The sequence below is a fragment of the Plectropomus leopardus genome, chromosome 13 (assembly GCF_026936395.1).
Source record: "Plectropomus leopardus strain MGB_pleo_1.0 chromosome 13, ASM2693639v1, whole genome shotgun sequence".
Taxonomy (NCBI): domain Eukaryota; kingdom Metazoa; phylum Chordata; class Actinopteri; order Perciformes; family Serranidae; genus Plectropomus; species Plectropomus leopardus.
The window spans coordinates 5,490,586-5,561,921 of record NC_142188.1 but is presented as its reverse complement, the minus strand read 5'-3'; the positions used below and the strand labels follow the sequence as shown (position 1 = coordinate 5,561,921).

The 71,336-nt window shown below is 38.8% G+C and overlaps 5 protein-coding genes across 5 annotated transcripts in view; all 5 read left to right on the top strand.

Moving 5' to 3' along the window:
- Positions 1-10,134, top strand: part of kif11 (kinesin family member 11) — a 14,405-nt gene extending 4,271 nt beyond the window's left edge. Inside the window, exons 8-27 of the mRNA XM_042502006.2 lie at positions 1-81; positions 248-393; positions 1,645-1,741; positions 1,865-1,960; positions 2,084-2,172; positions 2,329-2,416; positions 3,183-3,256; positions 3,808-3,922; positions 4,124-4,195; positions 5,408-5,543; positions 5,863-6,035; positions 6,211-6,336; positions 6,525-6,680; positions 6,843-6,982; positions 7,073-7,233; positions 7,316-7,434; positions 7,979-8,201; positions 8,646-8,815; positions 9,590-9,700; positions 9,844-10,134. The exon at positions 1-81 is cut by the window's left edge and continues 10 nt beyond it. Coding sequence (XP_042357940.1) covers positions 1-81; positions 248-393; positions 1,645-1,741; positions 1,865-1,960; positions 2,084-2,172; positions 2,329-2,416; positions 3,183-3,256; positions 3,808-3,922; positions 4,124-4,195; positions 5,408-5,543; positions 5,863-6,035; positions 6,211-6,336; positions 6,525-6,680; positions 6,843-6,982; positions 7,073-7,233; positions 7,316-7,434; positions 7,979-8,201; positions 8,646-8,815; positions 9,590-9,700; positions 9,844-9,954 — 2,484 coding nt within the window. The 3' untranslated portion in view covers positions 9,955-10,134. The remainder of the gene's footprint in view (positions 82-247; positions 394-1,644; positions 1,742-1,864; positions 1,961-2,083; positions 2,173-2,328; positions 2,417-3,182; positions 3,257-3,807; positions 3,923-4,123; positions 4,196-5,407; positions 5,544-5,862; positions 6,036-6,210; positions 6,337-6,524; positions 6,681-6,842; positions 6,983-7,072; positions 7,234-7,315; positions 7,435-7,978; positions 8,202-8,645; positions 8,816-9,589; positions 9,701-9,843) is intronic.
- A 2,123-nt stretch (positions 10,135-12,257) lies between these two features.
- LOC121954759 (uncharacterized) lies at positions 12,258-15,279 on the top strand. The gene has a single exon (XM_088086705.1). The coding sequence runs from the start codon at positions 12,380-12,382 to the stop codon at positions 13,304-13,306; it is 927 nt and encodes a 308-aa protein (XP_087942831.1). The 5' UTR covers positions 12,258-12,379; the 3' UTR covers positions 13,307-15,279.
- Positions 15,280-18,197: 2,918 nt separating this feature from the next.
- slc22a15 (solute carrier family 22 member 15) lies at positions 18,198-31,700 on the top strand. The gene is made up of 13 exons (XM_042502194.2): positions 18,198-18,599; positions 20,043-20,192; positions 20,291-20,423; positions 21,824-21,988; positions 22,648-22,777; positions 23,590-23,650; positions 24,510-24,676; positions 25,402-25,542; positions 26,244-26,329; positions 26,644-26,752; positions 26,851-26,923; positions 28,131-28,289; positions 29,491-31,700. Exons 1-13 carry the CDS (start codon positions 18,516-18,518, stop codon positions 29,527-29,529), a joined length of 1,497 nt encoding a protein of 498 aa, XP_042358128.2. The 5' UTR covers positions 18,198-18,515; the 3' UTR covers positions 29,530-31,700.
- Positions 31,701-32,155: 455 nt separating this feature from the next.
- Positions 32,156-34,545, top strand: LOC121955047 (uncharacterized). The gene has a single exon (XM_042502843.2). It carries the CDS (start codon positions 32,876-32,878, stop codon positions 33,662-33,664), a length of 789 nt encoding a protein of 262 aa, XP_042358777.2. The 5' UTR covers positions 32,156-32,875; the 3' UTR covers positions 33,665-34,545.
- A 1,203-nt stretch (positions 34,546-35,748) lies between these two features.
- On the top strand, positions 35,749-70,007 carry tbc1d12a (TBC1 domain family, member 12a). The gene is made up of 14 exons (XM_088086483.1): positions 35,749-36,433; positions 37,917-38,907; positions 50,426-50,561; positions 55,826-55,950; positions 57,594-57,676; positions 57,935-58,052; positions 58,141-58,247; positions 59,497-59,580; positions 59,755-59,849; positions 60,597-60,668; positions 61,716-61,844; positions 61,934-62,043; positions 63,176-63,434; positions 64,185-70,007. Exons 1-14 carry the CDS (start codon positions 36,085-36,087, stop codon positions 64,254-64,256), a joined length of 2,730 nt encoding a protein of 909 aa, XP_087942609.1. The 5' UTR covers positions 35,749-36,084; the 3' UTR covers positions 64,257-70,007.
- The last annotated feature ends 1,329 nt before the right edge of the window (positions 70,008-71,336 follow it).

Genomic DNA, 71,336 nt, shown 5'->3' with positions numbered 1-71,336 from the left:
TCTGTGTTCTCCGTCACCATCCACATGAAGGAGATGACTCTGGATGGAGAGGAGCTGGTGAAGATCGGAAAACTCAATCTGGTAATAATGATTTCCACTTTTAAATAAGAGTCTGTACCTAGAAAACACCAATTACCTGTTTACACAGTTTAAAAAACAGTTTTTAAAATATCTGAATTTGTGCGACGTCACCTACAAATATTCTGAGCAGTGAAAACGTATAAACGTTCCTCCTCTCGCTCTCCAGGTGGATCTTGCCGGCAGTGAGAACATCGGGCGTTCGGGCGCGGTGGACAAGCGAGCTCGAGAGGCGGGAAACATCAATCAGTCTCTGCTGACGCTGGGCCGAGTGATCACGGCTCTGGTGGACAAAAGGCCTCACATCCCGTACAGGTAGAGTCTCCGTTCATTTGTGGAATCACATTCTGAAATTACATCACAGGATTTGTTTTTATTCAGGTCTGCAGCATGTATATAAATAAAATACACAATGCTATCTATTTACAAGCTTTGTGTGTGTTTCAGGAATTGTCTTTGCACCTCTAAAGCTTGCAAATTAATAGTGTTATCTATTTTTTCAAATCTATACAAAATGCAAAGTTTGAAAATAACAATTTGCGGTTTCTTCTCTTTGCAAAGAAGTATTCCCACACATAATCCTTCTTTTTTCTCATATGCACAACAGTTACAGTTGCAATGAAAATCATGAATGAATCTCTGACTCGCACATACAATATGTATACAAGAGTTGGGAATCCCCAGAGGCCCCTGATACAATGTTGTCACGATGCAATATTATTGCGATTTCAAATGTATTGCATTAACATATATTGCGATTTATTACGTTTTGTCAATTGCCAATAAAAGAAAAACATCTGTTTTCTTCTAGTAACATAAAGCTTTCAGTTCAGGCAGTTTTATTGCAGCATCATGTATCTAGTGGACTGAAAAAGCAGTTGATTTTATTATTTTAGTATTCTCCCAAAATTTTAATCTGTACTTGCAATGTTAATTATTTACATAATAAAAAGATATTGAGAGGTCTGTCTGTTTATCGATACAACATGGCCACGCAAAAAATCGTAATACTGTTCTTAATTCATTTTTTCATTTTATTTTAAAAATTGTAATGAGCATCTAAGACATAAAATAGTGCAAAGGTTAAAATTTTAGGGATAAAATATAACTGATGTAAAATATCTTTTCTGCATTGGATGTTGTTTCTCTAGCTTCCTTGTACTCTCAGTAGCTTTTCTCTGTCAAATATGTAACAAGAGAACTGTTGTAGATCTGTACTAAAAATCTAATTTTGAGGTCTCTCTGTAAAATTACTGGCCCTCATTGACATAAATTGGGTGGATACATTAATAGAAACATCAGTCAGCATAACATCATCACATCCTCCAAAAAGACCCAAAAGTTAAACCTGTGCCTTTCTGGAATGGTTTCACGTAAACTTCACACAAAGACAATTTTTTGCAGACCTGCCGCATTAGTTTAGCTGTTTTTACCTAATAATGTGTATCAAGCAGGAAAGTAAAAGCTCTGTGGTGTACAAACTATGCAATGACACTGATTCTGAATTAATGATTGATAAATAAAAGACTCTAATGACCTGTTAAATAATGTGATCTCTTCCTACAGAGAGTCTAAGCTGACCAGAATCCTGCAGGACTCTCTGGGAGGACGAACCAAAACCTCCATCATCGCCACCGTGTCGCCGTCCTCCAGCAACCTGGAAGTATGTTTTAGTGTCTCTGTGAATTTGTGCTTTTAAACTTTTAGAGCTTCGTCAGCTCCTGTGCACTTTGCTCCTCTGACTCAGAGCGTGTTCGTAATGACGTGATTTTCTGTCTGTGTGCAGGAGACTCTGAGCACGCTGGAGTACGCCAGCAGAGCCAAGAACATCATGAACAAACCCGAGGTCAACCAGAAACTCACCAAGAGGACGCTCATCAAGGTAGAGGAGCCTGAAGGCCACATTACATGCATCCTGTTCTGAAATGCTTTTGGTTCAAGCAGTGAAGACAAAAAACACAGTTCAACATCTTTTGAGGAAAATATTGTGTTTCTGTCTGCTCAGGAATACACGGAAGAGATCGAGCGCCTGAAACGCGACCTGGCCGCCACTCGAGACAAAAATGGAGTTTATATTTCTGCAGAGAACTACGAGTAGGTCACATGAAACCGACAGGAGCATAACACAGTTTTTATTTGTTTGACTGGGAATCATTTTTAAATATGTAACACCTGGTACTTCACCAAAATAATGAATCAGATATGAACTAAACTGTCCTGTGTGTGTGCGTGCGTGCGTGTGTTTTTCAGGAGTATGATGAGTCAGATCAGTGCTCATGAGGAGCACACAGTGGAGTACACGGACAGGATCGCTGCCATGGAGGAGGAAATCAAGAAGGTATGTGAGCTTCGGATTAACGTCAACATGGAGTCAGTTTTATCGGCCAGAGGGTGTGGCACACTTCTAGGTATTAGGAGCAAGTTTGAGTTAGTTTGAACATAGCGTGGGAGTAAAGTTATGACTTTGACAGCTTGCACCATTCAGGTTGGTTACAGTGTCGAATTAAAATTAAATTTTACACGAGAGCTGCAACATTCATTTTCCCTCAGTGGATTAAACAACCAAACTGCAGCTGTTTTGATCATCTGTGCTGTTTCAGTTATTTTTCATGCAAAAATGTCAAACACTGTCTTATTACAGCTTTTGAAATTTGACTATTTGTTGTTGTTTTTGTCATATGACAGTAAAATGATTTTCTAGAAGTCTGTCAGACAAAAAAAGCAAGCGAAAGACATTACCACTGCCTCTGAAGAAATTGCGAATATATATAAATATTTTTTTACATTACACTGCTTCATAAAGTATGAAACTATTTTTTTTCTTCTGGTTATTGTAAAATTGGTCTTGAATTTCAACTTGGGTGGCATTTAATATTAAAAATATTAAAATGAATTTGCCTTGAGCTGCAGTGCCCTGTGAAATGTCTGAACTAGGTCAACTGTCAGTTACAAAATAGTGTCTTATGATTACTTAACGGATTATATGCTTGTGTTTCAAATTTAACTGAAAACTGCAAAAGCCAAAATCATCAGAGAAACTGATTTATAATATCCATCATATGTTTACTGTGGCTGCCGTCATTCAGACTCTTTCCTCTCTGCAGGTGACGGAGCTGTTTATGGACAGTAAAACCAAACTGGAGCAGTGCGCTGTGGACCTGGATGAAAAGCAGCAGAGGTGAGGAATTGTTTTTATTATAAATCCTTTGAAATTTGAAACGAGACTGCAGGAGAATAAACCAGAGTAAAGATAGAACGTAGACTTATTATTTATTAAAGTCCAGGTAAAGTGATCATTAAAATGTGTTCCAAGTTTGTCACATCACAAAAGATGTGTTTTTAAACATCTGACCATATTTGAATGACCCAAAAAATGAAGAAAGAAAGAAGGTCTCAAAATCATGAAAAAAAACCACAATAATGATGCTTCTCGTTTTTATACTGCTACATTGTCAGGGGCGAGGTTATGTCGAGAATAGCTCCAGTGCGTCATCGAGCTATGGTTTTAGGCCCGCCCAAAAAATCTTTAAACAGGAAAATGTTGAAAAAACAGTCAGCCGTCTAACTCCACAATTCAGTACTATATTGCAGAGGGTCTTTGTAACATGTTTTCAACAATCAGTTTTCAACATTTACAAAGTGTTTTGAAACAAATCTCTGAATTTACTTTACACAGACTTTAAAGTAAAGGTTTGTACTTAAACAATGTGCTTTCTGTGTTGATTTCAGGCTGGAGGAGACGAGCAAAGACCTGCAGGAAACCAAAGAGAAGCTGAGTCAGGAGGAGTTCATCTGCTTGGAGCTCACCTCGGTGCAGGAAACCCTCTACAGCACAGCGGGACAGGTACAGACAAGCTGCACTGATGCTGACACATGACGCTGTAACGTCCATGACGCTGCGTTTGAATGTGTTAATGTTGTGATGTTTGATTAACTTCTTCTAATGTCCCTTTCTCTCTTCCTTTTTTCTCTTTGTGTACTTTCCATACTATTAACAATGTCTCTTATTCTTCTGATGTAATGTCCTGTGTGTGTCCTTCCTCAGCTGCTGAGCGCGGCGGATGCCAGCACCAGTGACGTGTCGGGTCTGCATGACAAGCTGGACAGAAAGAAAAAGGTCACACATCTTTCAATAAGTATATCTCACAATATTTTTTTTGTGCATTTTTTGGACCAACTGAACACACAACAGGTTGAGAAATTAACCCCATACTTCCTAAGATTAATAAACCCTTTTCAAAAGACCCATAGGAAAATGTGAAAATGCTGTTGAGCCAAAAACAACATTCTTAGCTCATGAAGAGTTTTGCAGATGCAGGATTTTGACAAGACTTTTTATCATCAGAAAGATTTCGAGTCCCACAAGTTGCGTTAAGCAGATTCAAATGAGGCCCAGGGTAATGTTAAACCGAACATCTGATGTGCTTTGTTGATAGTTGATTATTAAAAGCCTTCAGAGGAGTCTGACACACCGACCCAGAATAAAAGTCTTTTTACTTTGTGATGCACATAGTTTCAGCAAAAATAAACAGTAAAAATGATCTTTTGATCATCTTTCACTACAGATTTAATGTCTTTTCTTTCACAGGCTTAAAAAATAAGTTATTTTCAACTCAGCACTTCCTGTTTCCCTTTTAGAATAAGAGGCTGTGTTAATGTTTTCTAGACAGGATCCCTTCTCAACCACAGCTTTTTATGGTGAAATATTTGCAGGCCTGTTTTGTTGACAATGCAGTGGCTTCCACAGTTCCATAAATTAGTGGTGTACCGTCTTTTAATCATGGAAATACAGTAGTTATAGATTTTTATGTGCTGCTAACTCATGCAATTAGATTCAGATGTGATGGAAAAAGTAAACACGGGTGAAACAAAGGATGATTTTACATAATGATTTTGTCAATTCGTCGACAATTTATTCTAGGATTTACTGATTAATCTTATTGGATCAAAAAATATCAGAAATTTAAGAATGAAATCAGAAATTTCTGAGAAAACAGTCACTTCAAAAGTTTTGTCCGTCCAACTGTCCAAAACTAAAAAAAATAAATAAAATAAATAAAATTTAAATTTCAGAAGCGGGAAATAATGACTGTTGATAAGCTTTGCAAAGGGAGATTTTGCAACATTTGAAAGAAGAAATGATGCAAATGTCCTCTAACGATTAGCTGAATTTATAAGCAATTAAAGCGCTTTTGCTTAAATAAATGCAGTAAAAAGTGTATAAAGAGCATGAATATGATCTTTAGGTGGCCATACAGATCAGTACCACCATCCCTGCACCCTTTAACTTTGCAGGACTAATGAAAACACGCTTGATGTGGAATTGCAGGTGGAGCAGCACAACAGTCAGATCCAGCAGAGCTTTTCTGAGCGAATGGAGGGAGCGTTCAGCAACATGCAGCGCTGCGTTCAGCAGCAAGGAGCCAAACACCACAGCATGCTGAGCAGCTACTCGCAGGCCATCGGTGAGAGCACAGAGAACCAACCTGTCGTAAAGAGATACAACATGTGAACTGAGTTAAGATAGACGTGAGCTAATTTAATTTATCCATCTGGATCACTGAAATCACAACGATTTAATTCTCGGGGTCCCTTGAACATCCAGAGAAAATTTTAATTAGATCTGATTTGAAAAGAGGGAGCCAGTTGAGGCCAAATTTTTGTTGCCATCCTGACAAAAAGTAAGATTTTGGACCAGAATTTTTCTCAGAAAATACAACTCAAATTTGCTTGTAATTTTATTTATGGCTTGATAAGGATGTCTCACCTGTCTCCGCTCTATAGACGGTGTGCTTGTGATGAACGAGGCGGCGTTGAAGGGAGCTCTGAGCACCGTGGAGTCCTTCGTGGGCGGAGTCGGGCAGCTGGTGTCGGAGGGTGTGGCTCGCTGTCAGGACAGAGTGAAGCAGCAGGAGGCGCTGTGTCAAAAGGACAGGGAGAGCCTGCTGCAGCTGCTGGTGAGGACGAGGACGATGATGTTTTTGCTTTGAAGCTGCTGTTTAATTTTTAATTTGGCCATTATACTTATGAAATTAAAGGTCCATTTTCCTCAGACCATTGAAGGAATAAAAAAGTGCTTAAGTGTTTAGTTTTGCTTTCTTTAGTTTTGTTTTTGTTTGTTTGTGTGTGTAGGAGGAGCACCGACAGGACATGGAGGAGGTGCTGGTGATTCGGACTCTGATGGGTCTGTCAGCTGTTAAGGAGCTCAACGACACTCTGAGAGCTACCGTGGAGACGCAGCGAGCGCTGGCCGACAAGGTGAGTCCATATCTGAGAGAAAATAATCACCTAAAATAATATTGATACACTATTTTATTATGTCTTCATTTGGGAAAACAGTGTATTGTGCGATTAAAGTCGTTCGTAAATATACTTACATCTTGTTGCCTGCTGTCCTACAATCTGTGCCAAGCCTCCCCATCATTGTCTTGTTTCCTCCCTCTCAGGTGGAGGCGATGAAGGAGGCGGGCGCGTTCTTCGGTGGTTTGGTTCGGGAGCTGGCCGGGCTGCGGGAGGAGGCCGTGCAGAGTCTAAGCTCCCTGCAGGCCGAACATGACAAGCTGGAGGACGAGATCAGACAAGCACAGGACAGACACCAGACGGTACAAACTTGAATCTCACGCCACATGCACATTGTCACATTTCCACGTCTATAACTATTGTCACCTCCTAACTTTATAAAAGGCTAGTTAGTTACAACAGTCGCAGATATTTTTGTAAATGTAAAACATATCTAACATCATTGTGGTGCCTCCTGCTGTCAGGGTATGAAGCAGACCATCCAGTGTCTGCAGGACCAGCTCAACCTGCTCTCCATGGAGGCTCAGAGGGACTTCACCGACCTGCGCTCAGCCTCCAAAGCTCTGCAGAAACCTCTACAGACTCTGCAGGAGAACATCACCAGGTGAGCGACACACGCCAGCAAAAGCCACTAAAATTGTGTCAATATTTGTTCCTTTCACATTGTTAACATTTTGTGTCTCCCTGCGTGCAGCGGCTGCACTTCAGTTGAGCATCAGGCCTCGGCCCAGGCAGACCTCCTCTCCTCCACCTCCTCCTCTCTCGCCTCCTCTCTGCGTCTGACTGCTGACGAGAGCCAGCAGGCCCTGGAGGAGATGACGGGCTGCTGCTCGCACCTTCACAGCTCTGTGTCCGGTACGTAACGCAACATTTAAATCTGGTATTTGAAGTACGATCAGCGTGCGTTATTGCTGATTCTGTCGATTGGTGAATGCAGGTTTGATCGAACGTGACGTCCAGTGGAGCTCCAGAGTCAGGGAGCACGCAGAGAGTCAAGCCCAGGAACACCTCTCCCTGACGGGGAAGATTTCCAGTGAAGCTCAGACGCTCCATCAGGTAAAAATGACCTCTGACCTCTGCATGTTTTTATTTTTGTTTATTAAAATTGTGGACGTTTTCTCAGGGAGTTTGTCTTCACATGCATATCAGGGTTCATACGGTCATGAAAAACCTGGAAAAGTCATTCCACTTCCTAATAGCAATTTTTGGGCGCAGAAAAGTTTTGGAAAATTAAATGTTTTGGAAAAGTCATTGAAATTTGTTTCACAAACCTGTATAAATAACACGATGTGTCAGAAATGTGAAAATCCAACGATCATTTCTGTTTTTACATATCTGACTGAGATAAGTGAAAAAAAGGCAACATTTTAAAATCAATCAATCAAAAAATTAAACACCAAAAAATCGCTATAAAGAAGAAAAAAAAGCCAAATTTTATTTTCTTTGAAAGTTTTCAATGTAAAAGTTTTCTCAGAGAATGTATGGTCTTGATCTGCCTCAAAGTCATGCAGATGTGTTTGAACCCTGTCGTTTCACTTCATTACTACAAACACCTGAGAGGCGAAACTTGCCTGTACTCTAATCCTGCATCCTTTTCCAGAGTGTGGAGTTGCGCTGCAGTGAACAGCTCCGAACAGCCAAAGAGGAGCTCTCCGGTCTGCAGGAGGACGTGAAGCGGGCTCTGGTGGCCGTGCAGAACCAGACCTCCCAGGACCGGACTGTCCTGGACCAACAGCAAGCCGAGCTACGGGACCACGTGGAGACAAGCCAACAGCTGGTTCACGGCTTCCTGCAGGAAGAGCTGCAGCAGGATGTTCCCACAGGTACATTATTTTTAATTCATGATTAAAATTAAAAATCTAAATTGTGCTGTTTTAGAGAGAATGTATTGAGATTTGTGATTTTGAGCCCTTGAACTGGTCCATAGGCTTCTCAGTTATGGAAAGCATCGAAAAGTCATGGAATTTCTAAATCAGATTTTCCAGGCCTGGAAAAGTCATGAAATTAGCAACAACAAAAAAAAAAAGTCATGGCTAACCTACGTAATGTAACATAACGGCATTTATCTTCTGAAGCTGATGAAGTTACTGACTTTTTGTCACAAAATTTTGTGTACCATCTCGTATGTATTTTCTCTCTCTGTTTACCAGCAGCCTGAAACTTTGTTTGGATAGAATTTGAATCTATTTAATTATTAATCAATTAAATGTTACATAAAAAAAGTAGCCCTGGGTGAAGGTCACAAACTGCTCTGCTGTTGCCTTCAGGTGCCACCCCTCAGCGTCGGGAGTTTGTGTATCCCCGGCGGCTGCAGAAGTCGCGTCGGCGAAGTGAGCTGCTGGAGATCCTGAGGCAGCAGGAGGAGCTGCAGGCCGCCATGGAGGAGAAGGAGGAGCAGGAGCAGGAGGAGGAAGACAAACTCAGCCAGGTTGATCACGTACGTTCACTTTGAGAATAAATAAATAAATATTCTGGTGGAGGCAGCGGCAGCATCACTCAGTTTCTGTGTCCACATTGTTGGACGTGAGACGCTTCAGGTTCAAATAATGTTTTTAACATTTTACAGTTTTATATTCTTTATTGAGTCCAGCTTAAATGCTTTCATAATGATTAATTTAATAATCTGTCGTGATTCTCTGGTCTTTTTTTGCACCTACACTTCCATGTTGTTGGTTAGTTCTTTGTTTTTCAGATCATTTACATTCATTTACCCTTCACATCATCATTTTTTATTATTTTATTTGTGGTACTTGATTTGTGTTATCCTTTTAAATTTGTCAGCATTTCTTCGGGCTGATCTCACAAAATCCTGTGGGTCCTTAAAAATTCATAAGTCTAGTTGGTATTAAAATGCATTAAATTACTTTTTTAAAAGTCTTAAAAATGATGAGACACCAGATGTAGTTATTTTTTATGACAAAATCTCAAAATAATTGGTAAGTTTTACTTAAAAAAAGTATTTATATAATTGACTGCCTCTCACATTAATGACACCAAAACATAATGTTATATGTTGTAATAAATATTTGTCCCTATCCCAAAGGAACTGATGTCAGTTCATGTTTATTTCTTCAGCTTTGGTAACTGTTAAATTGGTCTTAAATCTCACTGAGTGGCATTAAAAAGTCCTACTTTAAGCTGTAAATTAAGGCTTGAAATTTTTAGATTTTTTGCTGAATTTTCACCGTCCTCGTTTCTCTGTATTGGCTAGGACTCCATAGAGGACGAGCTGAGCACTTGTAATGAGAGCTTGGCCACAGAGCCGTCCTTCAACGACGAGAACCTCGTCTTCAACGAGAGCAAACGCGTCCCCTTCTTCAAGGTGAGCAAAAAAACTTGAAAAGAATGTCATCGGGAGGTGTCATCATTTTAACATTGAATACTGGGCTTCCACAGTAATACTCACACAACTTTCACACTGTACTGTATTGGTAATGATGATTATGTATTTTTATAATTTTGCAGCAAAAGAAAGGCGGCAAGAAGGAGACAAAGATCCCCGCCAGGCCGAAAGCAACAGAAAACGAAGCCTCAACACCTCAGAAATCCAGACTCCCACTCCGCTGTCAGAACTAAAACTGTTTTAATATATTATTCTGAAACAAAATTATTACTGTCCTACTCTTTGTTTTTTAAATCTTTTTTGTTGTCTTAATGTGGATATTGTGTAATGAAGTATCAGTTGTTTAAGCAGCATAATGGTCTCGAAGTTTTCAAGTTGCTTGTAAAATTAAAGAGATTTATACTTGTTTTATACTTTTTGTGAAGTTTTAATTCCAGTAGACAAAGCATTTTGTTTTTTTTTTTTAAATGAAGCATGATTCATTACGTTCGTCCCAAATGAGGAACTGAAGAGTTGCTGAAATATTTCTTTAAAGAGTGTGTGAAGAGTGTGTGTCCCAATAACACTTCTATAAAAGGTCCAGTGAAATATTTCTGTTTTTTTCCGACTACAAAGTGAAACTGTGGAGGATTTTTCAGAAACGGCACTTTTGATTTGGACAGCATTAAAAATGGCAGGAAGTTAGTTTATGTAATCATAATTATTATATATTTAAATTATTTCACTGAATTATCATTTTTAAGCACATTTTTCAGGCTGTTTTCTTGTTTGTGTTTGGTTTTTTACTTACATTAAATATGCAACTTACCTGGAAAAAAAGTAGAAAAACAAAAAAAAAAGTCTAATAAAAATAAAAACAAGGAAATGGCCTGGTGAAAGTGCTTAAAAATTACAATAATTTTGGACCACAGTTTTTAATATGTAATCATTGCTTTCCCCTAGATAATTTTCAATGTGTGAAAACATTTATCAAATTCTCATTGAGTTTTTTCCCATATTTTTGAAAGAAATCGCACTAATGTTCTCAAGGTTCAAAGGGTTAATTGCTTGTGAAAGGCGTCTGAAAGCTGCACAAGGAAAGTGATGCTGATTTAAGTGTCAAAGGGTTAAGAAAAGTTAAACAACAGCAGTTCAGCATTTATTTTATTCGTTTGATCACTTCTATTTTTTTTAAATAGAATGTTAATGTAAGCACAAATCACATCTTGATTTTTTAAAATAAATTTGACAATTTTTATCACGTGCTGCAATGACTAAAATATAAGACAGTTACTGGGGAGCAGTAATAACCTGGTTTAAAATAATAATAATAAATAAATAAGTTATTTCTAAATGGCACACACTAGTGTTGTTATTTTACTAAAAAGCCGTGGTAGATTTTAGTACACACACTAAACACTTGGCAACATGCAAACTGCACTACGTTCATGTACAAATATAATTGTAGTCCTACAAGGACTACAGGAAAGTACCATGTTTTACTTTCGCTTTCGGCTGACGCGGTGTAACGGTGAAAAATGTTTCCCTCGAAATCACGTCCCCTCCAGACATTACCCGCGCTTACCGGAAGCTGTCTGTCAAACCACAGCTTACAGATCACAAATGACACCACATTTTACAATGTCGTCCAGAATATTAGGTCTTCTTTCTGCTCTTTCAGTTTATATTAATGATCATTCTTAATATATTTTTCATTTTTTTCAATTTTTCTGTAAACTTCCTGAAGAAAGGGATTCAGGCTGTGACCGTATGTGACCTAATGTAGCTGTCTAACGCTAATGCCTGTGCGCTTCGAATAAAATAGATTTTTAGATATGTTAATTTAAGTTAAATAGCAATACTACAGTGTTAAAATACAGTGTTACTCGTTTCCGCAAGTCCCGCAATTAAACTCAAAGTAAAGGTACAAAAATACATATATCATAATATACTTACAGTATCAAAGTTATTATTATTATTACTACTAATAACAAAATAATTCCATAATTAATGTCCCCATTTATATGTCCACTATTGTGTTTTGTATGAGCACTTTTGAATTGCCTTGTTGCGTCTATGTGTGTTTGTGTGTGTATGTATATACGTATGTATGTATATATATATATATATAAACACACACGTATATATATATATATTATTCTTGTTTGACATAAAAAAGCAATTATTAACTCAAAGGTCTTAATAGCATTTTAACATTAGATAAGACGGTTGTATTTTTTTCAGATTCATTAATAAAGTGTAAGTTTGGTGAAAATTCAAAGATCTTTATATTTCTTCCACCACTGGCTACACATTGTACGTTACATTTAATTGAATTTTAATAATACTACTACTATCAATAATATTACTACTACCACTATTACTACTTATAATAATAATAATAATAATAACAACAATAATAATATTAATACTACTACGACTACTACTACTAATAATAATAATAATAGAATTTTGATCGTGCAGTGCCACAGACACCTAACGATAAGACTTCCGGGTCCTCTTTTTCTCAGTAAACATTTTATTCCGTTGCATTAACTGAAACACAAAACCAGGAAGGAAGGGTGTGGACGTTCACTCGGAGTGTGGCGGGCTGAAAAGTGTTCGTTGTTTCCTGACATGAAGGTGGATTTTCCTCCGGTTCTGTACTGATCCGAGGACATGGAGACGCTGAAGCTGACGGGGTTCGTGCCGCTGCTGCTGCTGTTGGCGGCGGCGCTGAGTTTCACTCTGGCCGCAGATGAAAAGGCGTACTTCATGGCGGGCGGTAAACTGACGTTAGACCCGAGGCCTGCTCTGACTGAACCGATCGCCAACATCCTGTGGAAGTTCAAAGGTAACCTGGTGGCTGAGCTGGTGGACGTTTCGGCTCCTTTGGATGTGTACGACACATTTAAAGGCCGCACAACCGTGGACAAAAAAACTGGACGTTTGGAGATCAGCAGCATGGCTGCAGCTGACGCTGGGGTGTACATGGTGGAGATCAACAACAGGGTCCAGCCTGGAGGCTACGATGCTGAGATGATCAAAGCGGTCACTGAGCCTGAGGTGGCGTTTAAACCACTGTCATGTGCGCGCCCCATGGACACATGCACCGTGGCGTGTGATGGGGGCACCACAGATGCTGGACCCGTCACATACAGCTGGAGGATGGGAGAGGGTGAGTGGAAGGAGATGCTGAAGGAGATAGTCATCACCGCGGCTGATCACTCAGAGGTGGAGACCTTCACCTGCCGGGTTGCGAACCAGTTCACAGAGAAGGACAGTAAACCTGAACACAATCGTCTCTACCAGGAGAAAAAACCACACAACTGGACTGGAATTATCATGGGAATCTTTGGTTTCTTGGCAGCTGGAGCTGGAGCTGGAGCTGTGTTTGGGCTGTGGAAGAAAGGCTTTTTTAACAAGACTCAAAACATCACCAACCCTGATTCTGCAGCTGAAAATGGAAAGTCAACTCAACCAGGTGGCAACTCTCCTGCAGCTGAGGAAAGTCTACCGCTGAAGGCTAATACCGCTTCAACCGAACCACCTGCAGCTGAGGAAGACCCCGTTAAAGAAACTGCAAACGCCAGGGAAGCTGCATGAAGAGCATGAAGAAATCACGGAAACATGATCACATCGGTCCTCAGACTGCTCTTGCGTTTTTTATTTGCCTTCATGTTGTGTGCATCATCGCCTGTTACTTGCAGCAGAGTAATTTTCATACTGTCTTCCACAAACAAGTGGAGTTTGAAAACTGCGTGAAAGCACAAATGTGTTTGTGTGGATGAGGGTTGCAGCGGTATATCGGTTTCACAGTGTGCCTTAAATTAACACTTTGTAACACATTATGATTTCTTTTGAAAACGTGGCTAAAGAGACCAGGAGCGCCTTAGAGAGAGATGTGCCACAAATCGCAAGAAATTAGAAAAGAAATTGACCTGAAAAATTACCGCAAATTAAAAACAACAATTGTTAAATCTTTTATTAAAATCACAAAAAGATAAGGGGGAAATAATGGCCAAAATGAAAAAAAAAACAAAGAAAAATATTTTTAAAGATAACACAGAAAGTTTGCTTTAAAAATTGGTTAAATTAGTTGCCCTAAAGCCAAAATGAAAAACAATTATTTCTCCCATTGCTTATAAAATTATTTGACATGCCTCCCCCTTTTGGCACCACCCACTTCCCTCTTGTAAATAAAGAACAGTCCCTTAGTTGTATTTAAATATTCAGCTCTAATCATGTTTTGAATTTATTTATTTTTTGAATAATATATTTTTTTCACCTATTATTTAGTTATGAAAAAAATAAATCAGCGGTAATTTCTGAAAATGTTTGTTCTTTAAAATGTTGGAAAAGTCCTGGGAATGTATTCATAAAAATGTTTCCGGAGATGGTCACCTCACCGTGGAAATCTCAAACTGTTGCAACCCTGGTATGAATGTGTCAGGGTTCCCACAATCCTGGAATACCAGGAATAGTCATGGGATTTCACAATGTCATTTTCCAGGCCTTGAGAAATCATGGAATTAGTAGAAATAATTAGAAAATTTGGAAAAGTCACAGGATTTGTTGTTGCACTGCTCTTCGCATCATGAAACAAACATAACCAGCTATTTTCAGGAAATTTCGTCCATGGAAATGTGTGGGAACCCTGAGTGTGTGTGTGTGTGTGTGCGTGTGTGTGTGTGTGTGTTTGTGTTTGTGTTTATGTGTAGGTTTTTGCAAATTGGAGCTGAGCAATATGGAACAAAAGTAATTATGAGATAGAAGGGAAATTAAATGAATTCAATCTACAGCTGCCATTCAGTGTCAAATCAGCGACATTTCAGCATTCAGTGCCCCGCTCTGAAAAAGTAATGCTTACGTTTTTATTTCTGCTTAGGATTTTTTTTTTCAAGGAGGAAATTATGACTCAGCAGTGACTCCTTATAGTTTGTTCATAAAATGGTCGCTATGCCAGAATTATATATGAGGAAGTGTGTGATTTTTTTTTGTCGGGGGCTAATGAACTCAGTGAAGCAGAAGCACTTACAAAAACACGCTGAGGCTGTAAAAACCGATCTGTGGGATGCTGTCAGTGTTTTTTTTGTAGCTTTTTTTGTCTTTCCTCCATGAACAGACGAGGGAGATGAAGTGAATGTAATCATTGTAAATGTTGTGTAAACGTTGTGTAAACGTCTCATTGCACGTGCTTTTTCAACAAAAAAGTGCAGTGATGACTGATGACTTTAAGTGCATGTTCAGGGTTGACGTGGGTGCTTCATCCAAGCATTTCGACAATCTTCTGTATGTTTGCCGTAAATAATCTGGATCCATCTGCGTAAAGTTATCGGCTAATCATCTTTTGTATACACAGCTTTTTTTTCTTCATGTTTTGTATTAACTTGGCCATTACTGATATTTTTGTCCTTTTTGATGTAGTTAACTATCTTCTTGTTTGCACTTAATCACAATGTAAAAATAAGGAAAACAAGCTTTGTTGCCACTGACTTTATTTATTTTAGTTAGCATTTTCAAGGTTTGATTGACCTGTGAGTTGTGGGAGTGCCTTATAAATAAATGTGTGTAATAGAGGTAGTACGTCCCTTTTTTTTCTTCTTTATTCAACGATCATATGAGGAATACATTTAAAAACAAAAGAAGAATAAGCAGAAGAAAAGGGATACATACGTACTTAAATAAAAAGGTTTTTTTTTACAGGTTTGGTAGGTAACTTTTAGTGAATAATTTTAAATGTATTATTGCATTTTATCTTATATAATAAAAATACAACATAATATTTGTTTTGTTTAATGTATTTTTATTATATAAAACATATATTATACAAATAATTTAAAATTTAACAAATAAGTTGCAAAACAATCACATAGTGTCCGTGTGTGTGTGTGTGTGTGTGTGTGTGTGTGTGTGTGTGTTTTAACCCTATGTAGGAGAGGTGGGGGCCGTTTGCATATCTGTGCCCAGGGGCCCAGTGTCTCATAATCCGCCCCGTTTTTAAATGTCAGGAAGCAGCACAGCTACAGAACAGTCCCTAAGTAACGGCTTTGTTGTGATCTCTGCATAGCAGCAAGCTTGCTAATAAATGACGGTATCAGGGCCGGATCTAGACATTTTGGTGCCCTAAGGAGATTTTTTGGGATTGGATTGATATTACCTGTCGGACAATGAAAGCGGAGTGGACATTTGAAGACACCGGTGGAGACAACGGTGGAGAATGAGAGCTGAGCAGACACCGATGGAGACACTGGCGGGGAATGAGAGCAGAGCGGACACCAGCGGAGACACCGGTGGAAACAGAGAGCGGAGTGGACATTTGAAGACAGCGGCGGGGAATGAGAGCGGAGCGGACACCGGCGGAGAATGAGAGCGGAGCGGACACCGGCGGAGAATGAGAGCGGACACCGGCGGAGAATGAGAGCGGACACCGGCGGAGAATGCGTTCTATTGACATTCTGTCAACTACATCTCATCTGTCAGTCAAGGAAAAGTTAAAGGTTATAGCAACTGATATCATTAGTGTTTTACCACCGAGCCTACCTTGCGCACAAGATGCGCTTTTCAACATATTATGTATTTATATTATTTTCTACTAGCATTCAGTTATTTTTTTTACCCAACATCAGTCCTGATCACAAATACCAAACATTCATTAATTTTCAGAATGTAAACCTTTATATGTCAGGTTTTTGTCATGATGGCACAATCTTTAAAAAATGAAGAAATGAATGATTTTCACTATACTAGATGCTAAGTTGATGTTATTTTTTCTACCACAGCCTTGGATATGTAGATGATTATCAGCAACATTGATTTTTATACATTTTTTTATGCAGTGTCAAATGCTCCCGCACACCACCCTGCACACAAAATGTCATCTTTAAAATCAGGATACAAAAATATTATACATAAATATGATTTTCAACTTTCATTTATTTTATTTTAACCTCTTAAATGCCAGGTTTTTGTTATGATGCTACTTTATATTTTTTGATGAAAATAAAAAGAATTATTTTTTAGATACTACATGCAAAGTAGATTTGTCAATAATTTGCGGCTACGTTGACTGTGACAGTACATCTAGTGGAAATAGCACGAATTTCCTCCAAATGACACAGAGGCTGTTTAAAAAAATGCCATATGCATGAACACAGCCAAAATTATAAGAAATAAAATAAATAAATGAAGACGAAAAGCGCGTAAAATACACCAAACAGTCTCCAGGGGTTAATAACTGTCCTGGGGTCCGTTTCACAAAGCAGGTTCAACAAACTCTGAGTGTAACCCTGAAGTCTGAGTTGATCTACTCTGAGATAGGAAACTCTGAGTTTCCGGTTCCAGAAGAGCTGATTTGAGTTGGTTTAATCAACTAGTAGTTTCACCTGGAGTTAAGCGCGTGCGCCACAACTATAAAAAGCCAGCATCAATGGAGCCCCGATTCGACGAGTCACCATGGCAACGGGGAAGCGGAGCGCTGCGCTCTTCACCCACTCGAATTGGAAATTTTAATGCGCTCATATGCGGAGTTTGAACACGGTTTTAGAAATAAGTGCAACACCGCTGCAGCTGCAAAAGAGAGGGAGACGGCGTGGGAGAACATTGCTGCCCGGCTCAATGCGTAAGTTTAAATGTAGTCCTTTGCAATTACAATACTATTACAGGGGAAAACTGTTTGAATGGTAGCGTATTAATTTATTTCATTTTATCTCATTTAGGTGCAATCCCGCGGGGGAGAAGCGCACGTGGGGATGGGGATGGGGATGGGGATGTGTGTGCCATCTATGCAGCCAATCACACTGGGAAATCCTAAAAGAAATTAAAATTACTAATCCCAGTCTGAGGTTGCAGCACAATGTCATTAACGAAATATGATTCAAAATTAATTTAACAGATCTCTACATCATTCACCTGCAATCCTGTGGAACTCCTCCTTGATGGCTCTGACAGGTTTATGTTCAGGGAAAACAACAAAGTTGTGTAAAAGTCGTTTCAGGGCCAGGCACACTTTTCTGACCGCCCTGCATACAGTTGCCTTGCTTAAATGCTCTGCATCTCCGACATTATACAAGAAACTGCCATTTGCAAAGAACCGCAGCGCAACACACAATATCTGATGGGATGTGAGAGCGTGACTGCGGTTGGTAATGTTGCAAAACGGTGCCGCTCAAAAAGATAACTGTCCGGAAATGCGAGAGCATCTATCCGCGGTCTGAAAACAATCTCCCGACGAATATTTAGGCCTAATCCTCTGCGCAGTAATGCTGCTCCTTCATCCACTGGATCATTAATGATAGGGCATGCCATTTTAACAGACGGCAGAACTCCGACACTCGCCTGCTGACTGAATGAATGAATGAGGAAATCAAATAGCGTATGTGGCTGAAAGAGGGCGGAGACAGAGAGAAACTCGAGGTTCATTGAAAAAAACCTGGTCCCGACCAGGTTAGGTTCACAGAGTCTGTTACTACGGTAACTGACCGGGAGCTTCAGTTACCCCTCTCTGTGAAACAGGCTAGAGTTACACTTCTTTCTCTGGTTTGAGTTACCTCCCTTTTTGAAACGGAAAACTCTGAGTTTCCCTCATTTCAGGGTTAACAGACTCAGAGTTTTCACTAAACCTGCTTTGTGAAACGGACCTCTGGAGAATTGGTGTTATACTTTATATTTGAGGTTGCACTTGTTATTATGTCACTTGGGTAAACACAGGAGAGAAGCGAAGCCGGAAGTTAAGACGCATCACTCTCCCTCGTATTTCTTCCTCTTTGGTTGTGATGCTAACCCAGAGAGCCGCTGCCTGGCCGCCCTACCTGGGATGGATTTAGAAGAAGCTTTTCATGTTGTCGGCGAGTTTGGACCCTACCAGAAGCGGGCGGTGGCTGTCCTTGTCCTGACACAGGTTAGTAAAATTAAAAATAAGCGTTTCATACATGAGAAACAAGAGGAGTCCCTGCAACAACAGTCACAGCCGCGGAGCCGCGGGAGCGCTACGTGGCTTTCAGGCTCTGCTGGCAGGCTTTTAAGCGTTTATCTGAGGACCAACACGGTAACATTTAGCGATTTAACATTTTAAACTCTGAGCTGCCAGCACTTGATTACAATTTAGCAGTGCTCGCGCGCAGCAAGTGCTCTTTCCGGGATAGAGAACTTTTCACCAGACTTCCTTAAGAAAACGGGGAAATTAGTGTTCCGTTGTTTATCGGCCATTTTATGAATAAAATGGCCCATAAATTGGTATGTTTTACAAATTAATATGAACTACTCTTTAATTCGGCAGGCCAATCGAAGAGTTTTTTTGTATCTAACCTTCCTTATTCCAGCATTACTTATTGGCTAAAATACCAATACAGCGCCACATACCTGACTGAGCCCGCACTGTGAAACATGTCACTGTTGTTTACATGCTGGAGAAGGAAATAACAGATGAGGACATCAAACATAAGCCGAATTAATGACAAAAGCGCGCTGTTTCACTAATTATTTGAAGTAATATCCCACTTGGTCTACATGGTCTCAAATATCAAATGTATTCGCAGATGTACGTCTATGCAAATGAAGTTTGTCAAAGGACAACTTTTTGAATTTAGTTTTCAGTTTTTGGCAGATTTAGGATCCAGGGTAGAATAGCTTCGCCAAGTGTTGATTAAAAGAAATAATGCTGTTAAAAATGCAGCCAAGCCTGTGTTAAGGAGCTACCAACTCGCCTAGAAATACAAGTTAAACAAGAACGTTAACAACAACATACAAATTAAAATTAAAATCAAACAAATGCCGCCTAGAAAGACAACAAAATAATTTAAATAAACAAAGCATTAAGAGACACAGGGCAACTGCTACATCAAGAGTCATAGGTCAGGCACATCCTCAATTCAGTAACTCTATATATAGACACAATCAATTTGTGTCTATATTTGGTCCAAATCTGGTCCAAATCTCATAGTAAAAATACTTACAGGACACAGTAAAATTCTCCACTACAAGTTAAAGTCCTGCATTCAAAACTGTACTTTAATATCCAGTGTGCAGAAATGCAACATAATATAATGTTTTCTTTATTGCTTAATCAGCTTAACATAAGAGCTGTTTTGTTTTCGTTATCTTAGAGAAAGATGTTTATCACACTCGTCATGGATGCACCCTGTTCATTTCTATTAAAGCTGCTCAGTGGCCGATATGGCTAAAAATGCCAATACAGATAAGTGGCAAAATACCAAATATCACCACCAATAATCGGCCAGGACAATAATCTGTCCACCCTTAGTGTGCACAGATTTTCCGACCATGCTGATAGTTGCAGTGGCAGTGATGGTGGTGTGATTAGTGTTACGTGTGTGTGTTTCAGGTGTACATGGCCTGTCAGTCCATGCTGATTGTTCTGATTGGATTCACACCAAAGTACCGCATCGAGCAGCAGGACGCCATCCCATCCAGCCCGCAGGAGCTCCTCAAGCATGTCACCTTTACTGAGGACGTCGACTCCATCGTGACCGAGGTGAGTGAGCCAGAGTTCATATTTACCCAACACAGACCTCCGATGCAGCACGTGCACTTCTTTGCGTTATTTAAGTCCTCTGTCTCTGTGTCCTCCAGTGGTTCCTCATCAAGCAGCAGGCCTATAAGGTCAGTCTAGCCGGGTCGCTGTTCTTTGCAGGGCTTCTGGTCGGGAACGTCATCTTTGGGCCGCTCTCTGACCGGATCGGCAGGAGACCCGTCTACCTGACAGGTGAGGAAACCAGTGATTAGTCAGATTTGTCTCAGTGAAATTTAGGGCTTCCACGGTCGTGAAAAACCTGGAGAAGTCATGAAATTTCATGATAACATTTTCCAGGCCTGGGAAATTCCTGGAATAAGTGAAAATTATTAAATGTTTAGGGGAAAAGGAAAAAAGCAACTTGGTAAGACATATTCTACAAATTGCAGGATAATTTAGAAAATTGTTTGTAAAAAAAAAAAAACAAAAAAAAAAAACAAGGGGAAAATGTCCCCGGGGATCCTTAAAAAGTCTTAACAGTTAAAACAAAAAATTAAAAAGTCTTGCGTGCAAAGACATAAAATGTACTAGGTACAAGGTTCTATATTTTTTCTGACATTGCATTGTTAAATCTCAAAATAGTAGGTAACTAAAAATAAAATCACACAATATGACTAGCACTGCTGTCACACAAAAGTCATGTTTCACAGTGAAGTGAATATTTGGGCAAAAATTCTCCCTAACCCTGAGTCAATGGTGTCAGGTCTTGTTTTTATTTTTTCCTCACAGTTTTAGTTATAGTGAAATCAGTCTTAAATTTAACATTGAAAAATCCCTAACAAGTCTTAAATTCCACCTGCTGTAAGCTGTAGGAATCCTGCGTATAACCTTTTTTCTTCACCAGCATGTTGTTAACTTGTCTGTTGGGCAGGAAGTGGGCAGTGGGTTTATGAGAACTTGCTGCTGGAAACAGTGAGATGAAATCAGACGGGGAATGTTGCGTCAAACCAAAACAAAGATAAAAAGAGGCGGATAAGGTTTGCCGCCAAATCAAAAATACACATTTTTTCGACCTGTAGTACTATATTTATCAACCTAGATTGTGTTGGTATGAGCTGTGGGTGTTGGAGTTATCGGCTGTAGAAATGTTTGCCTTTTTTCCAAACTAATGGAACTAGATTTGTGCCAAAAAATACCTCTGAAAAATGTTTCTTTCATAAATTATAATCCGGTTACTCAAGATAATACACAGACCTTGTTGTGAGCAGTTTCATGTGGGAACTGTTTTTGCTACGTCTGCAAGTACGAGGAAAAATCTGTATTTTGGATTTTGGTTTGAAGTTTTCATTTTAGAAGCTCAGAAGAGCTGCGGAGTCAGAGAGAACTCTCTGTGGGTTTGTCTGCATCAGATTACACAGAGACACACTGATAAGATGAAAAAAAAGTCATGAGCATGGCTTTAAATCTCAACATTTGTCAGAGGGATATTTTTCCCTAAATTGTATTTATTTGTGTTTTCTTTCTGGTTTTGTATTAACTTGTATAAAGTTAAATAAACTCGTGTTTGAAGGCATAAAAACACCAAACTGTCTTTGAAAGTCTTTGAAACCAGGACGCTGCTCCTCCTCACTCTCCTCATCTCCGTCCCTCAGGTCTGTTTTTTGAGGTGGTCTTTGGTTACGTGACCGCCTTGGCCCCCAGCTATGAGGTCTTCGCCTTGTCTCGTTTCCTGGTGGGGCTGATGAACGGCGGCATCAACGTCGCCTGCTTTGTTCTCACTCAGGAGTACGTGGGCAAATCCTACTGGGCCATGACCGGTACAAAAACACTGAATCACATTATGTTCACATACGTTATATTATGTTGTGTTTCTGCTGCCAGTTAAGTTGATTAATAGTGTTGGATATTTGTCGGGTGATATAGCGAATGTTTCCTGGTTATACCCTCTGAAATGAGAGAATTTACTGTTTTTCTGCTTTGATATAATTTTAATCTAAATATAGAGTTAAGTGATATAATATAGAATAGTACCAAACTGGATTTTGGAAGGACATAGATGTACTGTAGGCTTTGTCTTGAAAAGGTCATGTAGCTGTATCAGGATTAAAGTGATCGCTCCAAATTAGGGATGATAACAATAAATCGATGATCAATTGATCAGTCCTTAAGAATTTAATCAAATCTTTTACATTTTTTCTGATTTTAATTTGAAAAACGGAAATGATTATACAAACAAGCAGACAGAGGACATATTTACTGACAATGAAATACATAAAACAAAAGATATTCAAAAAGGAGTGAGAAGAAACATAAACTTACTTCATTCCACCCTTCTCCATAAATCATTGAATTTTACTTAACAACGTTCTTAGTAATTTAGAAAAAATCATGAAAAAAATGATCAATGGATAAACTATGTGTTTATGATTTTTAGCCTGCGCTGATTTTTCACTGTTGGACTCTTTTTTTATTTCAGGGACGTTAGCCAATATGAGTTTTGCGGTCGGCATCGCCCTGTTTGGAGCTCTGGGCTACTTCGTCCGGCCGTGGAGGAGCCTCGCCACGGTGGCCAACTCGTCCGGTGTCCTCTTCTTCCTGCTGTCTGCGTGAGTGCAAACCTCAGAGAGACGAGTCGCTGCCTGCATCCACATAAAACCAAAACACATAAAATATACACATGTGGTTTTTAAAAGCATCCTCTCATTTGACGACTAAAACAAACAGAACAAATGAGATGGATTAAATGTTAAGTTAAAGATATAATAGTTTGATGCATTGCAGGAAGACTGTTTGAAGACTGTAACATGTTACAAACTTACCAAAGGTTTTGTATTTGTTAACCCATCGTGTGGGTCGGGGGTCCACTCTGAATGGACTGCAAGTGACTCGAGAACATGTCACGTTTGTAGAAAACACACTTTATTTTAAACTTAATTTCCAGCACAGAGCTTGTGTCTCAGGAAAAAGGAAAAAGCTTGGTAAAAACTATATTTTTTGCTAATTATAATAATTACATATTTTAAGATTTTATTTAAAATTATAATTTTTAAGATACAATTTTTAAGTCATTTCCTTTTTTCCACTGTTTATTTCTTAATCTTTTTTCTTTTCTTTAAAGTAATTATCAGGTATTTTCCTTGTACTTTAAAAAAAATAATTTTTTTTTTACTAATTTCTTGCTAATTTTTTTAAGCAATTTCTTCTTTTGTTGCTCATTGGCGTCTTCCCATGTTTTTGAAAGAAGTCAAACAGATTTGCTCAGGGTCCAAGCGGTTAAACAACATAAACAAATAAATGTAAAACCACAATCTACTGTTGTGATTATGTAAACATAATACAAAACCTTTGTAATCTTTTTCAAAATTAATATCCAGAGAAACACATTTGTACCAATACAATGATTTCTCCTCTCCTCCAGAACTCTGCCAGAGTCTCCTCGTTGGCTTTATTCTCAGGGTCAGACGGAGCGAGCTGAAGAGGTAACAGATATTATTAACTGATATATTAACTGCCATGTCTTGGTGGGTTTAGTGTTTATAAAACTGTTGCAGCACTGCGGTTTTTCATAGATTTAATCTCAGAAAAAAGCAGCATAAAGCTTGAATCATTATACCCGGAGGCGCTTTTCTTTTTTTTTAATCTCCACATCCTCTTACAACGAAATGAATCTGGGCAGAAAAGTCAGAAAATGTCTCTTTTTCTTGAATATTTTCCTTGACCTCAGTGTGAAACATGAACTCTGGAAAGATGGGATTTAGAAATTAGAAGAAGTTTGACTCAAACAAATATGCAAAGATAGTATGCCAGGTAGGGATGAAAGGGTTTCCAGTTTGACAGTAAACTGTGGTTAATTCCCCAACGGTTAATTATTATTTAGAAATGTTATTATCATTTATATCATCATTGATCATTAATATAGTGTTTGATTTCTGTGCTTTAAAAAAACTCAGGTAAATCAACTTAAGTTTAGTCTCCCAGATGCAGGCGCAGCATGTAAAACAGGTTTGTTTTGCTATTTCCATTTTTACAATGTGGACATGCAGCATGCAAACCCTCGTCCTCTACAGGGACACTCGTCCTCTACAGGGACACAGTCAGCTGAGCAAACATTTAAAAGAAAGGCTATCTTAAATGACACATGTTTCCAAAAGGTGTTAGCTTTTTTATTTATTTTAACATTGTCCAAAGAAAAAGTGCTGCAGATTTTATTTGTGGTTTTTAATATAAAGCTTGACAAACTGATTGCCATGTGTGCATCAGTACTTTTTTTTTTAGCTCAGTTTGAGTTTTGTATCATTTTTGAAATATTGTCAGATATTGTTTGTCTGGTGTTTTTAGGTTCTGCGCTACATGGCGCTGAGAAACGGCAACGCTGTCAACCACCTGATGTTGCAACGTGTCGGTGCTGCTAAAGCCCGTAACCATGACAACAGGGGTACGGGTGTCCTGCAGTTAGTGATCCATCCAGTCCTCCGTCTGAGGACAATGGTGCTCATGTTTGTCTGGTGAGTGCACTAAACTAAACTAAAAAAAGGTGTCTGACACAAATGACGTTGCTTTTTGCAGACGATTATTTGTGGCTACCAACTGCAGTGAAACACATGATTTGCATCTAGTGATAAGGCCTGTCCCACAGCGTTGTGTGTACCAATAACAAAAACATTGCTTGCAATAGTCCACCTTCCACCTTCTCCTCCCCTGTCTTTATATTTTCTCTGTCACATACGCAGCAGTCAGCTCATTACTTACCTGCTGTATATAAATGTGATTGATTACTATTACAACACTCGCATGTTCATAACTGAAAACATTTTCTCTGTCACCACCATCTGTTTCACACCTTTTAACTCAACTTTTATTTATGTTTGGTCGTCTGTTCAGTTAGCTGTCTCAGTGAGCTCCTTTTTTTCTTTTGCCTTGTAGAGTAAAACAATTTAGTCTGATAGTTCTCTAGATATTTCCTCACTTCAAAGAGCTGTAACATTTTTTGCAGCACAGTTTACTGTAAACATCCTCCTCTGCAGGAAAAGAAGGAGCAGGATGAGCTTCTGAAAACGGAATAAAAAACAAGATAAATGTCAAAGTGCGGCTGAGTGTGCTGCAGATCAAAGTTATTACCAATTACCAAATATAAACACTGTAGATGCAATTTTTTAATTACATTTAAACGTGTTTCTGTGTTCATTATCATTGCCACTTACCGTGTGTTGTTTTTATGATTATTTTTCAGGTACGCGTGTAGTCTTGTGTACTATGGTCTGACTCTGGGGGCCAGTGACACGTCTGGTAGCCGTTATGTTAACGTAGCCATGTACGGCCTGGTGGAGCTGCCCGCCTACCCGCTCTGCATATACTTCATCAACAAACACTGGTAAGACACACACACACACACACACACAGACACACACACACACACACACACACAGACACATGATAACACACACTGTTTAGCTCAGTGACAACCCAGTGTGACCTGTTACACCTGCAGCTCACACCTCAATGTTTGGTCATCATGTCTGGAGATGCTTGTATGAAAAGTATTAAAACCTCTTGTCTGCAGTTATATGAGGTCTAACTGTGTGATTTGTTAACTTTCTGCAGTTATTCTTATTTCTCGCTGCCATGCAGTTTTGTTTTGTGCCGTATTTTTATGTACGGGAGAATATGCTCTTATTGTTATAAAAATCCTTACAAATGAATAAATGGCTCAGCAGAAATGGCAGAAAAGTTCATTTTGAGTTGTTTTTGCCTGAATGCACATAGAGCCCAGAGACAAAAACAGGACCAAAAATGGGAGGAGGTCTGCCTGTCGGGTGTGTCACCAGTTTTGTGAAATATTTTGTCCTAAAACATACAGTCCAGAGGAATTAATGGACTTCTGGCTGACTTTCATACGTACAGAGCTATGTGGAAATGAGGCGTTAATCTGCTGGATTGTATGTATGTTGATATTTTCATAAACTGTCCTCAACTTTCTTTCTTTGGCTTAAAAAATGTTACAAGCATGACCCAGATAACGTGAGGTGTCGTGGTTAGAGCATGCTGTAAGAAGTTGTGCGTCTTGTTGTTCAGGGCTGGGAGGAGGAAAAGCATGTCCAGCTTCCTGTGTCTGGCCGGCTCCGCGTGTCTCTTCACCATGTTCGTCCCTGAAAACACAGGTGAGGCGGTGACGCTCGCTCATACAGAGAAATTTACATCTAAGCACAACTGCTGCGAGCTTAAATGTGAGTGAGACAAACCAAACATGTCATCACCAGTCAAACATGTCCAGTAATTCAAACCAGTTGTTCTGGGAGGAGTTGTTCTCAAGTTGCAAAACTGCAGTGTAAACCAGATATCAACAAATCGACAGTTTCACCACCAAATAAAAGAGAGTTGAGGCTTTTTACTTCCTCATCAGTTCATAAAGATTTTAAAGGCATTTTAAAACAGTAAGGCTTTGATCTCGTGACTGTTTTATTTGTGTTTGCAGGGACGCTGCTGAGCGTTACGTCGTTGGCACTTCTGGGAAAACTGATGGTCAGTGCAGCGTTCAACATCGCCTACGTTTACACCTCTGAACTCTACCCGACTGTTATCAGGTCAACTAACCATGCACAGTCTGCATGTTGAATTATTCACTCATATCGCATCACCTGAAGTTGACCTAATGTGCTATTTTTTGACGTTTTTTTTCCAGGAACGCTGGTTTGGGAGTTTGTTCCATGTCGTGCAGAGTTGGAGGGATTCTTGCACCGTTTGTTCCCTCCATGGTGAGAATGTGTTTGTTTGTAGCTCACATATGTTCTCTTGACAAAACATAAGCCAGCCGGAAAGCACTTCATCTCAGTTTCTATGACTGAACTTAATTTAACATTGCTGAAGACAGCAGCTGCTGGTTTTCTGCTACGTCGATCAGATAGTTAGTGTTACTGTCTAACTTTAGCATTCAAAAGAATTTGTTCAGATTCACTAAAGTCACACATTAACACATACTCACTGATCGAGGCAGCTGCATAGACCAGTAGCTTCTGTGTTTGTGTGCTAAAACTATAGTTTCTCTCTGTTGTCAGCAGTGTGGAGGCTCTGACGAGCATAGATGGGGAACTGAAGCTGTTAATGGCTTTTCTATCTTAACAGACTGATTAGGTCATGGTTAAGTAGTTTAAATACTCTTAATATAAAATATTATCAATATAAGTCTTAAACTTAAATTGTTTTTTTGTTTTTGCCTGATTGTTTAAGGTGGCTAAAGTTTGTTTTGCTGCTGCTTCTATCCACAACAGTTCATTTCTTAGTTTCTGTTGTGATTCTCCTGCTGCTTCCTGGAAATGGGTGTGCAAACTGACATCTACGGTTACTAATGCACTGACTCGTATGAATAAGTACTTCATACAGTCCCACTTAAAAAAATCCCCAAACTATCCCCTCAAATATAATAAACGTGCATCAGTCAACAAAGGAAGCAGGTACGTGGCCATCACGTCATGTTTACAGTACGTGGTTGTGCTGAACTGCTTTTAAAAATGACTTTGACGTATAAAGCTTTTTATAAAAAGCATAATGTCAGATTCACATTAGAGCTGACTTTGCAACAGAAGACATGGTGAAATGGAAAGAGCATGAAAAACCTCCCTCTGAAAGAGTTGATCTGAACTCTATGTTCACCTCAGTTAACCCATGCAGGCTGTGAAGTTTAGTGACACCCAGTGGTGATTTAGGTGACATCACCAAGATGAAGCAACTCAACCACAGGTTCAGTTTTAGCCAGAACATCCGCAAACAGATGTGCGACTTGTTTCAGACAACTTATATTTAAAGTGATGAGAAACTCAAACCTGCTGTTAACCCAATGATGGAGCAACAGATTCTTTTATGAATTATGTCAAAAAAATAAACAGACATGGAAAAACTAAATATATATTCAGATCACAATTAATCAGTTATTTTGTTTTTCTGATGTCATTGTGTTTATTGTAGCGGGCTCTCCACACCTCCATGCCCTTCACTGTGTTCTGTCTGAGCGGTCTGTCTGCAGGCTGCCTCGGCCTCCTGCTGCCTGAAACCCTCAACAAACCCGCAGCCGAAACTCTGGAGGAGCTCAGCAGCCCGACACACAGCCGAGTGCTGGAGAACAAGGTGACACGACACTGCACAGATCCCAGAGTCCTGGTATACACTGTGTGATAAGGCCATTTAATTGGACATTGGACACTGAAAATCCATTTACTGACAGAAGTATGTCCAACTCCACCATAGCAGGTGGAGCTATGCCCTCTAGTTAGTTGCCATAAACCTGTATTATATATACAGTGTTCTGGAAATTTGTTGTTAAATATAACACTGAGCCAGCTGATGTCTTTCTGATAGTTGGATTCAAGCGTTTGCAAACGGACCCCTGCTCTCTCCAGCATGAGACGACGCAAAAAGGGGTCCAGAGCAGAGGAGATGCAGCAAGAAAATGCAGTGAATTATCTTGAAGACAAACAATGATATGGTTTATCACACAGCATACGTCATCGTGCACTGTACAGAGAGAACAAAAGATTAACCCACAGTGGTTCGTCACAAAACACTAACAACGTGATCAAACAGAGAGTGCTACTCATGATGACATGATTAAGAGAGAGAGCTGATGATGAGAAATGGGAACTCCCATTACAACAGTCTATGACGCAGAATGAATCACATAACTGTCATAACTGTTTATTTACAGTAAACTTAGTATTTTCACCACCTTACCTTGCTGTAAAAAAAGCCCTCACTGACAGAGATTGAAGCCGTTATATTAAAAACACCAGACTCCATGAAAAAGTCATTTTACTCCAAGAAACACTGATGATATTGATTTTTTTTTTAGGTGGCTTAAATATGTTTTGCTGTGGCCCCGTACACAGCTGTACGTGACTTAGCTTCCATGCTGGTGTTGTGTGACCGGGGTGTGACTTTTTTTTTTTTTTATATGAAATAGATATAGACCTTTTCAAGCTTTATGTCCCTCACTGAAGCCAAAATCAAAAGTCCCTCCTCAGTGCTTATCTGTTTTTTCAAACTGCCTGACCTGTTTTGCAGCACCCTTCCCCCTCACAAGTAATGAACAGTCCCTATCCATAAACACCCAGGGAGGCCGGCGCAGCAACTAGGAGCACACGCAGATCCCAAAGTCCAGATAAAGTCCAACTGAGGTGTCTACATGGGAAAATAGTTTGACTTCCAAACAAATCCTCTAGATGTCAGATTCGAAAAGCTCAGTTTTAGTCGGACTTACATAATAACTCGACTTTTTCTAACATCAAGTAAACGTCCTGATTGTCTTACTTGTCTTTTTTTCCCCCTCCAGCCTCTTTTATATGAAGATGACAAAGCAAACCCCAAATGAAGCCAGCGGCCTCAGTCTTCATCACCGGAGCAGCTCGGAGCAGGGACGCAGATTGTCCTCACCTCATTCCTTAATGCAGAACTACTGCCTCAAAAAACGGTGAACTGTCCCTTTAAATGAACTTAAAGGTCACTGTGTTTACGTCTGTGAACTATGACATTTCAAAGGGGGCGGGGACGTAGATGCCGTCAGGAGGAGGGCGTTACAGACTAACTCGACTGTTCCTCTTGGGTGTAATTTTACAGAAAAGCCGGACAGTCGACCTGCTGCCTTTTATTTAGTTTCCTGAATATTGTCACAGTTTTTGTGCCTTATTTGGAGGAAGAAAGCTGAGAGAGGGAGAGCGAGCAAAGATATGACGGGACGGACATGAGCGACATTCCAGAGATGTGGCGAAGTTTGAAAATCAAACTTGCTTTGAGCCACAGACTTTCCAAAACAGAGTAATCTGACATTTCAGTGCCGCGGGACACACACCACTCATACTCATATTTTCTCAAAATACAGTCAATTCTGATTTTTGGGGCCAAGAAATGATCTTGATGCTAACCCATGAGATGTTTTTCTCGTGTCACTGGAGGTTCGCTCAGTCCTGTACACATGCTGAAGTTTTAGCATACAGTTGCTAAAAGTACACTAATTTTAGTAGTTCTGTTGGTAGCATCCACAACTTTTGACAAAGTTGGCAATCATCTTTTCAATAACAGCCTGACGGTCAGTCATGAACTAAAGGTCGGAGGTTTCTTGTGGGGAAATCATTATTATTGTGTAGATCAGATATTTTTCTGACTGCATTAAGCTGTTTACAGGTGGACCAAAACAATTCAATTCAGATTTACATTTATTTAATTATTTATTTGTTTTCTTCTGTCATGTATGGAGGGATTCAAGGGCAGAGACTAAATATTTAAATAATTATGATATAATTAAATAATTAAATAAATTAATTAATATATAACCCAATTATACAATGCTTGAATAAACAAAAAATGATATAATTAAATGCTCAATAAACATAGAATTATGTTATTAAAATGCTTAAATGAAGAATAAATAAATAATTATGTAATTTGGTAAATTAATCAATGAATAAATGAATCACATGTTATGTATTATATTATTATAAAATGCTTAAATAAATACACTATATTATTTAATGTTTGATAAATATATAATTATACCATCAAATAAATAAATGTGTTATTTGATGCTTGTCACCATCAATATATAAATCCAAAATTATTTAATAACATTTTATATTAATTCAATTATTTAGGATTTTTATTTTATATTTTTTATGGTTTTATATATTTAGTTTCAGCCCTTAAAATGGTCAATAATTCTCAAGGTCTGTGTGTCTGTTTCTGTGTTTCAGATGTAGTCTTTGCTTCCCAACAAATCTGTAATCCATAAAAAGACAGAAACACATTGATATAAAAGAGGAAAAAAATTACGCACAGTGTCAGCAACAAAGCAAGAGGCGTTCGTAACTGTGGGATGAAAAATAGAAATCTATCATCAAAAAAAAAAAAAACATCACTTTGGAGCAAAAACTTAAAAACTTCTTCTGTGTGTGTGAATTTAATTATTTCATCACTGCCGTCTGTGCCTTTAACTCTGAAGATTTCAGATGTGAAACGTTGAAAATAAATATTATGTAACATAGTTTTGAGATGTAAATAGAGACGTTAAGATATTAGCTACCTGAGATGTTTTATATGACATCATTTTGTATTGTGTAAACAATCATACTATTGCAGTGTGTGCTATGTAGACAATGTCTGTGGGTCCTTATAATTTTAAATGATCTATTTATGATGAAGTAAACGCTTGAATAATTCAGCTATTAGACGTGTCATTTCGTTCACGCAGATGATGCTCAGGTGAATGTAGAACATACTGTTGTTTTTACTGCGTACAGTTTAACCCTTAGAGACTGGTGCATTTTACGAACTTTTCATTCTTTACTTTTTGGTAATTTGGCTGTGTTCATGCATATGGCAAAAATTTTGTCAAGACTGTATTTTTGTTTAAACTTTGAATTTCCAGCTCAGCTCCTATAATTAAGTCTAAAATACACGGTGTTGACAAAATTGTTACATTTCAACTATTAAGTGCATAAAAAACTCCATTTAAACCCAACTGAAAACCAATTAAAGCATAAAAACATGCATTGTATTATTTCCGGGTGTCATTCTGGCCTTTTGCCTTCATTTTTACTATTTTCCACCTGATAATGTAATTTTTGACATATTTGGCATATAGAGAAAATACATGCTATTTCCACTGGTTGTACTGTAACAATCAATGTTGCTGCAAATCATTGACATCTCAGGCTGTGATAATAGAAATAAAAACAAGGAGAAAATCTACTCAGCATGTAGTATACTGAAAATAATTCATATTTTTTTAAAATGTGTTTTTACATCTTAAAACACAGTGGCATCATGACAAATACCTGGTATTTAAAGGGTTAAAATGCTGAAAATTAATATATTAATATATATTGACATTTTATATTTATGATTAGGACTGATGTTGGTTAAAAAAATAATTTAATGAAAGTAGAAAATCATATTAATGTATAATAATTTTTATAGCCTGATAATAATAATTAAAAATAATAATGTAAAATGTAAGTAATTTAAGGTACTTATACTTGAGTATTTTCATCTTGTACCACTTAATACTTTCTACTACATCTCACAGGGAAATATTGTACTTATTTATCCGACTCAGGCCGTAACAGTTTCTGCAGACAGAAGGAGGAAGAACACAAGTAATCTGTTTTAGGGAAGTCTAAATAAAGATTTAATCTCAAACTTTTATTGAAATATTCAACTCTCATACTTCTCCCAGCAGTGACAGAAAAAGCAATTTTAACTGAGTTCAAACTTTAAACAATACAAGCACTCATACCGAAGTACACCTTGCTGAACTGCAAATAGACATAAAATTAATACAAAAGGGGGCAAAACAACCACAGACAGACACAAAATGACCTAAAGAAGACACAAATCACACACAAAAAGAGGCTAAAACATCACAAGGTCTATTTTTTCTCACCCTGTTGGAGAGATGGTGGGGCCTTTTGCATGTCTGTGCCCAGGGCCCCACTATCTTACAATCCACACCTGATTTAGTTTCACTTTGAGTTAAATAAGTCATATGCTACAAAGTGTATAAGTTACTTTGTACTTTACCAAACAATTGAACTTTGCAGCCTAAATTATCATCACGCTGAGGAACATAAAACAGGAAGTGGTCTAATGTGGCCTCTGAACAAAGAAGAGGCTGATCTGAAAACAGATATCCTCTTAGTTGTGTAGCCCTTCGATCAGAAGACATGCAGACGTTTACAGGATTTTTGCTGCTGTTGGTGGGGCTGAATTTCACTCTGGCCGCAGATGAAAAGGCGTATTTCATGGCGGGTGGTAAACTGAGGTTAGACCCGAGGCCTGCTCCGACTGAACCGATCGCCAACATCCTGTGGAAGTTCAAAGGTAACCTGGTGGCTGAGCTGGTGGACGTTTCGGCCGCTTTGCATGTGTACAACAAATTTAAAGGCCGCACAACCGTGCACAAAAAAACTGGACGTTTGGAGATCAGCAGCATGACTGCAGCTGACGCTGGGGTGTACACGGTGGAGATCAACAACAGGGTCCAGCCTGGAGGCTACGATGCTGAGATGATCAAAGCGGTCACTGAGCCTGAGGTGGCGTTTAAACCACTGTCATGTGCGCCCCCCATGGAGAAATGCACCGTGGCGTGTGATGGGGGCACCACGGATGCTGGACCCGTCACATACAGCTGGAGGATGGGAGAGGGTGAGTGGACGGAGATGCAGAAGGAGATAGTCATCACCGAGGCTGATCACTCAGAGGTGGAGACCTTCACCTGCCGGGTTGCGAACCAGTTCACAGAGAAAGAAAGTAAACCTGAACACAATCCACTCTTCCAAAGAAAACCTCTAAACTCTGACCTCTGGATTAAAGTTTTAGGAGCTGTCATGAAATCCTTGGCAATCTTGACCCTCTTAGGGACTGTTGGCTACTTCATGTGGTGGAAACGAAAGGCACTCAGGAAGCTGATCTGTCCATGTGGGAGCATGAAAGGTGATGATAATGCAGATTAAAGTGGACCGTCAACGTTATTTTTCTGATGAAAATGAACCCTTTGAAACATGGGTTGATATCATTTTTTTGTGCTGATATCTTTTGTGCTTTTCTTTTGAAAAGATGGAAAAAAGTCCTGCAAGTTGCAAAAAAAAAAAAAAAATGTAAAAGGTGAAAGTTGAAATATCCTGAAGAATAGAGAAAGGGGAAAAAAAGGCTTGAAAAATGTTTGAAAAATGAATTATTCTAATTATATATGTATGATTGTTAATTTGAGCTTTTTTTTCAGGTCACATACTTTTAAATTAAATTAAATTAAAATAAATTCTGTTTTGTTTTATTTTATTTTACTTTTCTGTTTGCTAATTTCCAGGAAACTTTATTGTTACTTATAACTTTATTGTAACTTACTAATTTCATGCTATTTTTTTGGATGATTTCTTATTATGTTGTTCAATGCCTTTTTCTTATGTTCTAGAGAGAAATCGGACCAATTTGCTCAGGTTTTAAAGGGTTAAAGCAAGTCAGCAACCATAGAAAGAGAATATGATGTGTTTGCAGTTAAATATGAAATGAAAATATAAAATATGAAAATTTTTATTGCTTTAAAATAGCTTTGCATAATATTGTCTTCAGTGCTTTATTAACAGTCTGACTTTGACTTTTGTTCCCAGTTTACACTGATGAGAACTGTGACCAACTGTATCCCAAAGCCATGTACGGGAAAATACTGCCATGACTGCAACTGTATTGACATGTTGTTATTGAGATATGTGGAGACTAATAGTTTTACTTGGAGAAGTATAACAGGGCTCCTCCTGTGTGTCTGTATAAAGCTTATCAATAAAGAGCAGCTGCATGAAGACTGTTGGCAGAAAGAGACAGAGACAACTGCTGATTTTTATTTTGGAGTCTGCAACTTTTATTTTCATTATTGATGAATTTTTTCAGTGAATCGTTTGGTCTATAAAATGTCAATAATCTAATGGCATAATAATAGTAAAAAGTAACAAGGCACATTGAGTACTTTTACTTTTATTTACTTTTTAAAAAAAAACATCTATGCATTGATTTCATAGAGCAGTATAAGAAAATAAAAAACACCAACAGGAAATGCACTAACAAGCAACAACAGCAAACAACAACAACAACAACAACAACAAAGAACTGCAAAAGCAGAAAAAGACAAATCACACTGAAAATACTAAACGAAACATTTTACTTTTTTTGTATTTCCATCTTTACTGAGCAACAGTTTTGTGTGAAAGGAAATAAAAGCCTGTCTAACACAGACACCTGTCTCAAATATAAGCCTGGGCTAATAATTGAAGTTTTATGATATTCATTTATTTCTTTATTTTTTATTTCTTTATTATATTTATAGCATTAAAACAATACTCACCATATTACCAACACATCACAAACTATAAATAAGCCACCAACAGATGCCACAAAATTAGTTAAAAAGGCAACAAGCAAACAAAAAACAGATAAGACAAAACAAATATATATTTTAAATATCTATTTATCTATTATATATTTTTATTTCTTCATTATATCTATAGCATTAAAACAATACTATGCTATCTATCTATCTATTAGATTTTTAATTTTTTAAATTTTTTTTTCTATTTATAGCATTACCAACACATCACAAACTATCAATGTGCTACAAACAGATGCCTCAAAACAAGTAAACAAATAAAAGAAAAGACAAAATAAAACGGGTTTATGTATGTATGTATGTATGCATGTATGTGTGTATGTATGTATGTGTGTATGTATGTGTGTGTGTATGCGTGTATGCGTGTATGCGTGTATGCGTGCATGCGTGCATGCGTGTATGTGTGTATGTGTGTATGTATGTTTGTATGTATGTATGTTTGTATGTATGTATGTATGTATGTATGTATGCATGTGTGTATGTGTGTATGTATGTTTGTATGTATGTATGTATGTATGTGTGTATGTATGTATTTATTTAAATATTGAAGTATTTGTGGGGTTAACGGGGTCAGGGATGCCTGGTGCAGTTCCTCGGTGTGACCACCAGGCTTCGCTGTAAAACTGTCAGCGAATCAAAACTCAGCGATTTGATTTGGGGGGAGGGAGGGGGTGACGTCATTGTTGGGGTATTTTCAAGATGGCGCTGCAGCCAGCTCAAACGTTGAGGGGATTTAATTAATCTTTCTGCCCGGCGGCGACATCAACTTCACGAGAAACGCGGAGCAAACATCGGTATTTTTCAGACGCCAAAAAGGACGATGCCACAGCCGGTGAGTGTCAGGTAACGCCGAAGGCTAAAATGGTAGCCCCTTCCTCCAAGAACAACAAAACCTGCTGCTGCTGTTGCTGCTGCGGAGCCGGGCCGACCGGGCAGGAGGACGCGTTGCAGGATTTTATGCCCGCGGCCGAGGCTCGCTCGACGGACTGAGCGGTTATGGAAACGACGGAGGAGAACGGAGGGTCGTTAGCCGTCGACTTGAATGAAAACGAACAAGGAGGAGGAGGAGGTCACAAATCTTACATCGCTCTCAAAGACCCCAGCGCGGCGCTGCTAGCCGGTGTCAGCGGGGGTCAGGAAGCTGGGAAGGGTCATATTTACGTGACCGGTAACGGGAGGAATGTAAACAGAGACGCCTCGGTGCAGCCGCCTCCACACAACCGGGAGATCATGTTGGATTTGGTGGCGGCGGAGGAGTACCTCCCCGGGCAGATGACCGGCAGCTGTGTGATTTCGGGGGGTTGCGGCGACCACGGCGGCCTGAACGGATTTACTGAGTCATTCGGTCAGGAGGAGCTTTTTTAAAAATTTATTTATTTATTTATTTATTTTTCAAAATTATGTTCTACTCTCTCTTGTTTTATTTTGAATTATTTTTATTTATTTGTTATTGATTTCTATTGTGTATTTTTTAGAAATATAAACACAGCTAATATTTCCAAATACAATGCCGGGCTATTAATTTAAGTTTTACAGTATTTATTTATTTTATTTTTTATTTCTTTATAATATTTATATCATTAAAACAATACCCACAGTATTCACCATATTACCTACACAGCACAAGCCACCAACAGATGCCACAAAATGAGTTAAAAAAACAACATCCAAACAAAAAACAAAAGTAGCTTTTTGTTTATTTATTTTCCAAAATTTTATTCTTCTCTATTTTATTTTAGTTTGAATTATTATTATTATTATTTTTAAATTAAATGTTGTATTTATTTTTTTAAATATAAATACAGCTAATATTTCCAATTTTTACATACTTTACATTGACATATTCTCATCTGCTGAGTTCAATTTTTGGCAAACAAAAAGGTCCCACTCCCTGAACATAAAGTCCCACCATTTTAGGACATAAGGAATAATTAGCATAGGTAAATATTTTAAACTATGTCACCAAATTATTTTCAAGTGTTTCCTTATAATAATAATAGTATTAATAATAATGTTTATTATTATCTTTTAAAAAACAACCTTTTGGGTATTTTTCTTGCAATTTCTTGTCATTTATTCCGTCGCTGGTCATTGCCTTCTTACCATGTTTTAAAGGAAATCAGGCCAATTTGCTCAGATGTCAAAGCATTTAAATGTTTGGCTTTTATCTGTATTGAACTATTTATACACTGTATGTGTACTTTTACTCAAGTAAAAGCAGTGTTGTAAAGTTACAAAGTAATACCACTTTGCAACATAAAGCACTACAATCTTATGGGCAAAATGAATGTTAAAAGAAAGAAAGGACACTATCTATCTATCTATCTATCTATCTATCTATCTATCTATCTATCTATCTAATCTTATCTGTCTCTTTATGAGGATACAAACAAAGAATACAGAGAACCTGTAAATTGCATTAAAACACCAAAAAAGTCTTGGCAAAATGGCTTCTTCAGACTGAAGTCAATATTTAGTGTGAAACATGAAATACAACCATAACAAAAGGAAGCACGAACAGTAAGTATTGAGCTTTGGACATGTCTTGGCTGTAACCTTAAATCTCGTATTGTGTACCCAAGAGACTCCAAGACAAAAGTGGAAAAGGAGGTTAGACTTAATACTTGAAACTTCAGCCTGTTGAAGTTCTTTTATTCTGAAATATTTGTGATTTTTGGATGTATTTTAGTAAAGAGACTACTAAAAAATAAATGTCTATTATCATTACAGTCTTGCTTACATAACAAAGTTTCAGGGGGCCTCGGGCTTTTGCACAGTTCTGCAGTTATGATATTGTTGACCAGAAATTTAATGTTTTTATTCTTTAGGTCACGAGGAGCAAATGTTGGTGAAAGGAGGAGAAGGAGGAGGCATTGCAGGAACCACTGCCGCTTCCTGTCCAGCTGTGCTCGGGGGTCGGGTTTCAGGGGAGATGCGGCAGCACCCTGCAGGCGAGAGCGAAGGGGAAACCCCGGATTCTGACGACGTAACTCCGGGAGAAGAGGCCAGAAGAGGCCTGGACAGGCTGCCATGCGCGGGGAAGCACCAGAGGAACTGCGCCTGCATCACCGCGGCCCTCCAGTGTCCAGATGTAAACATGCCCAACGGGGATGTTGACAGCTGTCCCGGAGCAGATCTAGCTTACTATAAACAGACAGGCGTGTTTTCCAGTCCATTGCTTCTTGGCCAGAATCTCGGTTTGTGCGACGTGAACTGTGAGGAAAAGAAAGTTGCCAATGGTGGTTTGCACATCGTCACCACCAAGGGAGAAACATGTGACTGGCCTGACTCAGACCATTCCCCCGAAAACAGTCATTTTGACCAGGAAAACGGAGAGTTGGGCCAAAGCGACTGCCCCGGAGCATTGGTGTCCCAGTGTTTGGGGGAGACTGCGCCAGCCGCAGCAGGACTCCCTCCCTTCCTTGACTCCTCCAAGGACTCCCCCAACCTGGGATCAAGTGCCAAACTCCCCTCGCCCTGCCTCTCCAACGTGAACGGTGACAGTCCGCTTTCTGAGCCCAACATCAGGGAGGACGAGGAGGATTTCAGTGACCTCAGTTTGCCCGTCAGGCCACAGAGTTTGAGGACTAACCTCAACCTTGCGGTGTCCCTCAGCTGTGATGCCACCCCGTTATCACCCGACGAGGATGGGGGCTTTTATTTTGGAGACGAGGGCTACGAGGAGGACTTTAGGAACGTTTTGGAAGTGGGTCGCAGGCAGAGCGCCCCAGACAAGCTGCCAGACCTGAGCGAACAAGCAGACAACCCGGACTCCAAGCTGATGCCAAAGAGGTTCGGCATCGCTGATTTCTTCACCAGGTAAAATGAACGATACACACACACATACACACACACACACACACACACACACACACAGACACACACAGACACACACACACACACTGTCAACACACCATCAAATGATGTGGTTATAAAGCCCCAGTTACGACTGCATGCTAACCACACAACCACTAATTTAACCTAAACGCACTCTCAGTACCTGATTTTATTTACCCTATAGGACAGATACTCATACATACGGCCCAAGGGCCAAATCTGGCCCCCAATAGGATGCCTTCGCCCCCCCCCAGCCATTTTTCTATTTCACAGTAACAATAAAATGACTCACACTTGAAATTGTTTTCGTACTTTCAGTATACATAAAGTGCCAGAGTGCATAAAACAGCATCAAAATAGAGCTTTTTTATCAAAAAAGTGCCAGTGGAGGATCCCCCGCACCGCTGATAGAGGTCCTAGCTGTCCCTAATGTCCTAAAATCCTAAAAACATCCTAAAATCCTTAGAAACATCCTAAAATCCAAGAAACGTCCTTAAATCCTAGACACATCTTAAAATCCTGGAGATGTCCCAAAATCCTTGAAATGTCCTGAAATCCTTGAAACATCCTTAAATCCTAGAAACATTCTGTAATCCTAGAGATGTCTTAAAATCCTAGAAACATGTATGTGGCTGCTGCGACTGGCCCCTGGCTTCCTGTCATTTTGGAAAAGTGGCCCCAATGCAAAGCAAGTTGAGTAAAGAAAAGTGATGTTGTTCCAGGTTTCAAAGGGTTAGCTTTTTAGGGAGTCCAGTACTTGTTTATCTTCTGTCTTAAAATATGCACCACCTGCTTGCACGCCACACACCAGAGCTGCAAGTCCCCATTAATTTTCATCATCATTAAAACAGTGAAATTAGCAAATTATAGACCAGTGCCAGCGTGGAGAGCTCAAATAGCTCACTTACTTTCATCTGTTAAAATCCCAATTGGCTTTATTAAATCAGTCTGATCGGAGGCCAAAAATACACAAGTTCTATTTTTTATTATGAGAGAGAAAAACAAATAAGTGTTTCAGCATTTCCTCAAATCCAGAGATGACCATAAATTCCAGACACAACAGATTTCACCCTGTTTTTCGGCAGGCTGAGTTGTTTGCAGTGGAAATGAAGAGATGCTGTTTGCAGCCTGGAGAGGAAACAAGTTTATCGAGGTTGCAGACCTGAGCCTCTGAAGCAAACTTGGCTCGCAGGCTAATAACAACATTAAATTGGTATAAAACACCTTTACAACAAATATTTTACTGTTGCTACGTCCTTGTTGTGTCTCTCCGACCTTTTCTATACTTCCACAGAGAGTTCCTCATATTCCACTTGTATTATTTTACCATAAACACGGTCAGTCTACATTGTACCCTCACCTTTAGCTGGTCAACACTGTTGCAGGATTGGGTGACTTTTGGACGTGTGTTTACAGCTCCCACCTCAGCTCGTAACCTCCATCTGGTCCGGATGTCATTAAATGAAAACATGTCAAGTTTTAATGAGGATCTGGCATTTTGTTCAGCAACTGCAAACGTGACAAACTGGTTTTATATGGAGATGTTTGTGGTTTCATTTTCTACTCTAAAAATGAGGTCATTGTTTGGTCAGCGTTGACATCTGTCCAATGAGAAAGAGATCACGATGGAAACATTTGCCACACACTCCCCAGTGTCCGTGTTAGTGAGGGCTTTAGGTTGTTTTGGGGTATTTGACACAGTCGGTCCACGATGGCGGCTTTGTCCGACAAACACCCCAAACCGCAAACTTTTAGTTTACAGTGATATATAACAGACTAAACCAGAAAAAACGCAAACCGAAGAAGCTCGCACCGCAGAATGTTTGACATATTTACATGAAAAATGACTTCAATTCTCAAAGTTGTTGATTAATCTACTAATGGTTTCAGCACAATTTCCACATGGTCACCGGGCGGCCTCTGACTGCATCAAACAGCGGCTTTTCTCACTGCACTGTCTTTTTTTGTCACATGGATGGACATGGTGGAGAGAGAGAGTGTGGTTTTAGCTGGTATGGAGGACTAGCACTGGGAATTTCCTGTTCCAGTTAGAGGCAGCTGTGTACTTAAAAATAAGGAGAGACTTCTGGCTATAGAAACTCGGGCGGACACATTTTGGCACATAAACTAATGTAGTGTGTTTGTGTGTTGTTTGATGTATGTGTCGTATATGCAGTATATGAAGTTGAAGTATGAATTTTTAGTGTAAAGTCACGTATGAAGTTAATATAGAAAAATGATGACAAATACTCAGTTGAGTAACAGTCACTATGGAAATGATCAAATTTCAAAATCATTTGATTTGCTAAAAAAGAGAAGAAAACCTTCTGGGCTTCCTAACTGTGATCATAAAGACGGAAATATAGAGCAGCCAGCTGCAAGATGAATTTTTGATTGATTTTCATCCAACAGTAGATGATGAGATTGTATTTAAAAACACAACTCGACTGTATTTCACAGTAGGTCGAGTTTGGTAAATTTAAGAAACTCACATTCTGTCTAAGTGATTATTTTAAAACAGCGGCTCCCGAACCTTTTCTGCCTGTGATTCTTTGATTCAAAGGAATGTCTGCTTCGTACCCTTCATCACAAGGTGACAAAAATGACTCCGAGCAGTTCAGTGGAAAAGTGATTTTCCCTTCTGTTTCTTTCAGATGTTTTTTTAATGACCTTCCCTGAAGAGGTAAAACTATCCTGCGTTACAAGAATAAAATGAGACAGGAGTCAGAAATAGTGTGGTAATAAGAATTTTGTGTAGCAGAATATTGATAGTCGCATTATCAGCCCTGATATTCATCTCAAGACACCTTTGATTCGTCTTTTTGGGGCCCTGACCCTAAGGTTCAGAGCTATAGATTGCTTATCAAGGTAACACTTTTTTGGATGATTCACCTACAGATAGTTGGGCATATTTGTCACATTTCAACAGTTTAGAAATTGAGATTTATCAGAGCACCTATTTCACTTTATCCTGTGGATGTTTAACAGATTATCTCCAGAGTGTATGTGACAATATTTTTAGAATAATTAAGTTAAACTTGAACTTCTCTCTCACCCTTTACTGCATTGGTAAATTGTCACAATCTCTATAGACAAACATCTACACACAAAGCGAAACAGTTTAATCTTAAAATCTCAGCTAATAAGCTGCAGAAATGTTACAAATATTCTATTAACTATCTGTACTATCCAACAAAGTGATGTCCTAATCAGAAACACCGGTTTACATGTACTGTGGTCACATAAATGAATGAAAATGATGAAGACTAATCTTGAGGAAATTAATTTTTATTTATCAAATACAACTTAAGCAACATATTAGTCATTCAAGTTCAGTGTGTTGCAGCAGTTAATTGTGTTTAATGAAGACAACAATTTGATCCCACTTTGATCTTTGTCGGGTCAAAAATGAAAATTTTGGATCTTTTGTCAGGTCAGAAATTAATAAATTTTGGATTAAGTTCCAAGAAAGATTGAAACATTGTCTTCATTAAACCTGCGTGGCATGGTGTTACTTTCTTCCTCACGTACGCTGTTTTTTTATTGCCTTGCACCTACGTGGCGTGCATATAACTACTCTCTCTCCCACCACTTAAATATGTGACATTACTTTCCAATCAGAGCCTGTTGTCATCAGCATACCAACACATTAATTATATCCATATCAAATGCAGTCAGGGATGGATACTGAGGTGGAAAAGGATTGCTTCAAAATGCATGTTGCATCACAACACTCTTGTGTTTTTCTCTGCACATTTGTTGATTTGTGCTCATAAGGAGTTTTTTTGCAGAAGCATGGATACTCTCAACTGTTTAAATGCTGTTTGACATTTAGCAGCTAATCAGATTTCTGCTGCAGAGATCTAATTGTGTTCACTTTTGAATATCTCACAACGGAAATGGAAACACATTTCTCATATTCAAAGTTGGGAGTAATCAGATTACTACATGCACTGAAAACATTTGCTTCCATGGTGATTTTTCTTGGTTTCTAAGCGTCCAAGAGGGGCAAAGATAATGTGGGTTAATTCCATATTTAATATCATTTCTGTTCTTATAGCGGGTTTAAAGAGGATGTTAGCCGGGTGAGATGACCATTTGACACTTACCAGCTTCTTTTCAAAGAGCTGCAGTCTGGAGCCTTCAGCTGTGTGAAAGCTTGCATGTTAATCATGCCCCAGTTCAGTGTATGTGCAGTAAGTGACACAGCAGGGTTCATTGAGCATTGACTTAGAGCAGCCTCTTTCCTCAGGGCTTAGCCCACATTCACTGCTCCCTCTGCTCCTCTGCTTTCTATTTCTGAGGCCGATTCATCACACGTTTAACCTCTGCACCGCTGCCGTGAGATGCTGTGTCTGCCCGCCCACCAGGGGGGAAAATAACAGTTTCTCAGTTCCTGAAAAGTTGATATCTTTGTCACAAGATGATCCATTTTAGATCAACAAACAACCACACTCACGTGTGTTTAGAAAAAAATAGTGTAACTACATCTGAAACTTAGTTTGACCTTTTACAGTAGCATGCGTTTTTCTGTGTCACTCATGACATTTACTGTATTTGATGCGACTGCGGAGACAGAGGACTATGCAGCCTAGATGAAATATTATTTTTTAACACATTATTTCCATATTTTCTTTCCCAAAATTATCCTTAAATAAATGACAATCTAAATAATTTTCAGGTACAGAAATTAGCAAGAAATTAGTAAAAAGTAAAAGAAAATGTCCTAAAAATAAGTAACAAAAAACCAAAACAGAAAAGAGAAAAATAAAAATTATAATGATTCTGTAAAATAATTTTAAATGTATAAACATTATAACTTGAAGGATAGTTCTCTAAAAAATCCCTTGCTTTTTAAATGTTTTTTCTGATCTACTTATTTTTTTGCAGTTTGTGTGAAACTTCTTGCCACGCTAAACATTGCCTTTTTACCCTTTTTTTTGTGAAAGAAATCAAACCAATTTGCTCAAAGCTTTAAATACTTCTGAAAGGCGTCTGAATGCAGCACGAGTGACAAGTGACGTTGATTCAAATTTCAAAGGATTAAATCACAATGCACAAAACAAAACAAATTACTATAAAAAAACAAACAATAGAAACTGCCACCAAAAAATTGCTTGTTGATGCCTATAAAGTTATTTCTCCTTAGTTCTCCTAATAGTTTGATACCTTTACCTCCTTATCAATACATGATCATGATGTTTCTTTGAGCCAACCTTGTTCTTTTGAAACTATACATGTCCTGGCCCTAAAAACTCAACAGTACCGTTCAGATGCTGGTGTCAGGCTCGTGGTTCATAGCGGACCAGAATAAAGAGTTTTGGTGTGGCAGGCTGCTTTTTGGTGCTCAGACAGACACCAGAGAAGCTCGTGGAGCCTTTTCAGAAATCAGAGTAGAGGCGAGCAGGTTGGTCGAGGAGATCAAAGCTGCGGCCTGGAGGCAGACAGATCGTCGGGTAGTCGAAGGGATGTTTATTCAAACCTGAGAAACTGCAGGAGGGAGAGCTCAGGCTGCTTTTACAGTCTCATCTCCTCTACTGTGCATAGATGCTAAACACAACACTGTCTCACAAATATGATGACAACAAGCACAGACATAAAAAAAACATAGTTTTTGGTTCAAGCAGACATTTTCAAGTTAATGTAAGTTTAAAAGGGGCTTTATGTACAAATACTTAAGGTCACTCTCTGCCAGTAGCCCTTTTACACAGAGACCAAGCTATAGGGCTGCAACAAAGTGTACTGGTTTGGGGGGTGTCTGGTCTCCAGTGGGACTCCTCCCTGCGGCTGCTGTTATCAACCAATAAAGAAAACTTTAATAATTACCCATTCATTTTCTACGTACTGTATTCATCCATAGCTTATTTATTTATTTATTTATTTACCAAGTCCAGTGTTGTAGAGCCCGGAGGAGTACTTCCTCTCTGACAGTCAAGTCGGATCAAAGCCTGTGATCCTGTGGTGAACCCTGAGCTGCTTGTCAGGTGATGCAGTTTCAGCAGCTCTGTTAGGGACTTTTATTAGCAGCAGGCTAACGTTTGCATCCTCCTTCATGTTGCGTGTTTCTTAAAAAATGTGGATCTTTTTGCCTGTTTTTCAGATGGTCAGAGTCTCTCCATTAATGATTTACTCGTTTTTTGTCAGGTGACGTATCACTCGCAGTGCTTTGCAACTTAACGTAACACATGTAGAGTCTTTCCTCTGCTCCGCTCTGCTCTGTGTGACTGTGGGTGTGTGCACACACGTGTGCATGTGTGTGAGCGCATGTAGGGGCGAAGTCCCACCCGAGCAAAGGAGAATTTACAGCGACGCCTTAGAGACTGACATAAATTAGATAAATAACATAAGCATATTAAGTTTATTGAATTAATAAGAAAACACAGTCTAAACCTGTCCTGCATGAAAAGTGACCTCAGATGACTTCTGTTGTTTGGCGCTATATATAGAATAAAATGAAATAGATTTCATTTGGTATGGGGAAACACTGGTCTGATCCAGTACTTTTCAGACCTCTGAATTGTCGCCCATATCTCAGACGTCTTCCGTTATTCAAATAGATCTGCTGCTGCTCATTGATTTTGTTGACTTTTGGGATTGAGAATTGGGGCGTAAATATATTTTGAGAGCCAGAGAAATAGTGTTGAGACTGACGCAGCTGTTCATGTTAACCTCCAGAAATATTTACTACAGTATAACGTAAAACAGCCCAAATAAGGCCTAAATCACAAAATGAATTTAGATACTGCATGTGTGACAGCTGAAAGCAAACATGTAGTCTCCATCAGAGCTGTCCTTTAGCTGTTTCCTAAAAGAGCATGTCTCATTGTGTCGTGCACTGAGGGAGACGTCAGTTTTTTTATTTTATTGGTCTGTTTCTTTCTTTGATTGCACTCTGTGCCTCTGCCACAGTTACTGTCTTCCTCCAGCGTGACTGAGTTCTATGCAAATATTTGATTACAAGTAATAATTAGCAAACTGAGTGGAACTGCACCTTGACAGCGTTCCCGTAAAAGACATACAAGGAAGTGAAAGAAGGCTGAGAAGTGTTAAAGAGCCAGAGGGGTAATTCTTTCTATTTGATTAGTGACGCAGTGAAATCTGGAGTGACTGGCAGGTGTAGGAACATTTCTGTTTGTTAAATCTCCGTCTGTGTCGGGGCCTGGTTTTGATTTGGACGCGGGCCTCAGCAGCTGGCTTAAATGTCACGGCGTCTCAGAGGAAATCCAGACAGACGGAGAGGAACGGCGAGGAGAAAACAGCCCCGCTGGAAAACCTCCACGCTGGCTGTTTGCTTCATAGAGCTGAGTGTAGGTCAGGGAGGGTCAGAGGCAGAAAAAACAGAATCCACTTAACAAACACAATCAGGAATGCTACTTTATTTGAACTGCAACCATCAGCCTGAAGTGGTTTTACAAAACAAAACCTTCAACTTTTTCACTTCAGGCTTTTGTCTCTTGTTGAATTAACATTTTTGTGACTCAAAGTTTCAAGGTTCAATTTACCCATCTGTAAAAAAAAAGGAAATTACAATGCTCCCATCCTATTTCTACTAACCCAGAGCTGAATACAGCTCTTAAATTAACAACAAAACAACACTGAAATGGCCTTGTACTAAAGAAACTGTTATTTCAGGAGCGGTTGATTAACCTCCACAGTTCAGCAACATTTGTACTGAGATTCTTACAAAGTGCCAACTGGTATCAGGTTTTATTGGAAGGACTCGCTCTAAAAACACTTTTCATTAAATGTTATTGTCACCAGTTTGGAAGTAGAATTACATAACAGCAAAGTTTGCCATTAAAACAGATCGGGACATCTTTAAGGGTGATGCAGGACAGGCAGGCAGCTACAGCGTTGGGAGAAATATGAATTTATTGTTGGAAATTGGGCTTTTCATAACTGTAAAAAGTGTAATGCAGACGGAATATTAGTATTTGTTTAGGCCGTTTCAAAGCAGGACTGTTGTAGTACTTTTTGTGTCATCTTCTACATGCCGATGTCAGGGTGTGTCTTAGCTGGTCTTTTAGTTGCCTTGTTTGTAAGGTAAGAATACTAAGAAATAGATTTTTTGTATTTTTTTGGCATGTATTGTTAAATAGGTGCAAAATATGACTGGGGATGCGATCTAAAAGGGTTAAAAAGGATTTTTTCCCCGTCATTTCTTCTTCTAACATGGTGTCGCTCTGTAGTCTCATCTTTGCTGGCATTGTTTTTCGTCACAAAAATGCAGTTCATAAAGCAAACAAACTAAGCAGGAAGTTGGATCCACAGCTGCTGCCAAACCTGTCCGAACGTCATGACTCAGTGTCGAGAAAGGTGTTTATTCCAAAAAGAAAATAACAAGAAATGAAACTTCTATCACATAATTGAAAATTACAATCACATCATAAAAGCTTATAAAAAACAAACAAAAAAAATCAGCTGTCACTTACTTGGACGTCTTTGTGGTGAACAGACCTCCCCAAAAAAGACTCTTATCAACCCCATCAGCAAAGTCCCTTTCCAAATTTTATGATGTTAGTTCCTTTTAATAATTTACATTAATTTGCATGCTACATTCATGCTTGGGCATTAAATTAATCACATCCGTGATTCATTATTTACACACACACACACACACACACACACACACACACACACACACACACACACACACACACACACACTCACTCCCCACTCAGGGAATGAGTTTTGGTCCTATCACACACGTGTTCCCACTGTATCTGTTGCATTGTGTTTTAAAGCCACAGGTGTGCTGCTCAGGTGCCGGGAGAACAAGGCTGCTTCTGATCTGAGGGACGGCTTGATGTTACCGACACAAAGAGAGAATATTTTGTTTTACTTTTCACATGCTGGAGAATGAATAGTGACAACTAACACTACTTGTAGCTCTTTATCGTGTTTCCTAAAGGCAGATTTTATCTGTAATTGAGCATTTCAGCTGGAACGATCAGGGGTTTGGAGAAGCTGATACTGTAGCAGGTTCAGTTTTTGATCCTCTGTATTTGTGTGACCCTCAGGCTTCCCAAAATTATAACCAGAGAGTTTCATTCGATATCGACTATGACCAATTTGATTTAATTTGTTGTTTCTTGGTTTTTTTTTGCTATTTTTTTCAGTTCATTTTCTTGTTTTTTAGAAAAACAAACAAAAAATCCCTAATATCTTTCTAATTTATTGGGCATTTCTTGATAAGTTGCTCATGCCTTTACAAAAACATATACCCAGGTTTCAAGGGGTTAATGAGCAGCCTCCTCCAGTTGGAAAAAACGTCTAAACGGCCACTGTGTGGAGAAAATAACTTCCTTTTTTCTATTCCTGATGTTGTTTCACACATTGCACAACTACAACAAGAACAAGAAAGCAGACGCCTTCTACTTCTTTTTCACGACATTTCAGAAGGAAAAATTGTACTTTTGCTTCACTACATTTATCCGACAACTTTAGGTCTCTCACAAATTAAGATTTTTACATACAAAACATGAAGAGATGATAAAATATGTTTGTTTTTTTCCATAAGTTAAACCACCCAACATTTTGATACTTGTTGATTTTCCATGCAAAGCTGGGTTTTCTTTTAATAATGCTAATAATTATAATGTCGCTGTGTAAACTGGCAATTTGTGGATCCTGTGAGAACAGCGACATCACACCTGCATCTCGCACAGCACGTGGTGTGTCATTACAGAGTTACACTGCCAGCTACTGGCCTGGCATGCATACAACAACATTTTTGGTGTTTTTTGCGAATCCGTGTAGAAGAGGATTGTTTTCACAATGTTATTATTTATGAACAAAGATTTTTTTTATCTTCATAACACAAAGGAAAGACTTTTATGTTTTTAGAGGGACCATTCTCATTCGTAACGTGGCCTTATACAGACACAGATATGGTGCGGTTGCTGCCCCCAGTGGTGGCTTAAAGGCGAGACCACTGTGTCCTCTCACTCTGCGATCGTACCTTATTTACAGAACGACGAAGCGGTAAAGTGGAGCGATATTCCTGCCATAAACAGGCAGCGTAAAAGGGGTTATAGAAAGAGAGACAGGGTACAGAAAACACATTTGCAAGATTGTCAGATAAAAAAGGTGCAATTCATAATGGAAAATAGGTGAAAATGATAAGGCTCTGCAAAAACGTAACGTCTACAAATGAATTCCTGAACACATATTTTACTGCTGAGACATCCAAGATGTGGAGCTGTAAAGAAATCGCTCATTTCTGACACTTCAATGGATTCTCGCTCACACATACAAACACTTGTGAGTGAAGAGCGTTGAACCCGCAGAGAGGAGGAATAATATTTACTTGGCTGTCTGCTTGGGTCACAGTGTTATGTGTGTGTGAGAGTGTGTGTGTCTACTTCCTTTTCATAATTCCTTCAGTTCCTCTCCCTCCTTCCCTCTTTCTCCCCCTGTTAGCTGACCAGCAAACTCTTCCACTAAAACGAATGTAAAACTGATGATCTGGCAGCTTTTTTCCTCCAGCGTCACTTTAAAAACTGCTGCAACTGCACGACTGCGGTCAGACTGATGATGAGGGATTAATTCACCACATTACGTCTTTACTCTTCATAACTGCTTTTCTTTTTTCAGTGTTTTTGAGGAACTGAATTTTTTTTTGCAGCTTTCGAGTCAGACTGTTTAAAAAAAACAAAAAAGGATCACACAAGGTATCGTTTCTGTAAAACAGGCCAGTCTTGCTTTATTTATTTAGTTTTTTTGACCAATTGTTTTTATTTTCAACACAACTTGCAGGTATAGATCAACCAATAACTGCTGTCAAGACAGGTTAAATAAAAAAATAAAAAAACAATAACAACAGGACATTATAACAAAGAAAATACATATTCAACATTCTTTTAACAAATAAAATAAATTATAAATGTATGCATCTTATGATACAGACCTACTATTATGACAAAGACAGTAACAGATACAGAGAAGTAATGAAAAAGTCTGATGTGCAAAAATACTTGCTGTGCAACATAATGTCGTTGATTTGTCGACCAGCGGTGGAAAGGTGCAGCCAGGTGAGGCTGAGCAGATGTTGTGAGTTTTAGTCTGACCTGTTCTCTGGATCAAGTTTTTCCTCCCGTTGCTGTTAAAGAGACGCGTTTTAAGTTTTTTCTTTTATGTTACAATTTGCAGCTTCCTGTGTGGAGACAGCTTCCTGCAGCGATAAAATCATCCGCTCTCGAATTACATTTGGAGAAACAGGGAGGACTGCAACATCCATCTCAGTTTGGATGGGTCCCTGCTGCACACATGCTTTGGGATTTTGAGTCAGGGCTTTTTTCTACATAAACATCTATTCATCCAGTGAGGCTTTAAAGAAAATATGGGGGAAAAATAGTTTTTTGGCACAAGTTCCAGGAAAGATTTGTTATAGTCATGATGCCAACCTCTTTGAATTTAAGAAAATGTAAGAATATAGTTTAGTTTGCGTGAAGTCTGAGCAGATCAGCTGTAATAATGATTCCTTCTGTCTCTCTTTCAGGAGCCTGTTTTCTAGGAAATCCAAAGAGCCCAAAGCATCATCCCATAACGCAACAGGGTGGCGACTATTTGGCAAGACAGCAGCCAGAGAGGACGATCCACCTACAGACCCTGACTGCACGTTGTCCAGACAGCAGGTGGGTCCTTTTAACACACTGACATCATCATCATCTTGTCCATGATGGTGACATTTCTTGGTTCATGCTCTGCGTAAACAATGTCGGGTGACTGACAGTTGGAGCTCATGAAGTCTTGGATGGAAACTTTCCTCATTTAATCATCATCACAAAAGATGAACAGCTGTGTTAGGAAATATCTGGCGAGTCAAAGGTTTGAGACTGTTGATATAAATCTGAAGGATTGAAGTAAATTACAACTGCACTGTGTTTTTTATTAAGAAGCATTTTGTTATTTAACAGTGTAAATTAAACCAGTGCCATATTTTGGTTGGATTTCAAAACTACAGTGCCTTTTTTTTAGGCCATAACAGCTCTGATTCAGTGGCTGAGGCCCGTGTGTATCATAGTAATTAGCTATATACTAGTTCATATCAAAGTGATGGGAAAATATGGTGCCTTGGTTAAAAAAGACTGGTGTCTGATGGTCTTATTTTAGACCTGTAGTTTTGTTAGATTATCCAAGAGATTTTCACAGCCAATGCTGCCTCTCCTGTGAGACCCTAACAGAGAAAAGATGACAAAATAATAACTAAAATAGCAACAAGACGATGCCAGCATGATAAAGCATGCATTTGATTATACATAATACTGTGCAGAAGATGTAGAGCCAACTATTGTCTGCCAAATCTGGAAGGAGGCTGCTTTTATTTTTTGACAATGGAATACAGGTCAGATAGGAATCAGTGGGGTTTTACAGTAACCATGTTATTGCAGTGCACACTCCCAGGTTTAGCTTAATTTCTCTCACACTGGTTTCCTGTTTGCATGTAAACAAAGCAAGCAAATGAATGCTGCATTAAACCAGTACCTAGTGATGATTGATTAATTGTTGGTTCCAGCTTACCCGACGTGAGAATTTGCAGCTTTTCTCTCGTGTTAAAACTATAAACTGAAAAAGTTTGTGCTTTCAGACTGTTGATCAAACAAAAAAAAGACATTTGACGACATCACATTGTGCTCTTGCGACTAGTTTAGTATGCGTGACATTTATAATTGAGTAGATTTTTATGCTTAGTGGAAGATGAAGTCCAGATGCTGCATAGTATTTATGTGTGACCAAAGAAGTTAAAGCCTGCAAACACAGTTAAGTGCAGCGTGTCGTGAGATGTTTGGTTGGCCTGATGATGTGTGTGTTTGTGAGCCTGATGCTCCAGAGGCTGCAGAGGCTAATGCTGTTAGCCTGCATCTGTTTACATACAACATGGTGGCTGGAATGAGACTGTAAAATGGATTTACTGTGTGTGTGTGTGTGTCTGTGTGTGTCTGTGTGTGTGAGTGTATGTGGTCGCTAGGCAACTTCCACACACAGCCCGCAGCTGAGGATGCAGATTACTGCTCCCCCACCCCATCCCACCTCTACACACACACACACCCACAATTCAACCCTCTATCCTCCACTTGCTGCGTTGTGTAAGGCCCTGCCAGCAAGGACACACATACACACTCAAACACACACAGCTGTTCCTCTCCTGTCATCTAGAGCAGGTGGTATCCTACACACACACACACACACACACACACACACACACACACACACACACACTTTGCAGCAGCAGCTTCCTTCTCTCTGGTTGAATTTAATTAGATGAAGTTTGATTTTCGTATTAGATAAACACTGAAAACTGTGGCAGCAGCTGTGTCGCACTCTGAACAGTCCTTCAGATGGAGGCCTTGGCACCATCCCATCTTGCTGAAGTACACTTGATGAAGGCCGCAAATCCCTACTGTCCTTACTCCAGCTCCAGGGTGGACCTCTGGCCTCACTGTGTAGTGTGAAGGAGACAGAGGAGACAAACTGAGAGCTAACAGTGCCGTCTGACAGCCGCTGGCCTCTGCGCTCGCTGTGCTCACATGACAGCAGCCAGAGTCAGATGATTCATCAGGAAAGGAGCCGGCCAGATGTGGTTTGGCTTCAGTTAGTTGACACGTCAGACACAAAACTGTGGAGGAGAAGAAAGAGGAGGAGCAGCAGGATGAGGAGGGCTTTCTTCATTCAAACTATGTCCTTTGAATTCAGTTTGTGCAGCAACGCAGGGATTTGTTCAGAGGTCCTGAGGGACAAACAGGGAATACTGCAGAAAACTAAAATCCTAACTGTGATTCTGATCATGTGTAGTTCTCCTCATTATCAGCCTCCATGATTTATCCTAAACGTCATTTCTGTAGTTCTGTAGGCACATTTTTTCATCTTACTATGACTCCTCTGCTTGCATGGATGTAATACACTCTATAGCCAAAAGTATATGGACACCTCCGTTGACAGAAACCCACCAGAAACACACAACGAAAGGATACTACATAACCTGATTCCCAGGTACTAGAAGCCAAGAGGACTCATAAAGGTCTTTAGATAGTGGCTGTTTTTTATAGTTTGGTCAAGGCCCTGTTGGTCTTGCATTGCCAGACATATTTCATGCAGTGCCAGTGCTGGAGAGAGGTCTGACTGATCCCATCATAAACCTGCACATAGGGAAAAGACACTATGGGTTGTTTGTATTTTTTTTAACCAGTGATACTCAGCTTATGCCCCACAAGCCAAATTTGAGATAGGGTGATTGGTGGCTCTAAAACCATTGTCTAATTCACAATAAAATAAACTGATTCTCACTGGGTACTGGGTAGTATACATGAGGTGCCAAAGTGCATAAAACAGCATCAAAAAAGCTTGTTCATCAAAAAGTACCAGAGGAGGATCCCCACACCTGCTGACAGAGGTCCTAGTTAAGCCCCTAGTGTCCTAATATCTTAGAAACGCCCTTAAATCCTAGAAACGTCATTAAGTCCTACAACTGTCCTTAAATCATAGAAATGTCCTGAAATCCTACAAATATACTAAAATCGTAGGAATGGTCAAAAACATGTATGAGGCAGCTGTGACTGCCCCTAGCCTTCTGTCATTTTGTGTCCCCCATGCAAAGCTAGTTGAGTATCCCTACTTTGAACCAATTACAATCGCCTTTTGCAGCGCTTTACCCAGGATGCAATGACAGTGCCCCTTTGAAAATGGTGTTGGGAGGCGAGTGCTGACATTAAAATAGCTAAATCTTCACAAAACAAAACGCCATGTAGAGTGTTAAAAGACGTCTTGGCGTGAAGGTTGATACCTCGAAGGTCGTCTTGCAAAGTTCTAAAACGAAGTGTAGAGTCCGGCTATGCCAGGCTAGTTTCATGTAGTGCACTGGATTTTTAAAAACGACAGGAAGCATGTTACTGTTTGAGATAGGCAGCTAATGACAGGCTTCATACTCACAGTCTACATCCTGAGCAAGACTAAGGCCCCATGCGCCTCTGTGGTGGGAAATCCTAATACAACAGCATACAGTGATGTTTTAGATAACAGTGCTCTTTTAATCAAATGTTAACACTTTGTGTTTGTCTCTTTTAACATCACAGTGTCCCTGTGCAAAAAGCCAGCTCCATAAGTGAATAATTTTCCTAGTTTGATGTGGAAAAACTTAACTGGCGTACACACAGTCCTGACCTCAACCCCTTCCACCACCTTTAGGATGAACAGAGTGAGAGTCAGACCTGATCAGTATCAGTGTTGGACTTCAGTCATACTGTTGTGTCTTAATGGGAGCAAACCCATGCAGCCAGTATCTGGTGGAAAGACTAAAAACACAAAAATAGAGTCTATTATAGCTGCTCTTAAAGAAATACTGCAAGTGATTTTTTTTCCTTCTGCTTTCCACGTGCCGTTACGATAACCTCTGAAATCTTAACAATTCCAGTGTTTTCACTGATCATTTACAGAGCAGCTCTCCTGGTGCAGTTTACTGCATTAGTCACATGCTTTTATGCTATGACTTTCACTTTGTAGTAACACTGATGACAAAGCAGCACCAGTTGAATTTTCCAGCTGTAAAACCACAGAGTGAGTCTCCCTCTGCTGGTGGTGCTCAGACATCAGCGTATGAAAGGCTTGTTGTCTTGTTGACCTGCAGCTGTCCCTCCTGTGAATGAACTGTTTATTGTGCACTGCTTCAGCCGTTAGACCTCACATATATACAAGTACTCCCTCACACATGGACACACACATTGACATTCATTAAGCAGCCTAGATGGGCAGCATGTACATGCAAACATGCACTTAGAAACGCAGTTCACGCCACATACATGCTTAGTGGCTTTGATGGTGAAAGTGTGAGTTGTGAGTGCGCGCACACACACACACACACACACACAAACACACACATATGTACACACAGTCACCCACAGATGGAAATTTATTCAGACTTTCTGCAGAGCTTTTCCTCCGACAAACCAGCGTCTTCTCTTTGTGCTGAAGCTGATGAACAATTGCTCTGTTTATAAGTGTGTGTGTGTGTGTGTGTGTGTGTGTGTGTGTGTGTGTTTGTTTGTGTAGGCCTGTTGTATAGCAGTTTGCTGATTGTGGTTTGGTATAACATGCCTATTGTTTAGTATTTACATAAGATAACAGAATATTTTGAGACAAAGAGATGTCTGAGCAAACACATTTTATAGTCAAACTTTAATAATAAAATACAGAAAATAACAGAATATTTTGAATAATTTCAGTTATTAAAATTAGAATTATTTAAGCTTTTTAAGCACTTGACAGTGTTGACAGTGTTCATATGGAGTTTTGTATCGAGTGATTTTCCTTTCAGGTGGAGTTTGGCCGGTTGTCATTCAAATTTTAGTGTTAAAAATATAAAATGCATGTATTGTCTGAACTCTGTGAGGGTTCTTGTCCATGTTTGCATAAGAGCCGAAATTTATCAAGTTAATTTAAGACCTTGGAAACAACAGTTCCAAAAAAATCTCACTACAAGGTTCTTTTTGTAGCTTTTCTGGAAAAGTTTTTCAAGGAATATGTCACCCACAAATGGATTGATTTATTAAGACTAGCTGATTTACAAATTTTGTGAGTGAAGTATTCCTTTTAAGATGCTCAGAAAATGTGGAAATTTGAACGTCTACAACACCATGACAACTTGGTAAACTCCATCTCCAGAGGAAGATTACTTGATACTAAAAATGGGGGTCTTGGTAAGTTGTTTAGGTCAAATATATATAACCTGAAGTGTGGAAATGAACGCCTGACTAAAACATCTATTCCTGCATTTAGCTGCTTTGCACTTACTGTCTGTGTATTTATCAGCATTCACGCTGATTTAAGAAACGTGTATTGAAGCTTGTGTAATAAGGCAGGATTTTGACTCTCTGTGACCGCCTCTGTCTTTGTTTAACGTCTTCAGGAGGAGGGGGAGAAGGACTCAGATGTGTCCTCGGTTCCTCAGCTTCCTCTGGCTGCAGGGAGGAGGAAGAACCTGGAGTTTGAGCCTCTTTCCACCACAGCTCTCATCCTGGAGGACCGGCCAGCGTGAGTACCAGTCAGACTCCATGTGGAGCCGAAATGTCCTCGTTCACTGGTCCAGTCTAGAGATTTGAGATATTGGGAGATTTGTTATCTGTTATATTTATTGCTAATGTTATTGTCAGCATTCAGCAGGAGTAAATGACAGACTTTCAGATTGGAACATGTATTTTAACATCCTGACTATAATGATGCTGTTTAATAAGCATGCAAGAAGCCCCCATGAGGCTGTATTGTTCAAAAAACAACATTCTTAGATAAATATTCTTATATTCTTACCTTCAGCAGGATGAAAATGTTTGCCCTAAGCCCACGTAGTAACCTAAATCAAAGGAGCTTATTCCCTGTATGATGGTGCATTTTAGGACATTTCAGAATCAACTGTTTTTTTTCCTCTTTTCAGTTCAAGGTGGATTTCATCATTCATAGTTTCAATTTGGCATAAATGCTTTGGATCTGCAATTTAGCCAAAAAAAAGATTTGCCAACTAATTTATTAATCAATTAAATGTTTAAAGCAAAAAGTCCGAACATAATCTTGTACATGAGGAAAAAGGCAACACCTGCACGCTTACTTCACGTCAAACAAACTAATTTAAGACAACGTTTCGATCCTGCTTGAATCTGCGTCAGGTCAAATTTTTGACCCAGGATCAAAACGTTAAAGTAAAACTGAAATAAGCTTGTGTGGCATGGAGTGAGTTTGCAGGCATTGCCTTTGTCCTTGTGTCTGTGTTTTTTGGTGGCCTTGCATCTACATGATACTACTACTACATGAACTACACTCTTTCAGTCTTTTTCCAACTTCTCACTTTTGGCAGTTTCTTGTTGTTCTTAAATCGATGGACAAAACTTTCACACACCTGAGAGTCGACAGGTTTATATGAGAAGTCGATGGCCTTGCTACACTTGCAATAATAGAACATTTATTGGGAATACAAACAATATTTAGGAGACCTTCATTAGGTTATGCAGATAGCAGTTCTTTGTGTCTCCTTGTTGTTCCTAGTTCAAAGTAAACTCAATATTTTCTTCAGTTTTCAGAGTTAGTGACTGGAAAATTGAGTTTGCTATTTTTCACAATTTTGTGACTTTTTATAGACCAAACAAATAATAATTTAATTCTTGAATAACTGGCTGCCTTTTGGATTAGTCTGTAGGCGTAACATTTAACATGATGCAAATTCAGCCTGTTTTCTCCCAGCATGTACAACGTTCTGCAGTCAGAAATCTCCTGCATGTTTGTGTATAAACTATATTTTCTGATCCAAACAAACCAGCTTCTAGTCTCAGGTGTAAGTCCTGATATGCAGCCGTTCTGTGTGCTGTACATTTAAAATATTTTAGATTTTAGTAACTTAACATCAGGTTGAAAACTAGTATTTTGCTGCTGTCTTTAGTTGAAAGTTTCACGCCTGTTTCACACCTCCCAGTGATGCTGGATTTAGGCAGAAGTGTGCTCTGTTGTCCCTGTAACTCTGCAACAGGCCACTCAAGGTAACTTAAAGTACATCTGTACCTCTCTGCAGCAAGATTGACAGTGAAAGACAAGATTTTCAGGAGGTGTTAAGTTGCTCTTTAAAGTGTAAAGTGGCGGCTTGCCTGTGTGCCCGTCTGTCTGTCTAACTTCCCCTTTTTTCTGCCTTTCAGGAACCTACCTGCCAAATCTCTGGAGGAAACTCAGCGGCACAAAATGGAGTACGAGGAGATGGTGGCAGGAGCTAAGAGGAGAGGTAAACACACACATAGTAAAAGAGCTAACTGTAACCAGCGTCTAAAATTACCTCTTTGCTTCATTTGCCAAAACTAAACAAAGCTTTTCCTGGAAAGGACAATGTGAGATTTGAAGCAGAGCCATTGTTCTGCTGCGATTCGATTGGCTCAGGCAGATATACAGTAGACAGCAGGGACAAAGTTTTTCAACAGGAAGACCAAATGTAACCCAAACGAAGTACCGTCTCACTCAATGTCCTTATTTCTCTCTCCCTCAGAGATGAAGGAGGCCCAGAGGAAGAAGCGTCAGATGAAGGAGAGGCACAGGCAGGAGGACATCATCTCCAACGCCATGGTCGTGTGGAACAACGAGATCCTGCCGCATTGGGACACCATGTACGTCTCCACAGCTGTGTGTGTCCTATTCAGTGTGTGCGTTGTGCAGCCTGATTGTTTTGCTCATTGTGTGTTTGTGTGTGTGTAGGAAGGGAACGAGGCGCGTCAGGGAGCTCTGGTGGCAGGGACTTCCTCCCAGTGTCAGAGGAAGAGTGTGGAGCCTCGCCATCGGCAACGAGCTCAACATCACACCAGGTACAAACGGATACACACACGAACATTAATGACATTTTCGAGCCAAACCAACAATGAAATGTAATTATGCTTTAATGTACCAAAACCTGATATATCTTCTCCCTCTGTGCCTTAAAGCTCAGTTACTGTCTAAAAACACATCAGTGAGCCGCGCTGATGCACTGGGTGACATGTTCCTTCACTGTCATGAAAACACACCCTTTTAATTTATTTCGACTCAATCCCTCATACATCCTCCTGCCGCTATAGATGCTCACTAGCAAACTATTTTGTCCTGTTTAGTTTCTAAAAACTACAGTGAGCAGGTGTTTGAGGAAACAACAGATTAGAAATGAAACTGTGTGTTTTTAAAAAAGTACGTCTTCAGTAGGAACCAATGATCTTGGAGCTGAGAGCCACAGACAGGAAGTCTTGAAACACAGTTAATACATTTTTGATTTTTGTACATGGATTTGTTGATTAACAAAAAGTATAGAACCAGACTTATCCCTTAATTATAATATTTAATTAAGAATATAATTGTGATTCTGATTAAGTCTGTAATGATAACTACTTTTAGTGGACAATTTATAGTCCCAAAAATGATTGTGATAAACAGCTTTATTGTCATTTTTGGACCTTTTTTTATACTACTGAGATAATAATAAAATAGCACAGTAATGTCTTTCAAAGAGTAATTAACTTTTAATCTTTAAGAATATTTAGACATTGGATATTGAAAAATGCCTTGATGTCAACTGCACTTTACCTGGATGACTGTGTGTGTGTGTGTGTGTGTGTGTGTGTGTGTGTGTGTGTGTATGTGTAACGGCACAGACAGCAGAAAAGAGGATAGAAATAGCATGACCCGTAACTAAATCAGAATATTTTTTAGCGCCTTTTTTCTCTCTTCATTTGGGTTAAATGCTGTGAAAAATGCTTGTGAGCTGCGTCCAAGTCTTACAGTGGTCGAGAAAACCCTGCTGCTTATTCTGGAGTCATGTTAGCTAAAATTTTGGTGACGTTGCTATGTAAACAAACACACGTGTAAACATAAGCATGATAACGTATGATATATGGACATGACCCAAAGACGATTAGTTATCGTGACAGGCTTAATTGTGATAATGCGTTGAAAAGGGAATTTAAATTTGAAATTCTAAATGTGTAAAGTGTTTCAATGTGTGTGTCTGTCACACGGCGTTATGACAGCCAGGCTCAGTTACTGTCTTTTCAGTGTCTCATGGGTTGTGTTTCTGTCTTTGTGCAGAGCTGTATGAGATCTTCCTGTCCAGAGCCAAAGAGAAGTGGAGGAGTTACAGTGAAACCAGTTCAGTCAACGACAGTGAGAGCGGTACGACACACACAGCACCAGTCTGAACTCCAAAAAACTCAAACAAGCTGTTACATTAAATACTTAATGACATGAATATTCAGGTTGTAAATGAGCCTCCACAGTCGAAAATGTACCGTGAGATAAAAGTTAAAAACAGAAACTTGGAAAGGTTTTCTTGTGTTTTCCTGTCAGACGGAGGAGCGTCTCTGGCTGACAGAGAGTCCAGTCTGGACCTCATCAAACTGGACATTTCCAGAACCTTCCCCTCTCTCTTCATCTTCCAGAAGGTATTTGATCTCTAACAGGCGCAGTGTTTCAGCTGTCTGCAAGTTTGAAGTTTAGAAGTTAGAAAGTTTTGTCTGTTTGTCTGAGGGTTAAAGAACCACACCACGTGCTTACAGCTTAATTATAAACAACCGTATACCAATCTGTGAAAGTGGTGTCATAATTTTTTGATAAATCATAATGGTGTCATTTCATTTTAGTATGCTTTCAAAATCAACTCCAAGAGAATTGAGACTTTGTCAGCATAGCTAATGCATCCTAATGAAACACATGCCTGCACTGTTTTTGTTCATTTTAGAGTTTTAATCGTACTTACGTCAGGGACCCATCTTTAAATCCTTCCTGGTACGTTAATATGCCACCTACTATAGCCTTATTTTTCTATGATGTATAAAAATTCAACAGGGAATATAAATAATAAAAGAGTGAAAGATAGCCGTATTAAATAGTTAAGTATACACTATCATTTGATGACGGGAGCAGGAAGACAAAAAGTATAAAGTAGAGAAGTAACTGCAAAGTAGCGACACTTTAATGAGAAAAGGCTTTACTGCTAAGGTTACATTAAGGGTTAGGTTAAGGTTTGGCATCGGACATGCAGTTAATCGTCAGAATGTTTTCTTGATCTACGTCCACTGTTGCTCTATTAGTATTTCTTACTGTGTATGAATCTGCCTCCACTCATCACAGTCTTCGTCCTCCTCCACCTGTTAGTTTATTTATTTTAACTCTCTCTTTTCTGTCTGCAGGGTGGTCCCTACCACGACCTCCTCCACAGTGTGCTGGGAGCTTACACCTGTTACAGACCGGACATTGGCTACGTGAGTTTGCTTTTCCTCTGACTTCAAAATGATTATAGTTCATGTATAGTTGTTTATAGACAGAGCGGTATTCGATTTTTATTAGATAGCTTTGGAGATGCACGATATTAGATTTTTTTTAATACCAATTTCCATCCAGATATTGATATATCCAACTTTTTTCCCACCAATTTGAATCATTATCAAGTTTGCTCTGTTGTGGAATTAACATAATATTATGCCTACTGTTATCGTGATGGCTAACCAGCAGATGGAGACATAGAATATAATGCTTTTCAGGGTATGTGATATTCATTCATCGAGCAAAATAAGAAAAATACGTCAACTTAGGATTGATATTTTGTACAAGCTCACTTTGTCAATTAAAAAGAAATTATTAAAGAAAATTATTATTGTGCATCCCTAGATGAAATACTTAGCACTTTATTGCAGTCAAAATGAAATATTGATATAATTAAATATATATAATTGTTTACAAAATTACAAAAGGTGAGATTGAGAAACTAAGGCCGAAACAACAAACAAAAACACATTTACTTGCACAGAAGGAGAACACAGTACAAAAAAAGGCAACTCAAACCTGCAGCTTACAAACATTTGTACACATACTTAAATGAACCAAAAAGGACACAGAGCCTAACAAAAATGATCAGATTTATTACACAAAGAAACCACAGAAAGGTCTGTGTGCTGAGGACAGAACTGAGGTGCTGCTGTTACGGGGCTGCTGGGAACCAAGGCGTTTTAAAAGGCAGGATGTTGTGAATGAACCAGTCAGCAGAAGATAGTCCCTGTTCGGTCACAAATTCGGTCCAGTCACAAAGAGAGGTCGACACTGAAAGATCCTCATGGGAACAGAGCACACACTCTCACACAAACACAGATGATATCAAAATGTGTCCAAGGTTGTAACAGAATCATGTCAGATTTTCAAAACCAAATGTCATCTTTTATATTAAAGAGATCATTCTTGCTGCAAACATTAATTAACACACTCACTGTCCGTTTCTGTGCTGATCTGGAGTCTGTGCTGTCGTGGTGTTTCAGGTCCAGGGCATGTCATTCATCGCTGCTGTGCTGATCCTCAACCTGGAGGAGGCCGAAGCCTTCATCACCTTCGCCAACCTGCTCAATAAACCCTGTCAGATGGCCTTCTTCAGAGTCGACCACGAGCTGGTACTCACAAAGACACAATAAGCGTTATTTAAATTGTTTACTTAGGAAGCTTTCCTTCATCGTCTCTTCACTGTCTCTGTCTGTGTCAGATGTTGAAGTACTTTGCAGCCTTTGAGGTTTTCTTTGAGGAGAATCTGCCTCGTCTCTTCAACCACTTCCAAACCAACAACCTGACCCCTGACCTCTATCTGATCGACTGGTGAGTCATTAAACATTCCCTTCACTTCAGTCAGCAGCAAGACACGAGAGCTTGGGTGATCTTGAGGAGTTGTTGCATTTATTCACTGACAAACAGCCTAAACTGTGAAAAAGAGAGGCAGCAGGAGCGCTTCTGGTGTCCCTCAAACCACCGGTGCACGTGGAGGGGAATACTTAAAAAAAAATAGCAGTATAACAGATCAAGGTCCAGGCACTCAGGTTGGTGTGAAGAACATAAAAGGCCTTAAATTCATTCAACACATAAAAAACCCTATTTGAACTACTAGTATTTTTTCTAAAATGTTCACACCACGCACTGTTACTTAACCTCACTCTCTGCTCGCTGCAGCCTCACCATCACACACACACATACATGCTCGCTCTTTCTTTTGCGCTCACTCTCTCTCACTACTCATGCACTGAAATGACACACCAGAAATCTGCGTTATGATTGGGTTCGGTAGGTACCGGTCGTTTAGGACTGTTTCGGTACCCAGCCCGACTTCTAAGATGCACTCTTCCTTCTGTGCTGTAATTCGGTTGGTGGATGTAGCTCGGTAGACAGAAAATAGCTCCTACTTGAAACTGCTCACAACAAGTTCTGGGGATTATCATGAGTCGTTGGGTCATGATTTCTGGACAGAGACATTGCTGTCAGATGTATTTTTGGCGCTTTAAGCACCACAAGCTGAGCGCCATCCAGTTCCATTAAATTGGAGAGAAGACCGAAATCTCCACGGCCGATATCTCCAACACTCGCCAACTCACACCAAAACAATCTAGACTGATGAACAGCACTACACGTAAGAGGAAGAATATATATATTTTATTGGGGTGAACTGTAACTTTAAAATTGTTTTCACTAAGTTGATAGCTGAGACAGAGAACACGGTGATATGAAAAATTAAAAAGATATTTTGCACAAAATTGAGATGGTGTTAATGCATTCACAGTTGAAGTTAGATACATATACAGATACATATACAGTGGCTAAAAGACACAGATTCAGCTGTGAATGTAGTACACAAAAAAAGATGAATTTCAACTCACCTTTATTCTCTTTTCATTGAATTTCCACATTTGAGAGAGCCTTTGATTTTGTGAAGTAAAAGTATGTTTCTGTCTTTGTGCAGGATCTTCACTCTGTACAGTAAGTCCCTCCCTCTGGACGTGGCGTGTCGGGTTTGGGACGTCTTCTGCCGGGACGGGGAGGAGAGTTTGTTTCGGACGGGGCTGGGTATCCTGCGTCTGTTTGAGGACGTCTTGCTGCAGATGGACTTCATCCACATCGCCCAGTTCCTGACCCGCCTGCCGGAGGACCTGCAATCGCACACACTGTTCACCGCCATGGCCAACACTCACATGATCAGCAGGAACCGCCGCTGGGCTCAGGTCAGCATCGTTCAGCACTTTGAAAAAGTAGAGAAAAGTCAATGTTTAACCCTTTGAAACATGAGAAAATTGGTGTGATTTTTTTTTTCAAAAAGATAGGAAGAACTCAACAAGCATCTTAACGAGACATCGGCCAAAATGAGCTGAAACGAGAATAAAAATAAGACGTTAACGCACTCACTCACTCGCAATTCAACTTTTTAAGACTGAGTGCTGAATCCTCAAAGTTTGATATTGCCAAATGTGCCAAAATCAGAGTGCTGACCTGATCTTGACTCCAAAATTTATAAAAATGTGAAAAAATGTTTTTTAAAAAATCAACAGAAAATAAACAAAAAAGTCAACAAGAAAACGACCTAGAAAGTGCTGAAAATAAAGAATATGTATGAATTTTTAAAATAGATTTCGTTTTATTTGTCTGTAACATACTTTTAAATATAATATTATTATTAATATAAATATACTTTTCTGTACATTTTTTGGAAGGTTTTTTACAATAATCCTCCCCTCTTTTTTAAAACTAATTGTTAGGTATTTTCTTATCACCTACTAATTTCTTGCAATTACATTTCATTGACATTTCTTGCCACGTTGGTCATTGCCTGTTTCTCTCATGTTTTTGCTCAGGTTTCAAAGAATCAAATAGCTTGTGAAAAGTGTTTAAAAGCAGCACAAGAAAACTGATATCGAAGGTTTTAAAAAGGGTTAATTATTAAAAATTAAAAGTTAATTATCTCTGTTCTCTCTCAGGTGTTCGCTGCATTGATGAAGGACGGAAATAAAGAGACGGACAAAAACGCCAGCCCGGCGCTGAGAAGCTAACACTAGCTCACCTTGACGCTAACGCCACCTCTCTTCAAACTAATCGTCGAGCTGTGAAGGCTGAAGCTCGGCTCGCCGGCCGTGAGAGGCTCGCTGTGAAGCTTCAAGCTACGTAGCCTGAAACTCTCGCTGCAGAGGCACTGCTACGAAGCTTGAAGTGAAAATGGGCCCGCTGAGGAGGAGGAGGAAGCTGAACTTTTGGGGACAGAGACGAGCTGTTAGTCAGGCGACGGAGGAATCTGCGCTGGAGCCAGTGGCCGGTTAGTGCTAAACTTCAGCAACCATTGTCAGTATTTCACCAGACTAATTTTGGAGAAGCAGTGTCACTATTTGAGCAGCCTGCTAAAGCTGGAAAATTAAAACTGACTTCCAGATGATATTCTGTGTTAATTCCTCTGCCGGCTGAGAGCAAAAACTCACTCGCGTGTGGAAACTCTGCCTCCCCGTCGGGACTTTAAACACCACTAACACCGAGCATTGCGCCCTGTGTAATTCTCAAAGACTCAAATTCTAATTTTCGGTGCTAATGATTTTCTAAAGGCTTCAGAAAGACCTCTGTGGTTTAATTATTAATGTAGGTCCTTGTGGTTTTAAGTTCACACTATTATTAATTTGCTGCATATTTTTTTAGCTTGAACTCTGGATCTAAAAAAAAAGATGGGAATCTGCAGAAGCATGGCTGATGATATATTAGCTGATAAATTAGGCTCCCACTTTAACCACGTAGCTTTTTAAAAATGGTCATCCAAGGCAAAAAAAAAACCCAACAGCATATGGGAAGTTTGGTTGAGAAGAAAACATTTTGTATAATGTAGTGTTTCTAATAATTATTAAGGAATCAAACAATACACATCTCATTAGTGATCCTAATCAAGTACAAGCAGACTTAATATTTTGTGATTTTGATGTTTTTACAGGAAATTATTTATTCCATAGTCCACTGGGCTCAAGAAGTCTTTTCTACGTGTGTTAGATACTTTAAAATATTATCCTGAATATCAAAATCAAACTGTTTTAATGGCAGAAAATTAGTGATGGTGGATATAGAAACCCACTGTCGTCGTTAGTGTTCAACCAGACCGATTTTTAGATGTTTTAAGAGTCTTTATCCTGTTAGTTCTGCTGGTAATTCATCAATTCAAGAAATGGTGATTAACAGTAGTGTCAGATTCTGATGTATGGGTCAAAATTTTGGGAGCGTGGGGACATCGCAGTTTTCAATCAGTGTTCAAGGATCCAGATTTACCCTCAGAGCACTTTATATATGCAGCACTGAAGCTACATTTGAAACACTGGCTTTCAGAGGTGCAAAACTACACTGAGCGAGCTCAAACTAAATGAACAGGGCATTAAGTGCCTCATTGTTTCCTCTCTCAGTGGTTAGAGGGAAATAAACTAGACGACCAAGCTTGCCATTTAGAGCAGATTAGATAGAAACATGTAGGTTAAACATCGAGCAGATATACCGGCTTTGCTTATTTTGGCTTTGCAGCTTTTACGCGTCTTAGCTTAAGAATGAAGCTTTTTTAGTCTTTGCAGCAGAAACTTTTCTCACTTGTTTCATCGTTTGTGAAAATGCAAAAATACGTTTCAGAAACTTATATTGACGAACAACGCTAAAAAAATGCCTGCACACTTTATAGTATTTCCATATACGGAAGTTAGAGGTGGTATTTTTAATGAATTGCCCTGGGAGATATTTCAGTATAACATAATACCTTCTTCAGAACTTCAGATTCTGCCTCAATGCAACTTTTTAAAACTTTCCACTGTTGTCATGTTGAGTTCAGAGTCGGCTGCTGACCTCGCCGCACATGCTGATAAACTGCCCCCTCTGTTTACAGGCTGAAACAATTTGTCAATTAATCAATTAGACGAGCAACAGCTCTTTTGATAATTAATTAAGAGTAACATTCTCTGATCCAGCTTCTTAAATGTAACATTTTTCTGCTTTTCTTCATATGATATTATTATGAAATTAATTCTGGACAAAACAAAACATCTTCTGACATCTCTGTATATGGCTACTAACGATAGTGTTAATTATCGATTAAGTGATGTCTTCAAATTTATTTTTTGGATGCCACCAGCATCTTAATGTCATAGAAACTAAAAAAAAATGCAAATATTCACATTTGGGAGGCTGAAACCTGCAAAGTGTTTTGCTAAAAAAAGATTAATTGTCAAAATAATTGTAAATTAATAGTTTTCACAGCTGGAACAGTTAGTCAGAAAATCCATTCGTCGTTAAGAAAATATTTGCAAATTATTTGATAATGAAAATAATCGTTAGTTAGCAGTTTTAATTTCTAAAGACACACTTTGAATGAACATGTGTGAGGTAGCAATTCAAAATAAGTACTTTAATGCTTTAACAATAATGCCTATAGCAACAAAGATGAAGTGATCTCCCTGTGCTAGAGGCCCCGAATGATTCCATGTATTAAATCTGGATTATGATCTCAGAGACGGTACGTCGTCCCGTCAGGTCTCGCGGCTTGTTGAAGTGCTTTACATCACCTCCGTATCCAGTCTGTCACTTTGTGTTTGACACTCTTTTGATTTACACACACTATTAATGTAATCTTCACCTCCGTTTCATCCCTACATACACACACACACACACACACACACACACACACACACACACACACACTTCTGATGACGATTACTTTCCACTGACCCACCAGCAAATGAGCAGGCCTTAAATACTCGGACCAAGCAGCCACTTTGTCGTGTTCTCACAGTGCGGACTACCGCGTCTTTTTTTCCCGCGGTTGTTGAAGCAGAAAACTCACCGGAGAAGACGAGCAACCGGAGAGGGAGAGGGAGAGGAGGTGGGAGGGAGAAAGGAGATGATTTTATTTTAAAGTGATAGTTTGGGATTTTTGAAGTTGGGCTGTATGAGATACTCATGTATAGTCAGTGTATTACGTACAATAGAAACAGACGGGGCGTTTATTATCAAAATGGTTTTTAGCCACTTTAAAAAAAGTCTACCTAAACGTACAATATTCGTCTAAGTGGACGCTGTATTAGGGGTGTAAATCGCTGGTTTCATCACGATGCGATATAATATAAATACTTTGTGATATCTGCAAATATCGTATCGCTGTCCAAAGTCTGCCTCGATTTCGATTTGATTTCATTTAGGGGCCAGCGATCGATATGAGCCAATAATATATGTCGCATGACCAGCGAAATGTAGTGCCAAAAGAAAAGGCTGTGTGACAGAGAGATTAGAGCGGTGAAAATATGCTAAATATAGCGTCCACACAGAAATTTATTCGTGCTCCGTCTGTCTCTACAAACTGGGAGCGTGCCGACAGCCAGCTGCTGTATGAAATACACGGACTATATATGGTATCTCATACAGCCTCAACTGTCCTTTTAATATCAATGTTTTGAAATTCAGCTCAAATTATTTTTGTAAAAGTAGTTTCAAATTTTAAACAAACCAGAAAGAAAGAGGACAAAGACAGCAAACAGTCACTGCAGCAGTGGGAAATTTCAAACTTTGTGTCTTTGCTGTCGTGTAGAGCGATTAAGCAAAAATTAATTGATTAAAAGTATCGCATATTAAAACTTTGTCAAACAAGAAAAGTTTGAGCGAAGACAGTGAGTCAGAATTTCTCTGTGAACTCTCAGACCTCCGGGTCGCCTATTTTCTGGTGAGTGTTTGTGCATCGTTTCAGTGTTACACCACATGACTCCATAAATAAGCTTTTGTGGTTTTACATCAACCGGCCAAAAGCCAGTACACGCGTGTCCAGTGTTGTTTTTTGGTAGAGAAAATCACCATCCAAACATGCTGATTTGTGTTGATACTCGTATGAATGAATCTCCAAACGCTTCGTTTATTGAATCTTGCAGTTTAGATTCAGTGGAGGTGATTTATATACATATTTTCTTGCTTAAAACTGCTTTACGTTCCTTCAAAAAAAATGACAAAATTCCTACAAAGTCTCACTTCCTTTACACTAAGAAACAGAGCATAACCTCTCTCAAATATTTAGGAAGTTAACTGAGGAAGTGTTGTGTGTTTTTAAGATAAAATTCGACCAAAGTGTTAAGTTCCAGTTACCATCTTTTATTGTCAACTGCTTCATTAAGTCAGATTGGAAATGTATTTAAACATACACAATAAACAAATGCATCATCTAATAACTGCCTTTCAAAGAACAGCAGCTAAATGTCCAAAAATATTAAAAGGAAAATCTACAGTTTTCTTTCACATTTCTTTGATTTCTCTGTTACAAACAGCACTTCTGCGTTTATTTTAGCTCACAGCATTTTTTAGAAAATGTAGAAAACAACTCCGGTGGATCTACACACTCCTGTTTTAGTTTTTTTTCTGATGATTTAGAGATGATAAATATAGTAGCACTTTGTAAACTTTTTTTTTTTTTTACAGGTACACTAATTGTACTGAGTGCACTCACTCAATAATAACTGTAAATGAAGTCATTTCCCATTAATGTCAGTTTAATAGTAACAGTTTCACAGTTTTTTCTCCAGGTTACCATTAATCCATCGTAAAACATTTAATTTTTAAATATCTTTAATACAAACCAGATGTGACCAGTGTGACTCTGAGGTTGGACTTTGTATGAAAACAATTGTGAATTCTTATTTTCAACACATCTGTGTGTTTAACATATTTTGATTTTTTTTGTCAACAGCAATTTTCAGTTTGTCTCATGGATCCTGAGGTTGTTTTCTAGTTTCCTGAAATCTCTTAAAACATTAATATCCATTTGCTGCAAAAAAATCTTCAATGTGCATGAAAAAAAACAACCTTTAAAAAATTAACTTTAAAGTTTAAAATCCAAAAATGGAAAACAAACAAGTAAATGCAGATTTCGTCATCAGAAGCAACACTAAGTTAAGTTATTTTAAGGACATTTTTAAGCAGATATTTTGAGATTGATGCTGTCGATTTTGGACGGTGTTTCATTAACATTAATACTTGAACAAAACCTCAAAACGTCATGCTATTAACAACAATTATTTTTCTCTGAGAATCCATTTAATGTTGGTGCATAAATCAGTTTTCAACCATAATGATTAATACAAAACAAAACAACAACAAAATTAGATTAAATTATTGCAGTGTTACACATCTGAGCAATTTCTAAAATAAATATTTTATGAAACCATTTCTCAGTATTCATGCTCAGTAATGATCCTCGCTCATTATTAACGGACAAACTGGAATAAAACAGCTGTTGTCAATATATAGTTAGTTTTGAGAACACAATTTGTAATCCCAAACTAGATACACAAATGTGTTGAAGATAAAGAGGCTATTATCTTTATGTTTGCACTCATATTCAATTTTTTTAGACACCTCAAGGTGGAAAATAAAAGTGCAATATGGAATTGTTTTAAGGCAGGAGATATATTGAAAATAATTCAGTGTACGTACCCAAAATCTTCACTCCAGATTACTGATGAAATGTTGAGACAGCTGCAGAGGGAAGATGAGATTAATGTGACTTTTCTCCCACATACTGTATGTTCCTCGTATTCCTTTTTTTTATTTAAGTTGCATGGTCGCTCTCAGTTGTATTTTATACTTTAATGTAAATTCATTTAGCTTTTTATGTTTGTGTGTTATTATTGTCAGATTTCAGTGTACAGTTTTTTTCATAATGCCTTACAGGTGATGTAAATAAACTGTAAAAATGTTTTTTCTTTTCATATAATGGCCACTAGTTGAATGTGTAAATAAATATCTCAGCAAACTGACATCCAACCGTCCTTTTAACCTTATTTTAATTTATATGCCAATGTCTACAACAAATTACACACTCAAAATTATTTTTTGAGAAGCGGAAAAGTTCATCTTTGATGTAAAAATAATTAGACAAAATATTTACTTGAATTGTTATGGCGTTCTTTACTATGACTTCTTTGGGGGCTGGACCCAGATATTCGGCTATTCAGGTATTCATTAATAGGATAGGTATTCGGTTTTCAATTAAGGAGATTTTTTATTTTTTTTTTTGCAGAGGATGAATGTCATTTCAGTGTTTGTGATCCAGCTGCTGCGCTGTCACACACAGTGACAGGAATATACATTTCACCCTATGGTCATTAACTAGTTTATTGACTGAGTTGAAACTAGGGCTGGGCGATATGGCTTTGAAATAATATGATAATATTGTGATAGGCTATATCAAAAATAATCATGATAAATTTAAATGTCATTTAAATTTAAACAACAACAACAACAACAAAAAAATACATTGAATGAACTGCAGTTACAATAAAGATAAATAAAGTACAATAAGGTTAAAGTAGCCACTGTCAAATAATTTTGTTGAATACATTACTGTTATAATAACATTTGATAAATGAAGTTATAAGGAATTACTTTTAAAATGACATTTTAAAATATTTGATATTTAATTTAATGACATGCTATAATAGTATCATTCCATCTAGTTGTTTTTCAGTTTAAGAGTTTTGAAAATAAAAAAAAAATAAAATAGCATGCGGAGTAACATAAGAGCATAGAATGTTGCAAAATTGCCAAACGTTAGTATAGCGAAAAAAGGCACTAACATAGCATGTTGAAACTTCAGCTCAAAATGACATAGCATGGCATATCTACAAAAGTCAAATTTTAACATGTTGAAAACTACTGATTAGAGCATTCCACAACATGTCATAGCATAAAATGTTGCAAAAACGGCCAAAACCACCATGATATACCATGCAAAAAAATGCTGAAAAGGCAATGCTATACTATGGTGAAAAAAGTCAATTTGACATGTCCAAAAAACAGCTGAAAAACACATAAAATAGCATACCAAGACATGCCATGGCATAGAATGTTGTAAAAATGGCCAAAAATACCATAATATCGCATGCCGAAAAAACGGCCAGAAAGGCAATACTATAGTATAGAAATTTCAAAATTTCACACAAAATTCAGCTCAAAACGACATAGCATGGCATATCTACAAAAGTCAAATTTTAACATGTTGACTGATTAGACTGATTAGAGCATTCCACAACATGTCATAGCATAAAATGTTTCAAAAATGGCCAAAAACACCATGCAAAAAAAAA

What these genes read in the sequence shown, in the direction of transcription:
- LOC121954759 (XM_088086705.1), top strand. Translation starts at nt 12,380, where the DNA reads ATGGAGACGCTGAAGCTGACGGGGTTCGTGCCGCTGCTGCTGCTGTTG.
- slc22a15 (XM_042502194.2), top strand. Translation starts at nt 18,516, where the DNA reads ATGGATTTAGAAGAAGCTTTTCATGTTGTCGGCGAGTTTGGACCCTAC. An exon ending in ATGGTGCTCATGTTTGTCTG is followed by an intron (nt 24,677 to 25,401) that starts GTGAGTGCACTA and finishes ATTATTTTTCAG; the next exon opens with GTACGCGTGTAGTCTTGTGT. An exon ending in CACCGTTTGTTCCCTCCATG is followed by an intron (nt 26,924 to 28,130) that starts GTGAGAATGTGT and finishes TGTTTATTGTAG; the next exon opens with CGGGCTCTCCACACCTCCAT.
- LOC121955047 (XM_042502843.2), top strand. Translation starts at nt 32,876, where the DNA reads ATGCAGACGTTTACAGGATTTTTGCTGCTGTTGGTGGGGCTGAATTTC.
- tbc1d12a (XM_088086483.1), top strand. Translation starts at nt 36,085, where the DNA reads ATGGAAACGACGGAGGAGAACGGAGGGTCGTTAGCCGTCGACTTGAAT. An exon ending in ATCCTGGAGGACCGGCCAGC is followed by an intron (nt 55,951 to 57,593) that starts GTGAGTACCAGT and finishes TCTGCCTTTCAG; the next exon opens with GAACCTACCTGCCAAATCTC. An exon ending in GACCTCTATCTGATCGACTG is followed by an intron (nt 62,044 to 63,175) that starts GTGAGTCATTAA and finishes GTCTTTGTGCAG; the next exon opens with GATCTTCACTCTGTACAGTA.